A 70,571-nucleotide genomic window follows, 5' to 3' on the forward strand; every position below is an offset into this window, starting at 1 on the left:
GATTATGAATGCCATTAATGTTGTAATGCAGCACAGCGAAGCAGGTGGAGGCCATTGTGAGGGCTGAAGGAGCTACGCCAGCCACGGTCGGAGTGATCGAGGGTGAAGTCCATGTTGGTCTGTCGTCAGAGGAACTTGAACATCTCGCCCTCTGCAAGAGCTCCCTGAAAGTGTCCCACCGTGATCTGCCCTACGTCATGAGCAAAGTGAGACCACAACACGCTCCTCTGAAAATAATCTCAAAACTACCTGAGTCTGTCACTTTTTGTTTGCTGTCCTATTCACTCAGGGTCTCTCTGGGGGAACGACGGTGTCAGCCACGATGATAGCAGCACATCGAGCTGGCATCCCTGTGTTTGTCACAGGGGGCATCGGAGGAGTTCACAGAGATGGAGAGAACAGTAAGCAGACTTATAGATACTTTACACATACTGACACTAACTAATTACTCTTAACAAACCATGACAACATACTCCTTTCACATGTGTGTCAGCTGGATTTGATAACCAGGAAGACCATGAAATGAGATGAGGGTGCACTTATGATCCAGACATTATATAAAAGTAACGGGATATTTCACCCTGAGGAACTCCTCCATGTGTGACACCAATGGTGTCAGGACAGTAAGTTTGTCTTATTGGTATGTCAAGAGGAATCAGTTAGACTCATGTCAACCAGTTGTGTGAAGGCTTACCGTCAGTCACAACTGAGTAAATGTTTTTTCCTCCAGGTCTGGACATCAGTGCAGATTTGACAGAGCTCGGCAGGACTCCCATTGCAGTCATCTCCGCTGGTGTCAAGTCTATTCTGGACATCGGTCGCACCCTGGAGTTCCTTGTGAGAATATTGAGATAATGTTGTCACTGTACAATAATGCTGGTACTGTGTTTTCATGTTTGAGTTTGTACTGTAATCAACCAAATATGCTCTGCTTTATTTAACTTATTAGCTTGTAGTGACTTTAGTTGTAGAATTTCTAAACCATAGGTTATTTCCTGTTTTTGTTTTTATGGCATCAGTGCAAGTTGTGGTGGACATGGTGTGTTTGTGCGTGTGTGTATGAGACCAAGATATAGATCGCCTTCAACAGAAATGAAAAAATAATTAACAGTCAATATGATCAGAAGAAGGAAAGAGAGAAGAAAGTGGATCTGTTTCGTTGGTACAAACTTATTTAATTGCTAGAATAAAGCTGACCGTTATTGTATCCTTTATTAGGAGACGCAGGGTGTCTGTGTGGCCACTTATGGAGCGTCAAAGAATTTCCCAGCCTTCTTCTCTCCACAAAGCGGATTCACTTCTCCATGCCAAGTCGGCAACCCTGAGGAAGCTGCAGCGCTCATTGGTATATATCTACATTTTATATCCTGGACCCTGAACACACCAAGGTCAAGATTGAATATTTACCAACACTTATTTTTCCCTTATGAATGTGGATCTGTTTTTCTTTTTTGCGTCATTCAGCGAGCACTCTGTCTCTGGATCTCCAAAGTGGCATCCTGTTAGCGGTGCCCATCCCAGAGGAGCATGCAGCAGCCGGCCAGCTGATAGAGGAAGCCATACAGGCTGCAGTAGCAGAGGCGAGGTACAGAGGTTCTGCGTGGCTCGTAATCTGTTGTCTTTTTGTTTTCTCAACACCTGAGATACGAGCTCAATATCATCAGAGGAAAATTCCTGTCTGGATCTCTTCATGGTCATGACAAAATGAATCAAATCGACTGTTTATCTCAGCTGGATAGATTATAACTTTCTCTTCCCTTTTTTTTATTTACTCAGTGCTAAAGGTATAACAGGAAGAGATGTGACGCCATTCATTCTTCAAATGGTCAATGAGCTGACTGAGGGAAAGTCCCTTCAGGCCAGTATCCTTCTAAAAATCAGAATCACCATCAAGCAGAGAAGATGTCACATTCTTTGGAAAGGAAGAGGCGTAAAGAAGATCGAGAAAGTTGTTTTCTCATCGGCCAGACAATGTTAAAGTGCAGTATATCACAACTAAAATGCCCTTAACCTGTTATCTTCTTAGATATTGCTCTTATTTATAACAATGCTAAAGTTGGCAGTCAAATAGCCTGCGCACTGTCGAAACAAATGACTGAGAGAAAGTCCAGAGGCCAGACTCATCATCATGGAAAACACTCATCAGACTCAGATATTGTGAGTAAAAACGCATACAATGCACTTGTTTAGTCATTTATGATTTGCAAAATACAGTACCCACAATGCTGTTCTTTTACAGGTTGTCATAGGGGGAATTAACATTGATTTCATTGCAAAAGGAAAGACGAGAACACTTCATGTAAGTTTGCTTCATCAAAACTACTGCAGATCATGTAAGGGCAAATTATTGTTGGTTAATTCTGAGAAAACGTGTCTCTTTCAGTTTGGACGGACCAACTCAGGAAGTGTCTATCAGTCATTTGGTGGTGTAGGACGGAACATTGCTGGTGTGTTTTCATCTGATAATGTAGATGCGCATTGTGTTCAACAGTACTTCAAAGCTGATTATCTCACGCTCACATCTTTGGTGCTTTCCTTCCAGACTCTCTGAGTCGGTTAGGCCGTCGTCCCTTGTTCATCTCAGCTACTGGAGCTGATTCACACAGCGAAGCAGTGTTGAACTATTGCAAACATATGGTTTGTGAAAATGAACAGTTGTTTATTATTAAACATGATTACAATCCCTTTTAGAATTAAAAATGTAAATGTTAAGTTCTTGGCTTTTTTTCTTATTTCTCTCAGGACACAAGTGGTGTGCTCAGGCTAGAAGAGCAAAACACAGCAATTTACTGCGCTGTTATCACTGAGAGCGGAGAACTGAGTCTTGGATTGGGAGACATGGACATTCATCAGCAGATCACAGAGCAGTATGTAAGTGACAAAGTTACTTGTCCTTTAGCAAGGCTAGCCCAGGATTTCATACCACATTCAAACCTACATTTACATTTGGACTTTGGGAAAGCGAGATGGGCATTTTTGTTGTGTTTTCTGAGGATTTATAGGCTGCCAGATATGACAAATCAACAATTTAAGCTGCAGATTATTCGACAATGAGATTAATCATAGTTTTATTCCTTTTGTTTTATTTTTTAAATATATTTTACCATTCCCTAACATTCTTGCTGCACGTCTTTGTTAGAAATAAAGTTTACTTACTTGATTGATATTTCTTTATTATTATAAAATATATTTTTGTAGGTGTCACAGTTTGAGAAGCAGCTTTCATCAGCCACTCTTGTGTGTCTCGATGGAAACATTCCCGTTTCCACCATCGACTATGTTTGCTCCATTGCCAGAAAACACAACATCAATGGTAAGCATATGGAGATGGTCACTATGAATGTATGCGATCAGAAGCTTTCACTGATTTCAATACAACACAATCAATGTGTCACAGTTTGGTATGAGCCAACGGATTCAGAAAAGGCTTCCAAGCCTTTCCTGTCAGACGCCTGGAAGTCTCTGTCCTATTCATCTCCAAACCTGGCAGAGTTGTGCACCATGAACAAAACACTGGGTTTCCCAACTCCTGAAGGTAAACTTCATTCCTTAATGTGCATCTTAATCTTCTTTTTCTTTACTCCCTCATCTCAAACACATATTCACACATACAGTTGTTGGAGATAAAGTTCTTGTCAAAAACAATGCAAATGGTGTGTCAGTGATTGAGGATGTGGTTTTGTCTTGTTGGGTGGCAGTGCTTCCGAGGTCTCTCGAAGAGGTGCTGAGTGTTGCCGTGGCTCTCTCACGCCCCCTGCTGGAGCACGTCCACTGTCTGGTGGTGACTCTGGGGGCTGGTGGAGTGCTGGTGTGCGGAGAGCATGACGCAGGCTCTGTCAACCTGCAGCCAAGAAAACAGAAGAGGGTTAGGACAACTTGCATCTAAAACTGATAAAGATGATGATTACTATGACAGTGAAAGTGCAGATGTTTATTGCACATGTGATTGCAGAGGAGGCAGCTTTGTGCTGTCCACTACCCAGCACTGACCGTGACAGCAGAGGAGACAATGAATGTGTCTGGAGCAGGAGATAGGTGCTAAAAACTTACTTGACCTCCTTTCTCGTCCCTATTCTTATTTCTCTGCTTCAGTTTTACCCACTTTTCAATTCTCATGACCTCTTCCTGTTACTGTCACACTTTCTCTCACTTACAATACAATTTTGACTCAACAACATTCAAACATACCGGCACTCATCCCCGCTCTGTCTGCAGCCTCGCAGGTGCTTTAATGACTGGGATTCTCCAGCGGAGAGACACGGATAGCTGTGTTCGGATGGGCCTCCTGGCTGCACGGTTGTCCCTGGCATCATCGCACCCCATCGCCCCTACGCTCACCTCAGACTCTGTGGATCCCAACAAAGTCCGTCAGGATTGGCTCAAACCCAGCTTCATGTGGATAAATTAAAAATATTTTCAAATACGTTTGGAAGAAATGTGTGAAAATTTATTACGTATTGGTTTGTTAATTTTGGCCTTACAATTGAGAGAAACCATCATGTGAAATACTGACTGTGTCAATGAATGTTAGAAGATGACAGGGTTTCACTGAAACCATTATATTCAAATTTAAATCCTTTTTTGGTGTAAAATACTCAAACAAATTACAAAGGTTGCACATACAAGGAATTTGACATGGTGTTCAAGGGGTAGTTCATTTTAACTACTTATTGTACTGTTGGATTACTTATTTGATTTAACTACTGACAATCCGACATATTTTATAAACTGATCAATATTTCTCTCATAAATGCATTTTTGTGTGTGTAAATAATTGAAATAAGTACAAGTTTGTAGGAAATGTGTCCCTGGTCCCAGCTCAACGTCACCGAGAACTGTATTTCCCACAAAGCATCTGTTCATCTGCGCAGACTCAGTCGCTCTGAACACTTGCCCAGCTCCCTCCTCCCTACTTTAATGCTAGCTAAGATGGTGGTTTGAGCGTAAATTGTCTCCACAATACTAAGAAAAGAGAGGGGCAAAACATCTCTATAGCCTTTTAATCACAACAGAACAACAAAACGACGGTTATCTTAAGTGACCGGTTATAGAAATTTGGACATTTCAGACACATTGGCTCGCAGTCCCCGCCCAATTTGGTGTGACTCCCTTGGAGTGGAATCCTAAAGCTAAATACGGACAGGGTAAGTAACGTTAGCCAAGTTGCTAGTTGGGCTAGCCAGCTTCCGTTCTCTTAATAAATAAAAGACAGTTCTGTACGTTACGATTTTTCAGTCTTCCGCTGGAGTGTTCTCGGGCTTATTGGATCGCTGTCCAGGTAATCTAAATGTCGTGAGAGCAATGTCAGTTGTTTATAGTGCCAACAACTTGCTCCCAGTTCAGCGTTAGCTTGTGTAGGCCGCGACGTAAGCTTGTCATCAAAACCCCGTACATCTGATGAGAATGTAGCATGCTAGCTACGTTGATGCTAGCGGTTAGCATAAAAGCAAGCTGTCAGTTTATATGTAGGAGAAGGCGTACCGTTGTGGCATCCATATCTTTAATCGTTTAATGCTAATATCAAGTAAATAATTACCTCTGTATATTTCGATGTTGTGATGTTACCTACAAATACTCCTGAATACGTGTTATTAGGTAGACCGGCTTCTTTTACCAATTCGCGGCTAATGTTAGCTTAGCCTAACGTTAGTCAAATAACATCTGTCATAATGTAAAATCCAGTAGGCAGAGCAGCTAAAGTTACCAGCCCTGCTAACCTTAACCAACGTCAGGTATTTCATACACGACTTTATTAATCAGCTGATATCTGCGAGTGAAGCAGCAGAACCACTCCTGTACGTGTTAATCCGTCTGCAAAATGCTGCCAAGTATTTTAAATGTTGGGCATTTTTCTGGCAGCGTTAGATTAAACTTTACACTGTCAGGTTTGATACATCTGGGTTTGTCATGAGTTCACCTGCTGGTAGCAGTGTTGTCACGCGGAAACTAAGCTGACGTCTAACTACTACCAAGGAAAGGTTGTAAATAAACGCAGTTTGTTGCATTTCCCTTATGAGGAGGGGAATACTTTTGTCAACCCCCGAAAGATACCACAACATCCTAATTATCACTTCAACACGATGACAGCTGTGTTTTACTAGATTTCTGAGAAATGCCGTCAGTTGTCTCTTTATCAGACACATTGAGCTTTAACTAATGCAATCACAAACTTCTGCGATAACTCAATCTTCCATGGAGGTTATAACATTCAGTTCTTCTTGAAACTGTTTTAGAAAGGCCTTGATTCAACGTTATCATCATATTTATAGGCATTGTGCGTACAGAAAATGTGTTGCACCACATACACCCAGTATGTAATACTGTACGTATATGTCGTATATCACAGGCTTAATCACCATTGTGTTACCCACTTTGGCGATAGATATTTATTTAAATAAAAGTCTTTGGGATTGCTACTTAAAGAGATTAATTAATCAGCAATATTTTCCTTTCTGTCGAACGCTTAATTGTTTCAGCTCTGAAATGGACTGAAAGCAGTTACCGGTATGTAACTGCTACATACCAGTACATACCAGTTACCGGTATGTAATTAAATGCAGAAGCCCAAACATTAGAAACATCTCCGCCTAAAGCACAGTGCAGTTCACCAGCACCAACAACTTCCACAAGGACCATGCCGTTGAATCAACACCTCCCTAAAAAGTTTCATCATTAAAGTAAAATATTAGGTATTGCAGTAGTTTAGCTAGCTGGACCTAACAGAGTGAGTGTTTCCTTTGCTGCTGGAAATGTTTAATGTTGTGCTCAGTTTGATTTAGTCAGTTTTAGAGTCTACACAATCCTGCATCAAGTTCAGTTAGTAGAAATGAGTGGTTCAGTTGATGTCGTTTTAAATCATGTCATGATGGAGCTCTTAAACTCCACTTTTTTTATGTTTTCTCAGCCCTGTGCTCTGTGGCCAGCTTCAGCACTCCCCCCACCCCCCCCCCCCCCTTCTCCACACCATAGGATGTCCCACAGCCCTGAATTGAAGGACGACCCCATGGAGTGCCCTCTGTGCATGGAGCCGCTGGAGATTGATGACGTCAACTTCTTCCCCTGCACCTGCGGCTATCAGATCTGCCGCTTCTGTTGGCATCGCATCCGCACAGATGAGAACGGCCTCTGCCCCGCCTGCAGAAAGGTGAGGAGATGATGATGATGATGATGATGACGACATGGACACGATGGCAGAGAAACTCATCACAACTGAAGGGGGATTTTTCTGTCCTGACAGACAGAAGGGATGAGGATGTTGAGTGTCCCAAGGCTAATATAGGGGGGAGAAAATCTTTTGATTCACCATTATGAAGTACATCTCTTTGTTAAGACATCAGCTCATCATTTACAATTGACAGCCTCAGCAGTGTGGCTAGTGTTGCCTGTTGAACTACCATATTTACAACTGAAGTTCTCCATTACCCACTATCCTTTAGAAAAGCCACATCATTTATACAACAAGTGGTGGATATCACCATCATCGTCTTTGTGTTTTTGTGTAGCCGTACCCAGAGGACCCCGCGGTGTACAAGCCTCTCTCACAGGAGGAGATCCAAAGGATAAAGAACGAAAAGAAGCAGAAACAGAACGAGAAGAAGCAGAAGGTGACAGAAAACCGAAAGCACCTGGCCAGTGTCAGAGTAGTCCAGAGAAACCTGGTGTTCGTCGTGGGGCTCTCACAGCGACTCGCCGACCCGGAGGTGAGTACAGTGTCTCTACTGATACTGAATTATTTGAATGCACATTTTAAATGTCTTTCAGTAAAACCTCCCTCTGAAGCCTCAAGAGTAAAGCTTGTGTTGAATATTGTGTAGATGAGATCACAGTGCACCCAAAACTTTGTGATAAGTGATATTCAAATATATATATTTTTTGTATTTTGCCCACAGGTCCTAAAACGACCAGAGTATTTTGGGAGGTTTGGGAAAATACATAAAGTGGTCATCAACAACAGCACATCCTACGCAGGTTCACAGGTGAGAGGATGGATCAAAGATGACGGGATGTTCTCACAATTGATATGTTTTTAAACATTATTAGAACTTAAGCCTTGTCTACACATCACAGGTATTTTTGTAAACATAGCTTTTCTGTGTGTTTTGGGCTTCTTCTTTTTTGCATATACCAATATTTGTTTCTTTTTAGTTTCATATGATTTAGTTTTTCTCCTCACTGTAACAGAATTGCAGCTACAGTAGATGTGTTGACCTTATTGTCTGTTTTTTTCAGGGGCCCAGTGCCAGCGCTTATGTCACTTACATCCGCTCTGAAGATGCTTTAAGAGCAATACAGTGTGTGAACAATGTGGTTGTTGATGGCAGAACCCTCAAGGTGAGAAGTTAACAGCTGCGTGTCTATGTGACTATGATTAGTTTGATTTGCATAAAGAAGCCACGCCTTCCTCTCTGTAAGACATAAACATCCTTTTATTAAACAACCTGCAATGTAAAATAGTACCATTAAACTAAAAGTCCTTGAAAGAAAGCTCTAACCATCGCTTCTCTTTGCTCTCTCTGTCACAGGCTTCTTTAGGCACAACAAAGTACTGCAGTTACTTCCTTAAAAGTATGCAGTGTCCCAAACCTGATTGTATGTATCTACATGAGCTGGGGGATGAAGCAGCTAGCTTTACTAAAGAGGAAATGCAGGTAAAATATTGTTCTCTTTCTGAAATGTGAATTAAATAGTTCATTAACAAAATGATTAATGCTGACTCATGTTGTGCCATTCGTTTTCTAGGCAGGGAAACATCAAGAGTATGAGCAGAAACTCCTCCAAGACCTCTATAAAATTAACCCTAGCTTTCTACAACCTCCAGCATGTGGAACAGAGAAGTCAAAGAGTAAATCCAACTCCACACAGAGGTTGGTGTTTTTTGTTTTCGTCTATCTGTCTCTTATTACGTCCACTTGTGCTGAGCTCGATTGTTCTGCTGTTTTGTAACAGAGCCAACAGCACCAACGGTAAAGATGGGTGGCCGACGCTGTCAGGACACAGCAAACTGGCCAACGGGCTTTCAGAGGACCGCAAGTCTCCTCCGCTGCTAGACTATCTAGACCAAGAAGCTATGGCTTCAGATGGGCTAGAAACAGATCTGGGTCTTGGTCAGCATTCTGCATTGTCCCCCTTCTCCTCTAACTGTGACAGCAACAGGTAATGTAGACTCCTCCTGGACGATGGCACCAACGTATCCTGAACAAAATGCTTTTATTCATATATTTTTTTTAAAGCTTTCTTTTTGTTAAAGGAATAATATGTAGTCACATTGTTGGTCGCTGTTTGTAAACACAGCATTCAAACATTTTTGCGCATCATACCTTTGAACATGTATTTAAATGTGTCACTTGTTTACCTGCAGTCCCAGTGACAAACCTCCAGAGTCGATCGGTATGGTCAATGGAGAGACTTTACTACAGGTGAAAAGCCTCATCTCCCGTTTTTATTTCCATATAGATGAATGTGATCCAGGACAACTTCACAAATGCCTCCCCCCTCTCTCTCTTTTGTTCCAGATACCCACCAGTGACTCCCCTTCTCCTCCCCCTGGTTTAACCAAGCCCAGCCTCGTGGTGCCCATCAGCATGTCAGACCTCACAGCCCGTTCACCCTTCGAGGGAGCGGCAGCTGAGTCCCAGTCGCTCTTTTCAGACAACAGTAACTTCAGACATCCTAACCCTCTCCCCGCTGGCCTGCCCCCCTTCCCCAGTTCCCCCCGCAGCAATTCTGACTGGCCCATGACCCCCGAACCACAGAGCCTCTTCACATCAGGTACAATGGAGATCTGATTAATCCTTTTGCATGTCTTTAGTGCTTGATTGGTTGTGCTTTTTGTCTTAATATTCAAGCCGTGCGTTGACCTTCAACCCACACTGGTTCCTTTAGCGGTGCAATGATCCGAGGAAAGAGGCTGCCGTATACTGTACAGATTGTAAAGCCAATTTAATTAAAACTGCCAGGATCCTATTGACCGAGAGCAGAGTCCGCTCAGTGAACTTGAGTTCCCTCTTGTGAACAGTTAGTGTGTCTAGGGCTTTTATTGTGAAAGGTAAGAATGGAAGGAGTTGATCTGAGGCCTTTACTATGAAGCACGATCTGGGTTCAGCGAGGTAACTTCAGGGTTCACGCTGGGTTTTCAGTCCTAAGACGGAGGTTCACTTCTTACGCTGAACACCTAACCTGCTCTGGAGATAAAGATGAGGTTATGAGATCAGAGATCAACTCGTATGAAAGCAGCGCTTTCTGACCAATCGAAGCCCGGTTCATTGATCGGTCGATAATATTACACAAATACGAAGAAGTTAAAGTCAAACTACATGAAAAAAATAGACTGCTTGCAATGAATCTGTGTGAATGTGTTAATCAATAGATTTATAATATCACTGCCTATCTAGAGCAGGATAGATCTGACTATAATTATGTGTGTATTCTGTTAAATGAATGTGTTTTAGCCTTATTCTTTCAGCTGTAACTCCGGCAGTGTGAAACGGACGAGGGCAAATAAATACATCACTAAATATTCTCATCATGTATTCGCTGACGTGTGTCTGCTTGTTGAGCCGTGTGTCTTACAGTCACAGACTACCGTAGATGCAGCGTTACTTTGCTGCAGTTGCGAGTTTAAGAGACTACGCACATGTAATATAATGTGAACACACTCCTAGCCAGATTGAAAGAGTTGACTTGGAGGACAGCTCCAGTAACGTGTCTCTCTTCTGTCCTCGCAGACACAATACCAGTGTCTTCTTCCACAGACTGGCAGGCGGCCTTCGGCTTCGGCTCGTCCAGCAAACAGCAGGACGACGATCTGGGCTTCGATCCTTTCGACGTCACTCGCAAGGCCCTGGCCGACCTGATAGAGAAGGAGCTGTCGGTGCAGGATCAGAGCCCCTTTTCCCCGGGGCTCCTCTCCCACGGCGGGAGCAACCACGGCCTCGGCTTGCCTCCTCTCAACCCGAACCCCGGCGCCTCTCACCACTTCCCCAGCGGCCTGCCACGCCTCCCCCAGCTCCACCACAGAGCCATCTACAGCTCCTTCAGTTTCCCGGGCAGCCAGAACAGCCAGGCCAGTCAGCAGCTGCCAGCCGCCAGACACCCCTGGATGGGCGTACCGACGCGAAATAACCTCACACACTTGAACCACTCAGCCAGTGCTGCCTCACACAGTAATTTCCTGGACCTGAATCTGCCCCTTCAGCACAACACAGGGCTGGGAGGGATCCCCATCTCAGGTACCTGACATCTGGGCCGCCGCACCTTTCTCTGATCAGATGCCTGGTGTAATGGTGTTATTTAAAGTCACACTGTGTGATGTGTGATACTTGTTTTGTGTAGCGTTTGTTGACCTTACACAGGGAATGCTGGTCGGTGCAGTTCTGCAACTGACCACTAGTCGGTGATCAAAGCACCTGATGAACTGACGTACCTGTTTTCTTCTTCTTCTCCTCCTGCAGAAAATAGTGGCTCTATAGACGGATTAAATGTGAAAGAGTGGCAGGACGGCCTCAGAGCTCTCCTGCCCAACATAAATATCAATTTCGGGGGCCTCCCAAACTCCTCTTCCTCGTCATCCTCCTCATCCTCCAACAGTGTTAACCACATCGGTGGACCGATAGGGCCAGCAGGCATCTCACACAGCCTGAGCTGGGACGGCACAGCCAGTTGGATGGACCCTGCTATCATCACAGGTAGAAATTGTAAAGTGAAGCTTTTTTTATTTTAAAGTTCATTAATAGGTGAATCCTTTCAGCTCTATTTACAATGTTGTTGACTTGATCTTCTTTAACTGAGTTCTGAAAATCACAATTGTTTTGAATGAGTCAAAGTAACTTTCAGTACCAGAAGGCCACATTATGTCGTCAAAGCAAAATTATCTTCACATTATGTGTTTACGGTGCTGTTGTGTTAAAATGTCTCCCCCCCCCCCCCCCCCCCAGGCATCCCGGCCTCAGCAGGCAACAGTTTAGACTGTCTCCAGGACGACAACCCTCCACACTGGCTCAAGTCCCTGCAGGCGCTCACAGAGATGGACGGCCCGTCGAGCTCAGCGGCGTCCACTCCTCCCCAGCCCCTCCACAGCGGCCTCCTCGACGCCCACCTCCCCCTCCACCACAGAGCCGCCGGCGGCTGGGCTCCCTACATGCCCCCCCCCTCAGCCAACCCCGCCAGCCAGTTCCACTCCCCTCCCCCCGGTTTCCAGACCGCTTTCAGACCCCTGGGACAGCCCGCCACAGAGCTGCTACAGAGTGCTGCTGTGGACCGCCACTGAACACAGACTACAGCAGACACCCATCCATTCCCCCACTACCACTTTATACCCACTCATCCTGTACCCCCCCCCCCTCCCCCAATGCAATACACACCAATCTGCAGAGTATGAAAAATGATTAACAAAGTAACAAACATGCTTTCTTCTTTTTCTCTTCCTCCTTCCTTTTTGGCCTATTTGTTTTTTTGTTTGTGGCACACAAGTTATCGGTACCCTTTTACCCGCTACTACCATCACCACTCATTAGACCTAGTTCTGGGCGTAACATGGGATTCATTGTGTAGCTCACTGTTATCGGAGAGCACGAGAAACAGTACGGCATCCAGTGCCCAGCGGTGACGCGAGACGTAACTCCACAAACTGACGAAAGAAACAAAGTTAGCTGAAGGGGAGACCTTTTTTAAAAAGTAACTAAATGATTAAGCATGAACAACATTTGTGTTTTTGAGAGTTGAAGTCACGATTAAGTTTTCGAGGAATGAAGCAAGCTGTGAATCTGCTCTAGAAGCTTTGCCCCAAAGACCCTCATCCTCCCCACGTTAACAGGAGACTGAAGCGGTTCACCCTCACAGCCAAGTTGATAAGACGGCGAGGTGAGAGACGGAGAGAAAAAAGGGGGGGGGGGGGTTGGCACTTAGCTTTTCTTTTTTTTTTTGAGAGTGGTTTTAAAAAAGAAAATGTAAAAAAAAAAAAGAAGCTGAGATTTGGTTATTAGAGAGTGAATGCAGATGGCACAGGGGAGTTGAGGGCACAGGCTATGCACGGGCTCCCTGTTAGGTAGGGACACAGACAGCCTGCTCCAGAGGCCGCTTGGCCCACATTCCCGTTAGAGGAGGGCTCCCACTGGCCCCGTCCTGCTGGAGGGGGAAATTTTGCTGAACCTCTGTATCAGAGGATAGAGCACTGCCTAACCGCGGGGCGCCGGGGCTTTGGGAGATCGTGGCACACATCCTGAGCACTAGGGTTAGACTCTTACTCACAGTGCCACTGTGTGGTACCTACAGTAGCTAGCCCTAACATGGACAGCCACAACGTAGATGAGACCATGATGGACGAGGACATGTCAAAAACAAATACTAAGAGGGTAGCAACAGGGTGAACAAGTCCCTTTGTTCGACCCACGAGGGCTTAAACGAGGCCTTAACACGGACAGATGAGAGGAAGGAGTGATGGGAGGAGTCAACGATTGCTGAAAAGAATATGCAATATTGTATGTGACTTCAGCGACTGTATGCGAGTGTATGTCCCAAAGTAAGGTGCTGCAAGACCATACCACGTACTGTAGTAGTGATTTAAGGAGCTTTCAGCCTTTAGGATTCGAGATCGACCTCTCCGACCACCGCCTTTCTTCTTTTTTTGAAGTCTTAATTCTGATCCATATTCGCTCTCTCTCTTTCTCTCCCTCTTACCCAACCCCGCCCCTCCTGCTGTTCCCTATTTAACAGTATTTCACAAAAATGAACAAACTCATCCAGGAGAAGCCAACACAGAGTCCTACAGTGGGTTTTAACATGATGTTGCGCGGGGGGGGGGAAACTAAAACAAAATCGAGGCGCTTAAAAGGAAGTGAACTGTCCTCTGCAGGTCTGGAAAAATGAACCTTAAATAAAACTGAAAACTCAGAGCTGGTGTTTGTCTGCTGTTGTGTTCTCAGCACCCTGATTCAAATGTGCACGTATAAATATTAAAACTTTAAAGTACTTACCACCATACTTTGTAAAACCCCTCAGGAAGGTCACTATAAATCACTCCTGCTTCCGATGGCTTCCACTAGGGGGCAGAGGACTTTCTGTCAGTGATGAAGCGCTGCAGTCGAGCACACACACACAATGCTAGTTTCTCAAATCTACATGATTATTCACACAAAATAACAATACCTACATTTTTAAGGGTTTATTTAGCACATTAACTGATTAAATGCAACACTGATGCACGTAAGAACGAGGTGTTGTCCCATTGTTCAGCACCATATTATGTTTGTCTCTTCAGTGGGAGCCGAGCATGTGTGCGTTTTGCCGCTCTGCACTCTCTCAGGCCAATGCAGCAGTAGATACCTGCAGCACACACTTCTTTTTTTGTGCTCTAGGTCTTCTGGCAGACGCAGGGATGAGCACAGTTGATACTCGTACAGTGGCCTCACTATTTCTACTGTTGGATAGCTCAATCAGCTGACTCAATATGCACATGGTTTAAAATGTATTTATCTTCGTCTTTGCAGTTCCCAGGAAGCCAATCCAAACATACTCGTTTCGGGCTGCAATTTAAAATTATTTTCATTATTGAGTAATCTGCAGGTTATTTTTCAAAGTAATCATTTAGTCTTGTCTGACCAATATGCTATTTGTTAATGTTTTTCGACTCTGGCTTTGGTGTAGCTCGGCATGTGGGCAAAATAGACAACTCGGAACTGCCCCCTCTAGTTTGGCCCTTGTGTTCTGGTTTCAGCCCCCTCTAGTGTCAGCCCCCTCTAGTGTCAGCCCCCTCTAGTGTCAGGCCCTCTAGTGTCAGCCCCCTGTAGTGTCAGCCCCCTCTAGTGTCAGGCCCTCTAGTTTAATTCACCTCTAGTGTCAGCCCCTAGTGTCAGCCCCCTCTAGTTTCAGGCCCCTCTAGCATCAGGCCCTCTAGTTTCAGCCCCTCTGGTTTCAGTCCTTCTAGTTTCAGGCCCCTCTAGTTTAATTCCCCTCTAGTGTCAGGCCCTCTAGTTTCAGCCCCTCTGGTTTCAGGCTCTCTGGTTTCAGTCCTGCTAGTATCAGCTTTCCTCTGGTTTCAGCCCCCTCTGGTTTCAGGCTCTCTGGTTTCAGTCCTGCTCGTATCAGCTTTCCTCTGGTTTCAGCCCCCTCTGGTTTCAGGCTCTCTGGTTTCAGTCCTGTTAGTATCAGCTTTCCTCTTGTTTCAGCCCCCCCTGGTTTCAGGCTCTCTGGTTTCTGGCCCATAGTGTCAGCCCCACTCTGGTTTCAGACCCCTCTAGTTTTAGGCTCCAGGTGCAGAGGAAGCTCTAGCAGCGAAAGGTGAGTGTGTGTGAATAATGCAAGCAGGCAGCAGATTCAGGAGCTGTGACAATGAGTCAGCAGCAACACGGGGGGGGGGGCTCTGCTGAGAGTGTTCCCGGACCAACACACACTCATGCAGATGCTGCACTGAAACATAATGGAGGTGTCTTTGTGATGATGCATACCTGACAAGAATAGCATCTGTTAATTTTTCTACGGCTACAGAAAAATAACTCCTGTTTTGGCCAAACTCTGTTATTAAGTGCACTGTGACAGCCAGCGGTGCCTTGAGCGAATGATTAGTTTATTGATTTCCTTGCTTTGATGAAACTGCATATTCATGCTCATTATCATACGGGGAAGGAAAGGACCATGGAGTGAGGATGAATGATGAAGCAAAAGAGGTTAGATAGAATTCATTGAGACACACCACCTTTTATTTGCATATTGCAAAGACTAAAATTGACTAAACTTGACTAAATTATTAGTTAAATTTTAAAGCAGCAGAATTGGGATTGCCTTTAAATGTCTAACTAAATGATGCTGAGTATTTGGAAATAACTGTCTACAAGCAGCATTTAGCCATGGCCAGGTGTTTCATCAGAACAAGCAGAAAAACCCCTGATGTTTCACTGTGCTCTGCAGGGGTTCAGTCTGTTAAACTGCTGAAATCTTGCTTTCCTTGAGGACTGCGGCTATGAGGGCATGTGGAGAGGGCAGAGAGGCTGAAGTGGCTGCCTGTAAGAGTGAGCTGCCTGTGCTGAGAGGCATCGATGGACTGTGAGATAATACATAACAATGTATCGCGTGTAGGCGTTTAGCGTCTCGTTCAGTGACATTTTGGTGGAGAATCGGAACGCTCAGGTGCTGCTGTATTTTGTTCACACTGGAGATGAAGAAAGGCTGCCTTAAGCTTCTTGCCACAACAGATCCACACTACCACTCCTCTGCACATATATTATATAGTAAATACTGCAGCACACAAATATTGTGATAAACAGTCAAGGAAAGCTTGAGTTGCAGTTTATACTTTAAGGGGCTGCAAGGAAGTGGTTGGTTTGGGAAAGAAGATGCAAAAAGAAAGCCGTGTTAATATCGTCTTTCTTCTAACATGCTAATGGTATGCAGATATAATGCTTCCCAGGTAATTTAACATGTTAGCTTAACTTTAGCTAATTTTCAATGAACACAAAAGTATGGAAGGTCATCAAACATATCACAATGTATTTGAGGGGGACAGGAATGCCAACTCACAACTTAGTATTTTTAACTCAGCTTTGTGATTAAATAACAAGAAATGTTAAAAAAACTAAATATATGTATATATATGTACAGTATATATATATTTATATATATATATGTATAGATATATATATATGTATATATTTGTATATATGTATGTATATATATGTATGTATATGTATATGTATATATGTATATATGTATATATGAATGTATATATATGTATATATATATATATATATATATATATATATATATATATATATATATATATATATATATATATATATATATATATAAATCGCTGCCAGTAGGCAGAAGGGGCGACTCTCAGCAGAAAGCACTCTCTCCATTTATCAGCCTTTGACAGGCTCTCTCACCAGTGGAGCTGCCTGCACTGCAAAAACATATTAGCAAGAAATTACCATTTTGACAGGTTATGTCGTGTCATATTAAGCTATTACAACTAGAGCTGTAACAATTAGTCAATTCAGTGATTAGTTGGCAAACAAAAACTGAGATTGTTCGATGGTTTCAGTTTATTTGTTGAGAATTTGCCACCTTCCATTCTGTTGAGCGCTTTAAAAAAGTTTTCTTATGTTTCATGAATTTAACTATGAATTGATTAATCATGTCAATAATCAGTTGCTTAATGAATAATGAAAAACGACAGTTAAGTTAGTTGAAGCTCTAATTACAAGATGAAAAAACATAATTGAAAAAATGTTAGGACAAAAATAATTTCACCTCTTTGCAGCGCTTTACATCTACATTTTCCGAAACTAAAAAACAACATTCGATTATGTCTCTTTATTTAAAGACTGACTGACTCAATGAGGTGGATATTTTTTGCAGTGTGCACACAAGCCTTTAATGTAAACTCTACCATCAGCCCAGTTAATGTGTCCTGGCCACGAAAACTGACATGCTTCTCCATCATCACACAGTATGTAATGGTTCCGCTGTATGTAGTGCAACATGGACAGTGGGTTTTGTCCAACAATGTCTCTGTGTCCTCAGGAGAAAGACACATCACACGCATGTTTTATTTCCCTTGAAGAAATGTTTTATATATTTTCTTAAATCTGTACAAAAACTGAAAGTTATGACAAGTTGTGGTTTTATGGGTTATGTGCCACGATCGTTAAGTGTCAATTAGCTCTTGAGACAAAATCAAGCTAGCTGTTTCCCTCCTGTGTCCGGTCTTTGTGCTATGCTAAGCTAACCTGCTCATGGCTCTAGCTTCATATTTAATTTACAGACACGTGGGTGGCATCAATTTTCTCAAATAACTCTTGCCAAGAAAAACAACTTCCCAAATTGTTAAACTAATCCTCTAAAAGATCATCAGTAATTTTGACTTAGCATTCTACCAAACACTCTTTCTAGCATTACAGTGACCTTTGTTGTTGCTCCAGACTACAGTCAGCAAGTGTATCTCAGCACGGCCCTCGTGCCTCATGGTGATATCCTTTTGTTGTTTCGTATATGACAGTTTCCTTTGCGTGCTGTGCGGTGATGTAATTGAAGAGGAAAGGTCACTCTGCCGGTTTTTGTTGAAGTTTTGAATTTTCTCCCCCAGACAAGCGCTGACACTGCACACTGGGCAGGGGGAGCATGTAAACTGAGATCCACATCACCTGATACCACAAGGACACATCCAGACTGAGAGCATTGATAACAAATCCTACCACGGCCGGAGAGATGGTAGGAAAGAAAATGTCCATTAACAAGTAATTAAGTGTCCGTACTTAAAGCTGTATACAACATTTTCATTAATATCGCAGCAAACAACTGTTCGATATGGAGTAACATCTACCTGAGCAGAGAATGAAGTCACTCTCCTTCTGTGTGTGTTGCTGTCTGAGCTTCCCCCTCAGGTGAAACGTTAATTAGGAAACACCGGCCATGTTGAGAGCCGTCGCAAGGAAATAAAAATGCTCCCAATCTCCGATCTTGCATCTTCAAATCTTAAACCAACTGAACAAATCTTCTGATCTTCTTCTTTTTGGTGTCACGGTATGGCAAACAGACAACAAGGGATGGACCCAAATGCAGACAGACACCGGGAGCAGAAGGATGATAAACAGTGATTTTAATAAATACATGTCCAAAACAAAGTATATGCCAGGTGAGTCCAAAAGTTAGAAACTGAAATCCAAAAGACAGGAAATCAAACAAACACAGGACATAAGAGGCAGGGAACGTCAAAATAAAACAGGAATTTGGGCCCAGTGGCATCACGTGACGTTGTAACTCTTTGACCACTATGAAAATGTGCTCTTCCTGTGGGCTTGGTCCCCAGAGGATCCTACTGACCTTGTTGATCCTCTGACTTTTCCTCTTGTGCTAATATGTTGTTGACATTTGTGTTTTTGAGTCTCAACAAGTTGAAGTCGAAGTTGGCATTGCCATTATGAGCTAGTTAGCATACTGATGTTAGCATTTAGCAGTCCCAAAGTACAGCCTCACCGAGCTGCTAGCACGGCTGCAGGCTCTTGTTGCAGCACTGCTTCTTTTCATGGATGAGTGGATGAATAGATGGTCTCATCAGTTTAGAGATTGACTGTTTCATGGGCACACGGAGGGACGTTGGACAATCAGACTTATCGATGCTTGTTTACAGTTAATGTACTCTGTCATGCATTATTCCTAGAACACGGTGTGATGGCAGACGCTACACCACAGGATGTGTGAGTGTGTCTACGTCAATGGAAATTGGATAAACTGATAGAAAGATGAGTGGGTAATTCAGGATGAAGTCATTCTTTTTGATCCTTCCAACACCTTCGCTGGATTGTATCATCTACCCCGAACCGCTACAGTGATGAAGGGCTGAAGAGGTACATTTAACTGGCCTGAGTTTCACAGAGACCATTTGTGGACTTCCACAAGGATGAGGAAATTATGGACGTGCCCTTAATTATTAAACAAGTGTGTCAGCAGCCTGGCCTGATGGAGGTAATGCAAAGAGGAAGTGGGCCAGAAAGAGGGCCTCGGGGATCGGAGGGGGGGGGGATAAGAGAGGCGGGTGGGCTTGGACCTGGGGGTGGGGTAGTGTCAGGCCCAAGGGCTTTGGCTCAAGCATGGGAGATCCAATAGTGCTGTCAAAGCTATTCTGCACATTGTTAACATTCAGAACCCACTCTATATGAGGCGGTTAGAGGTGGACCACTGTGCATTTGGTTTTACACAACGGTAAAGCCAGCACCAGAGGACACTTGTGATATGATATAGAGTGATCAGGCCACAGTGAAAAGGCCCTTGAGAAACTTTTTGGATGATGTCAACAGGAATGGCATTTTGTACCGGGGATATAGGATGAGTGTCTATCTTCAAATAAATCGATCGGGGAATATCAAGTGAGCCTGAGGCCTGACGCAGGCAAATCTCCCACCATAAATGTGTGTGTGTGTGTGTGAGAGAAAAACGGATTGAAAGACAGAAGCAGTGAGGGAATGCACACATGCAGCCACTGTACATTAGCATGCCGGCACGGCTGTAAACATTCATTCCTTGATTACAACACACAGCTGACGGTCATTGTGTTCAGGCAGTTGTAAGAGAGCATGGAGGGCATTAAGCGACAGCCCCTTAATTAGTCCAACACGCTGATCAGGAGTTACCAAGACACAGTTTCAATTACATGTTTCTCATTTGCGTGTGGAGGCTGACACCTGGGTGCACAGGTTGTCCCGAAACGTCCAATGACAGTCCACCAGGAAGTGTGCGAAGTCAACTTTGTAGAGTATATGCGATATTCAATGTTTTTTCTTGTTGCAAACAAATCCATCAAAAGAGCCATGAATGATCCCATGTTTACTCATTGATGTGACATGCTTTATTACCACTTTATCACTGTTTCTTCTGTTTTGGTGCTTGGCAGGTGGATTGAAAACAGAAAGATAACATCACAGAGAGAGAAAACTAATAAAAGCAGGTGTGACATCCTCTCTATGACCGAGCTCCTCTTTTGTACGATGCTCTGTTATATTACGGTCCAGTGAAGCTTCACAGCACTCAGGAGAGGGAGAGAGACAAAGACAGACAGACTCAGAGAGACAGAGAGAGAGAGAGTGTGAGAGAGAATGTGTGTGTGCAAGAAGAGTGGGACCGGCGCCAGCTCACCCCACCCTTACCGCTGCTGCCTGCAGAGTGAGGAGTGCTGCATTTCCTGAGGGCAATGCAGAGGACAAGGAAGAAGAAGAGGCTCACTTCTGTTAAGGTCACCGTACAGCAAACATAGAGCCGGGCTGCAGAGAGCCTGCGGCGGACAGAGAAACTGAGAGGGACAGAGACAGATGGACAGATAGAGAGAGAGAGACACATGAGCTGCAGCATTCAGCGCGATGCCTCTGCTGTCCAATGTTCTCCATGTTATTCAGCTTCACGCCGTCACAGGACAGAAGTGGGAATGACTCATTTTCACAACTCAAAAATTGCACCCACTTCTTTCAGTTTCATCCCTCGACCGCTCTGTGATTGGATGAGCTTGTTTGTTCGCTGTCTCGCGGTTACTGCCCTCGACAGCTGCATGTATTTAATATAAAATAGAGATCTTCTCGTGTTGCGGCTTTATCTGACATGTCATCAAAATCACACTCTTCTTAGTGTACAAGATGTTTAAGAGTATGCTTGAAAAGGTTGTATTTTAAGTAAATGGATGGCAAAAAAAACTTAACTCAGTATCTCAAAAATACTCGGAAGCAACTATTTTGATTCTCAATTTCAATATTTTTTTTAAGCAAAAATCCAAAACGTTCCCTTACCAGCTTCTCAAATTTGAGGATTTGCAGCTTTTGTTTGTCTTATGTGATATATCTTTAGGTTTCAGAAAAGAAAAAGCAGTTTAAAGACATCACCTTGGGCATTGAGTTATTGTGATGGGAATATTTCACTATTTTTTATTGACCATTCATGAAGTCATTGTTAGCTGCAGCCCTAATAACTTCCTAATCCCACACTTAGCAGATGCACAGCGCCTCAGAGTCATGCTCTAATGTTTTTAAGCACGTGTCCGTGTGACTACAGGAGGAAGCAGGGGGTGGAGCGGAGCTCTTCGTGCCCCTGAGGTGAAACGACTCGAAGGGAATGACAGAGGTAGCGGGCCTCCCCTGGGACAGGAGGATTAGTGTGTAACCATTACCTTTGCCCAGTGAATCACCGCTAATGGCTTCAGTGAGAGGGTACTGTAGCACAGAGGTAGGACACATTTAGATTGAGACCTCAGGTTCTGCAAGAATACACACTGCAGCATATTTCTGCAGATGTTCTGATTTGTGTGGGATTTTTGTGCGGGTATACACCCCCAACCCGCCCCGAAATGAGCGTACACCAGGAAATGAGCATACACCAGCAGATCCTTAAAAATTTATTGAAGTTAATGTAAGATGAAATCATAAGTGATATAAGAAAAAATAAATAAATAACCCTTGCATAGATCACAGACCATGCCTTTGTCATCATGTGACAAACTGAACACATTGTAGCATAATCCTTGGTAAACACAACATGACAATGACGGCTGGATTAGATAACACAATCAGAGTTTGGTTTGCTTGAGGATGAAAACAAGAGCAGAAGAGTTCAACAGTCCTTTTTGCGCTTTGCTCCAAAACGTCCCCTACAAGCAATTAAATGTGCATTCTTGACAGGAAAGACGAACTCATAGCCTTCACACTTCTAACACAAACACAATCTTCTCATCGACAATCACCTTTGGCGAGTTAGGTATGCGACATCCCGACATTTGATCCTGTTCAGTGCCTCCTCAGCAGGCAGAAAGCAGTCCAACATCAACGCCTTTAGCACACAAGAATGCCTTGAAACCAATGTAGTACAGAGGAGGGTGTGTGGCACGGGCCCTGTTTAGACATGATGGGCATGTTTCCAACAACACAGTATCACTACAGTCTAGACTGAGATTAGAATGGGCAAAATGTCACTTGAAAGAGCATTTGAGTCCAAAAATAGAGATAGAGTTTGAGAAACTAGCCCTTAATGTCCTTGCTCACATTCAGAGCCGAGCGAGCCACAACCCGAAAATCACACACAGACGCTGAGCACGGCTCGGATACCCAACTTAGTGATGAGGTCAGCGCTAAGGTGCTTTTAAGAAATCCAGCAGAGGACACGTTTCTCGACAACTTTCGAACAGGGCCTTACAGGAAGCCTTGGTGCAGATGAAAGCAAGGGTTTCTTTTTTTAAATGAGGCAACTGTACTAAAGTTGATCCACAGTTTGAAAGGCAAAACTCATGCAGTCTTCTATCGACCATGCAGTTTTTTGCGATTAGTAGGTTTCTGTAGAGATACATTATGCAGCAGGTTCAGCAGTGGAGATTGGAAAAATGTGAACATGGTGTTTCAATGAATCCTTTTTTTTTATCTTAAAACCAAAAAGACAAACAATGAGTTTTTTTCTATAATACTACACTTCCTGTCTATACCTTTTAGTGTATAGCAATTGATCATAAACCAGTAGTTTCATTATCATGGCTTGCCAGTGGAACATATTGTCTTTGATATTCCAGTATATGGCATGTTCTTCCTAAATCATTCATGTTACAGTGCCGCCCAAAAAAATGGAGAAAATAAAAGCACATTAAAATAGTTTTTCATACGTAATTGCAGTATATGGTGGTTACTTTTTTCTATCTTATTGTAGCTAAATTGCATTTTGTAGTCATGACATTTCATGTTTTTTCTTACAGTTTAATTAGGTTGATGTCGTCATTTTTCTTCTCACTCGTGTTTGTTTGCAGAAGCATTAACATCTAACAGTAAGCTAAACAAATGAATATGTAAAACAGTTTAGGCACCTTCTCTGACTTTCTCTGACGATAGATCCTCTCTAAGTGCATTATGGGCTGTTCCTTTGGGACTGTGTTATACGTTCGACCGAACACTTCTGCAGCCTTTGTTCCCGACTGCAAAACTACTCCAGTCCGACCTGGGTGGTTAATGGGGACTGCCACTATTACAAAGACTATATTTGGACTTTTCACGGGTTTCTCTCGATAAAATGTCAGCCTGACCGTACAAAATCACAGAACAGAGGGTAATTGGTTGGTACATAAACAGCCTTGTTGTGAGTAATCTGTCAAGTGGTCGCAGTTTCTCCCACATTCAAAATAGATTTCTTTTCCTGTGTCGTTTTTTTTTTTTTTACAAAAAGCATCTAAGAAACAGTTCAGTTCAGTATTTGTTATTCTATTGCTGTTAAGAATGCATGTTTCCATTGGGTAATTGAATGCATAGCACCTTTCACACATGCCCTCACAGCGCTGCTCATGTGAGGGGCATCATTTGTATTTTCTTCACCTCACTTTCAGCTGTTCTCTGCAGGACATGTTGCACACATCACTACTTTCAAACATCAGCTGTACAAGAAACTTGTGAACAAAGCAAACAAGTTCCTGATAGCTGCATTAATAAGACGACTATAATTTCCTTGTATGGCAATATAACATGGTATTGGGTATTGTTGATATCCTTCTCTATGAGAAACCCTATACACATTGAAGATCCCTGACACAAATGTGTATCTTTTGCTCTTACGATAAGTGGCTGACATCTAACAAGGCTGTCGAATTTGCACCTCGCGTGAGGCAGACACTCTATAGCGGTACAGTACAAAGATCAACCAAATAAAATGACAGTGCCCTAAACGAACCAACCAGCCACCGATAACAAAACAGGAACAAGGATTAACGAATGGAAAAAGTCCAAGATAACGTGTGATGGTATCAAGACAATGGTAGTCCTGTACTAGCACCACAAAGGATAGCTATTGCACCAACAGAAACAACGATATGACATTCAAGTAGCACTGCAGTGGAGCTTCTTTTTGTTACAGGACCTTGTCGGTAGAGTGCCAAGCAAATCAATTAAAAAAATCATACAGTACAATATAAAAATCTTACTATCATTTGGGTGCATTCATCTCAATAGTGAGTGTAGATTGATGTACACTAGCTGGAGATTTTCAAGTAGTCATTCCAAGTTTTACAAATCGATCTGCAGTTAGTCTGTTTGGAACAATATGCTGAGAAACAATGCACTACCTATGAGTATAAGCACAGTGAAAAAGAAATATCTCACTGGCAGAAAAATAAATAGTTCAAGCATCAAAACAAAATGATTGTGCAAAAAAGACGGGCTGCACTTTGCCGTGCATCACAATGCCCAAGGATTGCAGGATGACAGATTTGAAAACAACAACAAACGTTCCCACTGCCTTATACACATATCTGTTGGAACACATTCAGGTGACACAACAGTAACTTTGGAGACCATCGTTTTCAAAGAAACCAACATATAAAACAGTCAATCTCATCTCGATAAGAGAGTCAAGCAATCTCTACCAACCCTCTGCATGTGAATGTTCTGATTGTGCGTAGCTTTAAGTGAACTGAAGGAGCGGGGTTGTGATACACTACTTGCCCTCAGTGCTTGTGTAAAGGCTATGCTTTGGGACTCTCACATTCAATGTTGCATGTCTGCAGTTTACACTTAAGGTTCCATTTTGCATTATGGTATAGTAAGCCCTGCATTAAAGCTTGCAGCTCTGCAGCAAGTTTGCAATGACCTCACTGAGGTAGAGACCCTGAAAGGATGCATGGTGCACGAACAAAAACTATAGACATGAATAAAACATGTTTAAAACATATGGATATTCCCTTTTGAATTGGATTGGTAAACATGCAGAGTACAATACATTGCTGCTTAAGGGCATAATTAAGTGTGTGACGGCATGAAAACTGGGTTGTGCATAACAGCCATGGATCATATTTTCTCTTTGTTTTTTACCACAATCGCCTGCTGTATCAACCTCGTTCATGTGGCATCATTAACATCATAACCAACAGTGTATCAACACTAGAATAGCAGGTAAACCAGCTCTGCTCAACCTCACAAATCCCATTGTACACAGAGGCACTTTCACTGGTCCTGTTGGTGAAAGGGATAAAGGCACTAGCAACTAATGTCAGAATAATTCTCTGTAATATGAAGTGAAACTTGGTATTGATCCATTTTTAGTGGATTCCAAACCAATATGTCCTCAAATTTGATGTGGAAATGGAAGCATGAGTCATGATATGTTAACTTTTCTTGTTCAAAGAAGGTCCATGCACTGCACTATTGACGTAATACTGTAATTGGTGCTTATTATAATTATATGCATTTTTGATAATATTTATTTCGTTTCTTTGACTACTTTTAAATTAGAAACTCTGCATCCTCAAGGTGTGTTTGGATATATTTGATCGCAATTTGGAAAACATCCAGAATTTGATTTCCTTAGCTTCCCTGACAATAGGGCACTGCGGAGTGCCTGAATTGCAACAAGCTGAATACTCATGTCATGCATTAAATATACCAGGATACAAACGTACCGTAGTCGACAGACCATAATGCAGGTTACTTTGTTCATGCTATGATCTCATTTATGTACTGTTCCCTTAAGATTTAACATTCAATTTCTATACTTCTAAATGATTCGCATTTCAAATTAAAAACTCATCCAGTGCACTTGTATGAAAACAGATGAGAAAGGGGGGGGGAGGAGGGATGGAGGCAGGTATCCAAAAGAACATCCTTTCCAATATGTGAGATATGTCTCGTGCATGCCGATATCAAAATGGAAAGTCTCTAATCATGCTCGTGTGAAGCTCACTTTAACGTTGTGCTGTGTTGCATCTAAAGGGCATGGCATTGAATCACTTGGTGATATCACAATTACAGCATCTGCTGGAAAACAGCAGCATTGCGGATGTCCGTGAAGCGAGTAGATCACCATCTGTTTACATCCAAACCAGAGAGATCAGTCTTCCTCCTATAAGGTGCTTTGCTGAATAGTAGATATCCTTAGTCGGGAGGGAGGAGGAGGGAGCGGGGCGGGGGGGTGGGTCACCTAACTTCTTGGCGCTTACCACTTGGCTGCAGGTGCTTGCATGTCTCTGCAGACTTTTCTGGTGCATTGTGCAACTTGCTGAAATGTTATCTGTACTCCATGCATAAGATTTGAATCATCACTCCGTCGTCTGATGAGACGGTGTGTGCTCTGCGTCCTCCAGGGAGCCGTGTATATGCGTAATAGTTGATGTTTTCTTTTTGATGTAACTATATATTTGTAGGATCAGAAGAATTAATTATTCTATCTACCTGTCATATACTCTAAGAGCTTTGATTTTTCTGTTTCCTTTCTACGTAGCTGAGCATAGTTGTCAGCCTAATGCCATAGGGCGCTTTGGGGAGGTAAATGAAGCATTCCTAACTGATGGTCTACTCCACATATGACAGTCCCATAGAGATCCCAAAGTTCCTAACTAGTGTCTAAACATCTGTAAGCAGCTTGCTTTTATTTACACAGTTTTGGTTGGCTATAGTGCAATTGCCAGTTCTGAGGTTTGCCTCCCTAAAGTTGTCGATGCTATTGTTTATGTCTCCATCGATCTCCATGTACTCTGACTTGCTGACGGTGGATGAACTACGGCGGCTGGAGTTGGTTTCAGAGGGGATGTTGGGATTGCTGACGTTGAGCAGCTGGGCCTGCTCCTCTCCCTCGGTCTCCCTGTGGTAGAAGTAGTTGAAGTTGGACACAATGACAGGCACTGGGAGCGCAATTGTCAACACTCCGGCGATGGCGCACAGAGATCCTACAATCTTGCCTCCTATAGTGACCGGCACCATGTCCCCATAGCCCACAGTTGTCATAGACACAACAGCCCACCAAAAGGCATCCGGGATGCTGCCAAAGTAGGATCCTTGCTCCTCTGCCTCAGCAAAGTAGACAGCGCTGGAGAACAAGATGACCCCAATGAACAGAAAGAAGATCAGCAATCCGAGCTCTCGCATGCTGGCCTTGAGGGTCTGCCCCAAAATCTGCAGTCCTTTGGAGTGTCGCGACAGCTTGAAGATCCTGAACACCCTGACCAGACGGATCACCCTGAGTATGGCCAGAGATGTTGCCTGCTCCCCCACTCCCTCTTTTTCTGGATCTTCGGCCAGCTCGGTGCCGAGCGTGATGAAGTATGGGATGATGGCCACGATGTCGATCATGTTCATCATGTTCTTGAAGAAGGCCGGTTTGCTCGGGCACGCCAGAAAGCGTACAATCAATTCAAAGGAGAACCAGATTATACAGAGTGTCTCAATGACGAAGAAGGGGTCAGTGAGGATATTTGGCTTGTAATAAACAGTGGTGTTCCCAACTGCCACCATTCGACCCCTCGGGTCCTCTTTCAGCTGTGGTAAAGTCTCTAAACAAAATATGACGATTGAAATCAGGATTACCATCACAGACACTATGGCAATCCCTCTCGCTGGTCCTGAGCTTTCCGGGTGCTCAAAGAGGAGCCAAACCTGACGCTGGAACTCCTTCTCAGGTAAAGGACGCTCTTCCTCCCTGATGAAACCCTCGTCCTCACGAAACTTCTCCATCGCATCCACACCCAGCTCGTAAAATTTGATTTCTTCTGAGAACATATCCAAAGGGACATTCACTGGTCTTCTCAGCCGCCCCCCAGACTGGTAGTAATAGAGGATGGCATCGAAGCTGGGGCGGTTTCTGTCAAAGAAGTACTCGTTTCTCAGAGGGTCAAAGTACCGCATCCGCTTTTTGGGGTTGCCCAGCAACGTCTCTGGAAACTGGGAGAGAGTTTTCAACTGTGTCTCAAACCGGAGGCCAGCTATGTTGATGACCACCCTCTCGCAGCATTCGTGGTCAGTGTGGTCTGGGTGGTAGGTGTCCTGAGGGTGTCCCGGGACAGCCGAGGTCTCGTCCATGTTATCTCCTGCTACCACGGTCATTTTGGGAGGAGGGACAGGCGGAGGGGAAAGAGGAAGAGGAGGAGGAGTTGTGGATCCCGGTTAATCTGACTGAGCAGGCATTCAGGTTCGGGACAAATTTTCCACTCCTCAGCTTCCCACACCCCTTAAATTGTCAGAGACGTCCCCAGATACGAGGGGGGCGGTTGGCTGCTTTGCCTCAGTGCGGCTCCACTGCGGTTCTCGCTGACTTGACCATTGCTGCTCTCCAGTGCATCTGCTGCTGTTGTTACTGCTGCCTCTGTCACCCAGAGAGAGAGAGGGAGGGAGAGAGAGAGAGGAAATAATGGAATCAAACAGCCAAGATATTTGCTGGCTCAGCATTTTTTGCAGTTCATTTATTTATTTACTTCTCTCAACCTGCCATTAGTGCAGTTAGCCAGTAGTAAAGGTAAAAACACTACCCCTAGGGAGGAATTTCTTTGACTTACACGTATATTATATTTCTGCACTTTAGTTTAAAATATAAATATTGTGTTAAAGGAGCATGACAATGGTTTATCCTACGCCCTCAAAGCAGCCTGAACTATGATGTGACGCATAACAGCTGTTACAACTAATGTTGCATGCATACAGCCTATGGGCCCACTACGGGGCAAAAATAAGTAAAATGCATCTACGAGATAGAAAAACATTGCAGTCGCTGTTTGTTATCTTCACGTCAGCAGCAGCTGTCGATTCGAAAATGTTTTCACCGATATCATTATTGTACAAGTCAGCACTTTCGAGGCTTACCGTGGGCTGATCTTGAAAGGTCTTGAATGCGTCCTTTCCTCGAGTAAAATCATCCAACAGCAGGGCAGCAGTGGGTGTCATGTGGCAACTTTACATTGCACCTATACTTAAAAAAAAGAAGGAAAAAGAAGCCTACAGCCTTACTTTGCTCATCGCCAACCTAACTGTGCCCTCCACAAAGTGCCCTTTAAATACAGACAGTGAAGCGAGATGAGATACAACAAGATACAAATCAAGTGAGTCTCGTGAGGAAAGCCTGAGATTAAAATGAGTAAAAAGAGAGAAAGGCAAAGCTGCAGCGTCGGTAGGTGCTTGCTGGCGGCACGGTGGTGTGAACAGCTTACAGTATACCGCAGGAGAAAGATCTTGCGCTGCAATTCAGGGGGGGAGATACATTAAGGGGCAATAAGCGAGCCCTTGACATTTCCAGACATCACTGCATCAGCAGAAATCTGCCGCTTTTTGCGAGGAGACAAGATGACAGGCGGGACGCGTTTCCGCGCGGCTCGGAGGGCAGAATAAAATACATCAAAAAATGAATAGTTGAGGGACAGTCAAGTGCAGCAGCGAGGTCCAAATGTTTTCTCCACAATGTCAAGCAAGTTTTGCTGTGCATTTTACATGCAAGTGCAGGGGAGGTGAGGGAAAAGAGAGGAGAGGGGAGGGAGGGCAGCAGGAGAAGGAGGGAGGAGGAGGAGTTGGAGGGTTTCGACGCAATGCAGACCGGCTCTACTAAAGCACGTCGCCAGAAGTTCTTCACACACCACAAAAACAAGAGCGCTTGTGTGCCAGCACTGGCGCAATAAGACTGCAAAGAAGGACAGTTGGTAACAAAACCTCTAAATCCACATTGGGTAACATTTGAGATGTTGAATAAAGCAGCCTCTCTTACATTGGTGAGAGATTAAAGCACCTTTTCATTCCATCACTCCAGTTCTTTTTTGTTCATGCGTCGATTTCTGAGTCTATGTGAGAGTTTTCATCGCTTTACTAGTCTGCAATGAGGAGATAATATCGTCCACAATGTGTCTGCAGCCCTCAAGATAACATCCGGGGAGGTTGCACACATCGTGTCTGATACTTTGTGATACTGACTAAGTTATTGTGTCTTCTCAGCCTCCACTCGTCGCTGCATGTGGCTCCAAAAGTCCAACACATCTGAGACAAATGCAGGAATTCTGGCATAAAGCTCTGCAGAGGACGGAAGGTCACTTTCAGCACCACGGACAGCGCAGAGATTCACCTCGTCAAGAACTATGCCAAAACAAACACCGGAATATACTCAAGTCATTACGGTACAGTACTTTAACAAACAAGCACATGTGTTTGTGCATATCAGACTTCGAGGGGCCTGTGTGAAGGGTTGATCGTATCCCGGGGCCTAAAGACGTCTGACTTTCTAAAAACACACATTTAAGACAAAATCAAGTCATCGGGCCTGTCAGACTGTCTGATTCGTTAAAATGTGTCTCCAGCCAAATAAATCCCCCTGCATCACGATGACAGTATATTAAGTTGATTGGTTTTGTGGCAAGACAACAGAACGTCTGATTCTGCGCCTTTTTCAATCATTCAGCATGCACCAAAAGTGATACAGTGTGGGCCTACACTAATTATTTGGGAATAGATTTGGATTTCTTTTCTCTTTTTTTAACTCAAATGACTTGCTGTTTGCCTTCTGAAAGTCTGATCTGCGGAGTGAAAAACAACGAGTGGTATATTCTCTGATTCATAATTTATTTATAAAATGATTAAGTTAAGTTCACATACATGTTTAAATTAGAAAAATAAATATTGTATTACATTTAAAATTCACAATGCATTCGTGTCATGCAGACGTTGCATTGCAATGTCTTGGGCTATGCTGTCGTTTACATCGAGCTGCAATGCAATCCGAATGACTGTGACAACACAACTTTGCACTAAAAGCTGCATTAGGAGAGGGGAAATTCAGAAATACAAAATCGCAGTATACACAGGGCTTTTAAAACAAAGAAAGCGTGGTCATTAATGAAGCCTACACAAAAAGAACGTCGTCTTTTTTACTAATAATAAACACATTGTCCATTAAGGCAGACTGAACCTTTTCAAAGCGTTTCCTCCACGAGGTCTCTGTAGGCTACAACACTGGCAATGCACAAATATCAGCGAGAAAATGAGCCAACAGAGAAGAAGAGAATCCCACGTTTCTATTTTGTTGCGACTCTGAGGGGAGAAACTTCAAACCATCCTCTGCCTCCTGCAAGTAAGCAGAAAACAAAACCCACTATATTAACAGTGAGAGAAAGCAGCCAGACGTCTGCTGAGCTGTGTTAACCATCACAAGCATCCGGATGCATACAGAGTGAAATAGCATGATCTCAGGGGCTTATGCCTAAATCAGTCAATGCCAGCAACAAAAACAAAGATACTCATGCTGAAGTATTCATTTTACATTCAGTAGAGCCTGAGCAGAAGTGTTGTCTGCAGGGATGTTCATCCTCCACAGAGTGGCGCTCGTAGCTCATTTGTTCTGGTCAGATTCATGTCGAAGCATTTTACAAGCTCCAACGAAAAGTTAAGTCGGAGATGTTTTCTATCGCTCATCGTGAGCTCTGTCTCATGATTATGAAATATTCGCCGCGCGCTCCTCTGCGCAGAACTGGTCGGCTGGTGCGTCACGTGCCCTTTGACGCACGGCTGATCTCTCTCTACTTCATTCAAAGCGTCGGTACTTTAAAAATAGGTTATGTGATCTTCTCAACTGTAGAAAGGCAAAGTTGGGTTCGTGTGTTAACGCCTGCTTTTAAAAAAAAAAAAAAATATATATATATATATATATATATATATATATATATATATATATATATATATATATATATATATATATATATATATATATTTGCCATAACTAAGAAATTAAAGATGAAAACTCCACATTTATTTTTCGTTGGATGTTTCAATTTCCCTTCAAAGTTTGAGAAGTTTGTTATCGTTTTGCTCAATTACTGCTGATGGTATTTCAGATATTCAAGGTGGGGGTTCTCACATGTTTTCATGTGAGGACTCACATATGACGCTTTGGTGCACAGAATTGTACCCAATTGATTTTCTCTTGCCAGCTAGTGAATTACATTTCAGGGAATTAAAGCCAATCCTCATCTTGTATGCATGACGATCTGGCGCTCCACTTTAAGAACCATTGTAGACAGCTTGCGTAAAAACCACAGCAGCATCCAACATGAAGGAGCCTAAATTGAAGGCTGTGTCCACCGGAAGACAACTCACCGGTAATAAGTATTCCACGGTTTTATACAACCGACAGTCTCCCGTATGTCTCCACTGGGGTTACGTTTGGATATGTCAAAGCCTCCAAGTCATCGCTTCCCTGAGAGGACTCCGTTTTGGACAGCGACTGGTTACTTTTGATTGAATGACATTCACTTAAGGAGGGCTGCTGCTGCTGCTGTTGCTGCTGCTGTCCGCATGTCACGTGCACGTAATTAACATTTTCCTCGTCCTCGTTCTCTCTGTGGTAGAAGTAATTGAAGTTTGACACTATGACGGGAACAGGTAAAGCTATGGTTAGCACTCCGGCGATGGCGCACAAAGATCCAACGAATTTCCCCCCGATGGTGGTGGGACACATGTCTCCATATCCAACTGTGGTCATTGTCACCACAGCCCACCAAAACGCATCAGGTATGCTTGTAAATACAGACTCGGGGTCTTCTGCTTCTGCAAAATAAACCGAACTGGAGAATAAAACAACTCCAATAATCAGGAAGAATATGAGCAGTCCCAGCTCCCTGAGGCTGGCTTGAAGCGTTTGGCCGAGAATCTGGAGACCCTTTGAATGTCTGGAAAGTTTAAAAATCCTGAAAACACGTACCAGACGGATGACCCTCAGGATAGCCAGAGACGCAGCCTGCTGACTTCCCTGATGATCTGCGAGATCGAGGCCCAGGGTGATGAAATAGGGAGCTATAGCCACAACATCGATCAGGTTCATGATGTTTTTAAAGAAAACTGCTTTGCTGGGACAGGAGAGAAACCTCATGGTGAATTCAAAAGAGAACCACACGATGCAAAGGGTCTCCACCATGAAAAACGGATCCGTATACGTACTCGGCTCTTGGCCGTGAGCGCTTCCATTGGCGGGAGTGTCCTGCACTGCGGGGACTTCTCTAAACTCGGGTAAAGTCTCCAAGCAGAATATAATTATAGAAATCAAAATAACCACAACTGACACAATGGCATTTATCCGCGCAGGTCCTGAACTCTCTGGATACTCGAACAGGAGCCATAGCTGGCGCTGATACACGTTGTTGGGCAGCGGGCGGTCATCTTCCCTCGCTAAACCCTCATCATCTCGGAGAAGTTCGATGACCTCTTCGTCGAATTCGTAAAACTTTAATTCTTCCAGGAAAATATCCACAGGCACACTCACGGGCCTCCGAAGCCGCCCTCCTGACTGGTAATAATAGAGGACGGAATCGAAGCTCGGCCTGTTCCTGTCGAAGAAGTATTCGTTTCTCAGTGGGTCAAAGAAACGCATCCGTTTACGCGGATCTCCCAAAAGCGTGGTGGGGAAGCGGGAGAGGGTCTTTAACTGCGTCTCGAAACGCAGACCTGAGATGTTGATGACCACCCTCTCGCTGCACTCTTGGTCCGCTGCTTCCAAGTCGACGGCATCTTGTAACAAAGGAGTTACGACCACAGTGTCGTCGTGGTTCTCCTGGGACACCACAGTCATCTTTTTACCCCTCCGAGGGCAAATCCGTCACTCACCTCCTCTGTGTCTCCCTCTTTCCCTTTCGCCCGTGCGTCCTCCCAACTCTCTGTCTCATGCAGCTGCCTGAGACTCAAAGACGCAAAACTCTCCTCTTTTTTTTAGCTCCCCAACCGTTTTGTTTGTTTTGTATCCAGAATCGTTGTGCTGTTGTTGATTTACACCGTCCTTTTGTCCGATTAGTGCCTCTGAGCTCTCAACTTTCAATGGTGCAGACAGATCTCCACTTGCTTAAGCTATTCCGATGGCTATGGCTATCATATTCACACCATTTTAAACTCCAAAGCCCTCCCCAAGTTGGAAGACCAGATGACATTTGCTGCTGCTGCTGTCCCTCTCACATTCGCTCGCTTCACTGTAGCAGCGCAGTGATTTACAAGGAAATGGATAGCCTTACAAATGTAATCTTTTTCATCTTGATTGCAAGCTAATATCCCATATGTCAGTCTTGTTTTGTTCAGCGCGAGGTCCAAATACGCGTTCCAGATCCAGAATGGAGTCAGTAATGAAGTCTCTCACCCTGCAGGTCCCTCATTCATGAAATCATGCGGCTATTCTTGTCACAAGGGGAACCTCCAGGACCTGGCCGCGTGGGTCACAGGTCACAGCCCACGGACAAAGGTAAAAAATATATCCAGCTTGTTAAGGTTAGCGGTTTGTTTTCTTCCACAGTTACATTAAATGTGTCTTGAAATAAATAAGATGAAATAAGCTGAATGAAGGAGCCCTCCTGGACCCAGCCAGTGGAAACTGCTGGCTTGACTGACACTTGAGTACCAGAGAGGATGGCATCTTCAGGACGCCGCAGCCAAAATAACTCTCACCGTTCATAGCACTTAAATGGCTCAATTGTACAACTTGGAAGATGGGGACCCCTGGAAGACAAGTGACCCGGCCCGGGGTCACTGAGATACTGAGGTGTAAAAAACAAACAGCTGCAAGTACTTCCAATCTTACTAGTTCCTTATCAGTCCCTGCAAATCCTCTGCAGTCCAGATGTCCAACACAAGTTATATTAGTCTTGAAGATTGAATGATAAAAAGCTTATAGAAGTGGCCCGTGTGTACAGAATGAAGTTACCACAGCATTGTGATCTATTTATAGTTTTGTTCCACTTTCATTGCCTTCATGAAGCTGCATCAGGTATGTCAGTCACTGCAGTTGTAGCATAACAATAATAGCCCAAGGGCGCTAATCAGTGTTGCTAAAAAACAACTTGGACCGTTTGCATTATTACGTTGCTGTGTGCATGTCACCACAAACTTTATGTCAGAGAGAGTTTTTGTTTGCGGTCAAGTTAACAAGCGCGTGTCCCCCAGAGGAGCACAGTGTTTTTGGCCTTTCCATTACTGAACAAAGGGTTGGATGTCAGAGTCAAGTGTCAGTGTCAGGACACAGTGCCGCCTGCTGCTAATGTGTTAGCATATAGCCGTCACCAAATGGCAGGCTGGGTCAAGCCAAGGTGTCAGGCCTTGGCTGTAACTGAGGAAACAAACAATAACAAACAAGCTGAGGAATGGACATGTGACTCTTATTTTCGATCTGACAAAAAAGTAAAATGCTCAAAGGATTCAAGCTTCATTGATCTGACAAACTCCAGTAACCTCCCTGTACCACTTTTATTGATCATTTTTCAAAAGGAATTCATACATCTCATCTTTGTGATCAAAATTCTTATTTGACTGCATTATTTATATAATCTCTTGATTATTTAACAACAACATATGCTGTATACGCCATGCGTGTTTGTGGTCGGTCTTTTTAGTTGTGCCTTCTATAAAAATCCATACCTTTACATATGCGGATAGATATGCATGTACGTGCATACTTTACTCTGACTGCATGTAATGAGACTTAGCCTGGCAGACACATGCCACGCCTGCAGGATGCACGAATGCTGACAGCGAGGAACCTCCCTTCGTTATTAATGGCACGGCCGATGAATGCAGGAGACCCCCATGGAAACAAGATACTCTGGCTTCACGCCCACCAAGGAAACATCTGCTTTCTCTGCGTTCTTCAGGGTGAATGAAAAGTTGAGAAAATAATCAGTGATTTAAACTGACTTTCATATCATCGTGACTTGATAATTGCGAGAGCATGATGATAAATACATGAAACAATCTCTACTTGTCACAATAGCATGATTAAAAAGATACATTTTGACAACAAAAGTCTTTGACTTCCCAATTATCAATTATGTCAACATCATAATTAATTATAATATGAACATTGTTCTAACAATGTATTGTTTCATCCTCAGACAGTAAACACAATCATTTTATTTCTATTAAAGCTGATGTTTATTAGCGTTTTGATGAATTGCACTTCTTCCTCTGCAGCTTGTGTTTGTCTAAAAATAGACAGAATGAGGTTCCTTCTTAACTCATTACAGACGTGAGGTAATCACAGCAGCAACTTGTGTCAGTGACTCCCACTTGGCTTTCCTCCGCCCGAACCCCAGGCCAAATATTTACAAAGTGTGTGTGTATTTCTGTAAGTGTGTATCCGGCTTAGCCAATAGTACGATTGGTGAATGAACGCATGAATGATGTGCGTATAATGCGTGTGTGTGTGTGTGAGAGAGAGAGTGTTATAAATTGAAAGAGGAGTTTTTAGAAGGTCAGCCGTGCTAGTCAACAGCTCCTTCGGATCACATCCTTCTAGTGCCAACTACTCTGCTCGGAATGAAACCGGGGGCATTTGACCATACGCTCTGTAGGGCTGGTGCTGACAGCGTCTCAGACACTGGAATGACTCTATAAAGGTGCAGCTATAGCTGGAGGCCTCTGATTCAAGAGGCTTTATATTACGTAACTCTACAGACTTACAATGATCCAAATAACATTTAAAATAAAGACAAATTAAAGTTTAAGATGGAAGATTTCTCAGTGAGCAGTGATTTAGTGATTGTCAGGTCAAATGACTTCTATACAGCGAGGTTTGCACAATATGACGTCATACGCCATGAGACGATATAAATCTGTCTATAACTGTCACTGTCTCTGGGTGTATTAGTACTGTGTGTGTGTGTGTGTGTGTGTGTGTGCGTGTGTTGCAAATCACTGAGTTTTATTACATTATTGAATTCTACATGATTTTTGCATCAACATGATGAAGTGCTTTAATTTGTCAAGAATTCAAATTGCTAGATGAGACAATTTCTTTTCTTTTATCCATTAATACATTTTTCCACAGATGTTTTGTAAAAATGTAATCTATCACGACATATATGAATATTGTGATATTACATATACTGTGATCGTTTTTTTTTTTTAAACATGCAGGTAAACCGTCTGTGTGGGGAGCAAAGAGGCGGAATGCATTGGCCGAATTATAATCTTGGAACCCACCGGCTGTTGTCTGATGATTGTATAGCTTTTTATTCGCTAAGAAATAAACTGTTAAATGAATGTAAACTGGCCCCCGGAGGCTAAATCGTCGTCACAACAATAGCCAATGGGTTCTTAGATTGATAATACAGTCAGAATTACATTTTATCAGAAAATGTAAAGTTACACTGTAAAGCGAGCTTTATGTGGATCACAGCATACATTTTAGTCTCCACTCATCAGTCAGTGCATATGGCTGAGACGTGAGGAGCGCGTGCAGCTGAATCTACTTAATAGCGTGAACGTTTTTTGCCTAATAGAGCGTATAAGCTGTGTTTATGCCGTCCTCATTACTCGCTCTGCGACTGAGAGCAACACTGACCCTGAGGTGTCTGAACCCATGCTTCCACTCTCGAAAGTGGATACCCCAGCCAAGCTCCTCGCCAGTTCCTGGGTTTTGATATCAACCAATTTTAGCCTGCCGCCATCTGAAGTTGATGTTCATGTTTTTGCTGATCGGTAATGGGACATGAGGTGAGAGATGACACCGGATCCGGAGGGCAGGGTTCCTTGGAATTACCTCTGCATGTCCAGTCACACGCCTACATCGGATTATCATTTCACTCCTTGATCGAGCCTTTTCCTTTTTTAGGAGACAGTGTCGGCCAAAATCCATGCTGGGAGCAACTGCAGGAGGGATCAGTTCACAGGAGAAGCACACATGGGCTATTAATCAAGGTTGACTGAAAGGCCTCAAAGTTGAATTTTTATTGGTAACTTTATGTTTACTGTCAGACTAACATAAAGTTAGCCCTTTGGTGCCGCCTGAGGTCCTGTTGACCTCTATCAGTGTCAATTTATGTGTGTAAACCCTCGTCATTCTCAATGTGCTGTGCAAGATTTAAGAATATACAAGGATAAATATATATATATTCTACCTACCTATTCATTGTTGAAGTCATTTATCAGGCATTTATCTGGTTCCACCTTCTCAAATTGGAGGACTTCCTGATTTTCTCTGTTTAAAATCATTGTAAATTGAATATCTTTGGGTTCTGGAGTGTAGATTGGACAGAAAGACATGTTGAGTTTCTGGGAAGTTATAGATAAATTAATCAATGGCACAGAATAATCACTAGTTTCTGCCCTGCTCCCTCATGCTGCTTTGAGTCAGCACTTAAATGACTGGGTCCACGACACCGATCAGAGCTTTAGTCAATAAACAGCTTTCCAATCTGCTAAAATTGTCATTTACACCACTTATTAATAACACTGTTAAACCTTACAATAAACTATTTACTGGGGTTTTACCTGCTTGATGAAAAGCTATGAATACCAAAGGAACCTGGTGATGTTGGTGACTTTTACAGGAGCTAAGAAGGGTTGACTTTTGCTGACATATCTACGGCATTACTGTCACACACAGTAACTCGTCTCCTACAGATAGATTTTCATGCTCTACTAAACTTCCTGACTGGTTTCTTTTCTTGGCAAGCTGCTGAAGACTTTACAGCCAAATCATCCCAAAACATTCTGCCTGTACAAATAATTTCATTCGAAGTAAGAGCAGGTTTTCCTTTTTTTTTTTTTACTTATTTTCTTTACAGGAAGAACCATATTTACACTGGCACTTACAAGGCCTCACTTGTTCAGAAGCTCAGAAGTTTACTCAGTGTTAACTCAAAAGAAAATTCTTTTTTTGTAGCTCACCTGCCATGTTCCCACATGTCACAGTGAGCTCTACTACGTAAACAGACTGCTGAACCGTGATATTAGGTCACGCTGAAGCCGGTGCTGACCATGGTGTCTGATAGCGTTTCTCAACTCATCGCTTCCTGGAAATACTTGTGCCTGCTCATTAATAAATCTTTTTTTTACCCTAGTGACCTCAGACAAGGTACAAAGCACATGGGTGGATTTGTAAAAGTGCTGAAGTTTAAAATTAATTTCTGATTGTTTATTCTCAATAGCTGCTGCTGCTGCTGGGGACTCATTCGTTCTTTTTTGTATTTTTCTGCATCCACAACAGTTATCTTCCACAGGTTCCCTACATTTCAGTCAGCATACAAAGAAAATACATGAATATTCAAAATATAGCCTTAATGTGTTTAATATAGAGACCGGTATTTACCTGGAGAAAACTTCACCATTGTGTGCTTCAACAACTGTAAATCCAGCACATTAATTAAAGATTCATATCAAGAAATTGTACTTGTGTTTGTATCTGTATAGATGCTGTATTTTCAGCTTTCACCAGAGCTGTAATTGAATCCCGCTCAAAGAGCAACCCTCTGCTGTGGAACCTTAGACTCCTATAAATAAACAGGCAACACTCCTTCAACACTTGCCTATATGGCACATGGAATGATTAGCTCATGGCAAGAGCGCTCTGATCTTACAGTATGTAGCCACAACTATGTTCTGTCAGCTATGTGCATTGCTTAACTCGAGTAGTGCGTCAAGAATCTGTTCTCTTGAGAATTCACAAAATTGAGTTAGCCTATACTGTACATTGGCCGTATATACATTTGTTATTGGCTGTTGCTGTATATAGTGTTGATGTAGCTAACAGGGTCATTTGTTAAGAAAAACACATGTATGTAAAGGTAATATGTAGGTAGGTCAATAAGGATGCAAAAGTAACCATAAAATGAGAATTTGGCTCAACCACTGGTTGTGGTGCACTTAAGGCCTTAAAGAAAAAGAGAAAAAACAATTATCTTACCAAACTAAATGAAATGTATTTACTCTTCATTACTAAACAGATAGTTGTATTGTCGTCTACCCTTGTTGTACTATTTGAAAGGATTGTCATGTCATGGAATAAAGTACCATTGGTTGCATTCATATTTCTGGCCACCTGATGAATTTTGTCCAATATTCACCCACTTGTCTCTTGGCATCGGAAATGTAGCTTCAACTTTAAATGGCTTGACTCGATTGGTAGATTGAGGAACGAAAAGAAGAAGCTCAAACATGCCAGAGACGTAGCTGGTTTCTTCTAATATTCTGGCACCGGTCATGGTGACCTTTGACATGTCGGCTAGTGCCGTTAAAAGCTGCGTAAAACAGCGCCCCTCTGGATCGCAATTGTGCTGCGATAGATAGCTCAGCTAGCTAGTGTTAATCATATTGGGGTGACAATCCCAATATCTGCTGCCTCTGTCGAGCGGACAATTTCAGTCCTCAAACGCATTAAAACATATTCAGGAAATACAACTGGGGAGGCTCGACTGTCTTCACGGGCGTCCATGAAGGACTTCTTACTGGAACTAAAACGCACGGATGTACTGAACAACCGTGGGATTAAACTCTTTATTAACAAAGAAAGGAGGATGCACTTTGTCTTTAAATAGTGAACAGCAGCTCTGGTAAGTTCACTGCTTTTGTTTTTACATCTGCAGTAGCTTTAATATGCTTGTTTGTACATTATGATTTGAATAACTTGTTTTTATGAAGATGGATTTTTGTTTGGTTTTATATGTGATCAGAACCATTGTTACGTCCAATGTTGCTCTGGGGACATATTTAGTCGGTGCCAGTGTTGCCAACTTGCCGACTTTCTCGCTGTATTTATAGGTGTTGAGCTTCATTTTTACACGAAACAAATAATAACCGTAGCTGTGGCGTCATAATGAGGTGTTTCAGCTGCAGGACAGCAGTAAAGGCCCAGGTATGAAATGCACGGCCCGCCACTGTGTTTTTGTAAGACTAAACGTTGGTAAATGTTAGCGATAAGCTCGCACCGAGATATGAAAGGAGGCCTATAGCTACTCCCGAAATGGACCTGTGTATTTGACATATCACATATCATGCATTTCATACAGAAGTTTCACTCGGCTTTCTTTTGAATGAACAAGTTTGTGATAACCAGTCTATAATGAAGTCACCTAAAAAAAACAAAAAGCTTTCTCTGTCATGATCAGAAGACTTCTGCAGTTTTAAACACAAGTCCACTAAATATTGAATATCTACTTCAAGAGGTATATAACCACATCCTAAAAGAAATGGTCTGGTTTGAGGTAAATTCATCAATATCCAAAGCATCTCAATAAATGGATTCCTGAGGTCGTCTCTCAATTTAACCAGTATGCTACATGATTTAGAATATATATTGCAATGCCACAGACATAGCTCATTATATCTTTTCCATGAACATTGCAATTTCATTACCATCTACCAATGTATCTCACTGTGTTTCTGAAATGGCAAGTATGTATAAATTCTCATGTATAAGCAAGCAACTTACCTCGTGAATTAAATTCCTGAGGCTATATATATTAGGATGTGACATGCGTTACCCTTTAGTCATGATGAGAGTGATAATAACTCATTCTTATCAGTGTCTATGAAAAGCGAACAATCACAAGTATTAAACAGATGATCATGCCTCGGGTCTCTCAACATCTGCCCTTGGTTTCACGATAAGACGATCATAACTAATAACTGCATTGTCCCTCTTGCTTTAGCTTGCTGTTAAAAGAGCAGCAGGTCTGTGGTTCTGAGACGTCTTGTCAAAGACGTGACTATTTCTGAGGTTTTCCTTTACCTTAAGATGCTTTCTTTAAGGCACAGAAACTTAACCGCAATTGGCCTTGGCATCAACCCTGAATCTCCCATTCCTGTGTGCACATTTGATTTCTATGCTGCTTGCATCCAGATTGAGTTTTGAGAAAAATAGCTCACGGACTCTTGTCTAGGTCTCATCTGCATTATCAGGTTTTAGGCCTTCAATGACCTGGTTGCTCCTCAGAGTTTATCTTTGAATTAGCCAGCAGCCCCAGCAGATAATCTTGAAATATAGGCTCGCCAACCATCATAGAAATTGGTTAACAGTTTTCTTTGCTGGGTTTTCCTGACTCTAAGCTATTGCTGGAATTGACGGAAGGGCACCACCAGGTTTGGAGCCTGCGGCTTAATTTGACTCAACACCGGAAACCTCACCCGGCCCGGACACGGAAAGGATTGACAGATTGATACTGTCGTAGCATCAACTTAATAAAACTCTCTCCAGGAACATGCTGACTCAAGATACTGACGATGTGCCCAAATAACTGAATATTTAGTATCTGATAGTTTGATTCATTAGGATGCTACGTACATCACCAGATTACATCAGCGATAATAGACAATTACTCTGCTGCCACCTTGAGATTCCCTCCACATGAATCGGTGTAATGCAAAATTGAAAGTCAGATGATGATGACCCACTTCTGCAAAGTGAATTGTTTTATTTTCATTGTTATAAAAGATGCTTTGAGACATAAATCACATATAAAATCATATTACCTCAGAGTATTCAGAGGTCATGGATAGATGCCGACATCACTCAAGAAACATCACATGATTATTGCTTTAATGTCACTTGATTATCAGTAGCTACACTCTGAAGTACGTCCAGAAGGTTTCCTTAAAGCGGCCTAGCTTCACCACATCCGACATGCTGATGGTCTACAGACGATGGTCTGTACGAGTCAACCCAGCTGCCCTTGCTGTACGCTAAAGAGAAGGCCAAAAGTCAGGGGGCAAACTGACAGGGGGGGGGGGGGGGGCAGGTTGTCTCCTATTACTGCAACGGCCACCTGAACTCAGCCAGACTTCTTATTCCCTTTCCCAATCTGTTTGCTTTCTGTGTAACAACAACACTTGCGCCAAGGCCCTCTCCTTACTCCTCTGCCACTCCGACCTTAGGCCTAGAGCTGCCTGAGAAAAAAAAGTGGGAAGTCAGGTGCTAGTGAGCAAAGAATGGCACACTGAAGCTAGTGGTGTTACTGTTGATCCACCCATGGGACAGCCACCAGGTCCTGGGGGATTAAGCTAACTAAAGAAGCAGTCATCCCTAAAACACTTTGTGTTGGTAACGGGACATTTGTGGGGTTTTTTCAATTGATTTATTAAATAAGCATGTTATGGACCCAGCATCAATATCTGACTGGGTGGGGTTATGTTGTGTCCCATTGAGTGCAGCCACAATATCATAACAGAAAAAATATTACATTCGGCTGTTAAGATTTGTAACTGTAAAAATATAACTAAAAGAAAGCGTCAATATTTACAAGAGCATCACCTAGAGACAGTACAACTGTATGGAGGGGAAATATCTGAACAAAATCACACTTGAATTATAGTTGACTCCAACAACACATTTACTGTTCCTGCATTACAATTGTTAAGTTTTCTGATGATCCTTCGCCATCCCTTTACTTTGCCTGTATGCTCTTGCGCTTTTATCTTGCTCTATAATTACAATATTACTGATCAATGTGAATAATATGTATAAGACATGCAAGAATACACTGAAACTAGCCCTGAAACAATTGTAATCACACTGTTGGCGATCAGAATCTTGGCATTCTGGCCAGTGTCGTTGAAACGTCACTTTTGATGGCTCAATAAAATGATATGAAGGCTGGGAGGCTGCAGCTTACCCCATAGTTTATCATTACTAGTCATGTAATGTAATACAAGTCGATCATATCGCTCATATTTAATGGCCGCCCTCTGCCAAGGTGGCTAAACCTACTGAATGATTTGTTGTTGCTTGAAAGAATAACTACCCGGTGAAAGTTCATTTGTCATATGAGCATTTGTGTGTGTTTTGTGGTTGTTGCGCTCAGATTTTCAAATATGATGGAACATTGCAACACAGCATAGTACAGTTATGTTTTTCAATGTACCGTTGGAATGAAATAGATTGTGAAAGAAATCTACTTAAAATTGACACGGGAGTAGGAATATGTCAGTAGACCCACGTCTTCATTACAGTAAATGAACACAACGTCAGATAGACCTGCTATCGTGTCACGTAGCGTAAATGTCAAGGATTTTTTCCTGGCGGCACCCGTGCAAACACAAACGTCCTCAAACATATGTGAAACAAAGACACCAGAACCTCACATATTTTGTCAATTTAAACACAGGGAAAAGACAAGGCAAAGCACTAAAACTACTCCAGCGTTGCTATCTTTCACAATGCAAACATTTGCAAAGTACAACCTTGCATTCCTGCAAAATAAAAAATAAAAAATAAAAATCCTAAACCATGCATTATTTTTTCCTGTCTTCTGATTTTGACATTTATTCCTCAAATATGTTGGTAAAATCTGAAAGTAATCACAAAAAAATCTGTATTATTGTAAAAAACAATAGATTTTTATGAACAATAAATATAAAAGAGTGTCCTTAAATGCCACCAACTCATTGCTGGGCTGTGTTTATAAGCTGTCTGTGGTGACGCTGATGACCTGTGGCTGCACTCTGTTCCTGTTACAGCTGAAGAGCCAGGCTGCCCTCCTGTGGCGGTAGCGCTTTGACAGCAGCACATAGAGCACAGGGTTGATACAGGGGTGCAGGTACTGCAGCACAGTACAGATGAAGTAAAACATCTCCCAAGCCTGTCCGTGGCGATACAGCCCCATGTACACGCACAGCTCCAGCACATAACCAGGCAGCCAGCACACTGAGAAGGTAGCAGCAGCCAAGAACACCATGACAGAGGCACGGCGGGTGTTCCTGGCACTGGACACCGTCATTACGGGGCTCTTGTGGAGAAAAAGAGCCAGCCGGACGTAGTTGAAGGCGATGACTAGCATTGGAACAAAGTAGTAAAGTACAAACTGGCTCAGCACCACTTGGTAGTGGTGCTCATGAATGGTTGGAAGGCAGAAGGTGAAGTTGGCCAGGCTCGGGCCCAGGCTTTCGTTTGTGGCAAACATACGCAGCGGCAGGCTAATGAAGAAGCTGAGGGCCCAGACCAAGACAAACATGAGGATGACCAGGTCCATGGTTGGCGGCTGGTACGGGTTGGTGATGATCATGGCGCGGGTCATGGACACGGCACACAGCGAGTAGGTGCTGGCCGCCAGGCTGAAGGCCAGCAGGAACTGGTAGACCTTGCAGGAGGTGTCGCCCAAAGGCCAGGAGTAACTGACGGCGGAGTGCAAGGTGAAGGGGATGAGCAGGAGGGTGAGGAAGTCGGCCAGAGTCATACTGAGCAGGAGGATGTCGAGGCGGTTCTTGCGCAACGTGTTGTACTTTGCAAACAAAGAGAAGACCAGCAGGTTGGCACAGAGCCCAATGGCCAGGATCACTCCACAGGTACAGGCAAAGATCAGCACGTAGGTATTGAGAACAGCCATATTATCACTGACTTGACATCACCTTTCAAATATAAGAACAAAAACAAACATTTATTCATTGATGTTTAAGATTAGTTGATTGTCAAAATACATTGGCAACTATTTTAAAATCAATTGTTTCAACAAAAACTCCAAACTTTTGCTGGTTCCAGCTTTTCCATCTTTTATTTTATTTGTGATATACGATATTGAACTTAATATTTTGGGTGTTTTGACTATTATTTAAAAAGCAAGACAAAATACATCATATTGGGCTCTGGAAAAAAAGGTTATTTTTGCTATATTTCTTTGTAGTCAAAACAATCGTTTCCTTGACAAAATATCACAAACATAATAATTAATTGTAGCTCTATTTGTATTATTTGTGTAACATGTCAGCTTTGTTTCTAGCTTGGCTAAAATGATAAAGAAATATTCTGTATGTATCATACCGTCACCAAAACACAAAATAAAAGGTACATGGTTTTTACATAGCAACAGCAATATGGTAGTCCGCTAAGATACAAATCTTTATTTAATCAACATTTTGACAGCTACTCTTGTGTAAATATCTAGAACATACGTGTGTCGTACTAAAACGGTGCCAGATGATACAGTTCTCCATCATTTGGGCGCACTCACCATCATCGTTCCAGTGGTATCTTCAGGTTCATGTTTGTGAGTGAGCTATCCTCAAAACGTAAACTTCTGTTTCACTGGTGTCCATCCTGTTAAACTGGACTGACAGAGGGAGCGGTGGCAGCCTCTCGGGACTCATTACAAAGTGTGATAGGTGGATGTGGAGGGTAGGAAGGCAAACATCACTCGGGTCAAATAGATTCTGGTTGACTTGGTTTAGAGAGAAACAACCTCAGACCAGCTGCTCAGGAAACAACGGTGATATACTATGCGTGGCAGTTTTGTTATTGTTATTAGAGTATGTGTCTCTGTTAAAGCCTCTTTTGTTTTTTGGGATTTCATTCACACTGTTTGAATTATATTTAAAAAAATGGTCACTCTCCAAAGAAAAAGGGAGAAATCCATTGATCACGATTACTGTTCCTCCCCTTCTCTGGGGATATTAATGTCTCTCTCCATTGTTTCATTGATTTCTTCGGCGTGAGCTTCAGGCTCCTGACAGCGGTTTTATCAGGCTTTCCACAGCGTTTATGACTCTGTGTCAGCTAATGGCCTTCGGTGTATACTGCTGCTCTTAGCACAGGATATAGTTCATGCTGCTGCATCTGCTCGCCCCTCCATTACCAGTGTCTGTGCCATTCAGTCAGCAGCTGTTACAAATGCCACATGTTCTCAAATGGGACATTAGCTTCATTGTGCTCTGTCCGCGACCCAAAAGTGAACAGAAATGTTGACGTTGATTTTTGCCTTTTCATAGTTAAGTTAAAAAATCCTGTTTTGACCCAAATATTGAACTTCCTCTTTATTTCTCTAAACCTCTTAGCAAGGCTAAATGTCATGATGAAATACACAAACCAGGACCTCAACATTTAAAGAGATTCAATGGTTTTCTCAAAGACATTTCAGCAGGACAGATATTTACTGATTGAACTCAGGACCATAGTCATTACATTCCCCTTTTCTAACCTTTTTTATTTTTAGCCACTTATTCTTCACGAAGAGGCATACAGGTCTCCTCAGAATCAACTTAGGATTTTAGGGATAAAATGGGTAACTGACCATACTGCAGAATAGTCTGCTTTGCAATCATACTTTTTCTATTACCTTGTAGTATCATTATCAATATCATTGTATGCACAATAAAGCTGAAATAATTAGCCCTCTAATCGATTCGTTGCTCCACACGAAATTAGCTGTCACCTATTTTGATAATCTATTTTCAATTCAGTTGTTTGAATCACTTTTTAAGCAAAAATACCAAACCGTTTCCTGGTTCCAGACTCTTAAATGTGAGGATTTGCTACATTGTCTGATATGATCGAATACTAAATATTCGGCTTTTGGACTGGACAATGCAAGCTATTTGAAGAGGTCACATAGGGTTCTGTAAAATGATGGACAGGCATTTTAATTATCATGTAGATAAAATGATGAATCAAAAATAATCGTCAGCCTTAGTCTCCTAAATATCATTGCCAGGTTTTTGAGGTAAAATAAGCAGTTGAATATGTTGCAGATTGATCTAATTTGCAATCAATCTATTGTTGTACTACAACATTTCATGCATATTGCTCGAAGTGACAACAAACCTTGCATTTATGTATTCATGCACGACATGTATTTTATATTCACAAACGACAATCTAAGTGATGTTTAGCATTTTAGCTTGACTTAAAAATCATTAAAAAGGATCAACCTATCATCGAAATATTTGCTTTTAATAATTTTAGCTCTACCTGTCATTGGTATTCAGTGTTACCAATACACTGATTACCAGTGGTGGGCCGTGCATTTTATACCTGGGCCTTCTGTGCTGTCCTACTGAGCTACGGTTATTTGTTTCTATTGGTGCGTTCGGTAGTAGCAGAGCAGCAGTAGTAAGAGCTGACAAATACATTTTCTTGAAAAGAAATCTGGTGTTATCGGTAACACTCGTGAAAATGTCCTCGCAGTGACTTCTCTACCTGTCATAAATCATAAGTGGCACATTTGAGCCACATATGGCTCGTGAACAAAGACGCCGTGAATAGAAAATATTCTAATGGCTACACTTTTAATGTTTGATTAACTGGAAACATGTACAGTATGCCCTCAGTGCATGGTGAAGAACATCAAATGAGTCTTGACAGCCCCTGACTTGGGCTTGTTCTATAAAAAATAAACTATAGTATGAAATGGTGAGAGTGGATTTGATGAAGCATCCAATAAGTTACAAGTCCGTGGGGGATTTAAGTTTGGAAAGGAAAGCAGGACCATCAAAAGGAAACATCAAAACAGAACTCAACCACAAAAGAACATGTACAGGATATAACTAAAGTGCATTATGGAATTTAGTCAGCAGCACCATGATACATTCACAAAATAAATACACACTTTCAAAGTGAAATAAATTATTGCAGAACAGTTCGAACAGATGTATGCAGTGAACAGTTTCTATGTACAATAACTAAGTTCACGATAGTCAACATAGAGCCAAACACAAGTAAACCATTTTGAAGTTACATAATATTCAGGCAATAAATATTTCCTCCTATGATCTACTCGTGCACACGGTTGGTTCGAGATGACGACACATGGCTTTGTTTTGAAGTCAATCAAAGTTACAGATGCCTACAGATGTTCCAAAATAAATATGGACCTAAGAAGATGTTATGAAGATAATTCACAAAAACTGTGTGATCAAAAATATAAACAGCAAAACATTATCATACAAGCACAATACCCAGGGCGTATAATGAAGTGACTGAGTCAGCCACGAGTAGAGTCTCTCAGATCCCAGTCTGGCTGAACCTATGTCCGTGTCTCAGTGCAGTACCATTCAAAGGCTATTAGAGTCTCTTAGCCAGGGCACTGCGTCCTTCATGGCTCCTTTGTTGTGGCAGACCGTGCCCGCCTCCGCTTCTTGTCGCTCTCTCTACGTCGGCCTAACCTCGCCTTTTTTTTCCTCTTGGTGGCCACTTTAAGTGGCTGGTCCTTATAGGCCAGAGCCTTGTTGGTCTCCTGGGGCAGGTTAGGGCCCTCTCTGTCCAGCCTGAACCTGTCTGGGAGGTCCTTTGTGGCCCCTGGGGGCTTCTCGTGCAGGGCATTCCCACTGAAGGTTTGGCTCTGGGTTCTGCTCTGCACAGGTGGAGCTCGCTCATCGGCGGTGTGCACCTCTTCCAGCAGCTCCTGCAGCCACATGCGGCGCTTGAACTCCTGCAAGGAGCGGCCCTTGTCATGCATGAGCTGGGCGTGGCTCACTGACCTCTTCCTTATTGCATGAAAATGAAGACACAGAGTGAGAGTCAGATTAACAAGGGAGGTTGCATTACAGCTAATAAATAAATCCTAAAGCTGCATCGTGCATGAGAGGAGAGCACCAAGTTCACTTTTCCCTAAATCTGTCAGAAATCTTTTTAATCAGATTTCTCTGAAACCATCTGTCAAACAAGTAAACCAGAAGTCCTCGTTTCAAAGTTAGCACCAATAAAATTTGACAATTTTCTTTTCTGTATAGATTCTTTTGTAATTTCATGATACACCACAGTGTTGAGCTTTTGTGTGGCGCAGTGATCGAAGACGTGGAAGCTGACATGTGGTCAGGCACCAGGAAACCTCAGTACAGTAGGTGGCAGCATAAACAAGTTTGTTAGAGCCACCACTAATCTGAGCTCCAGACCCCAAAAAGCCAGAGTCGAAAAAGAGAAAACCTCCTGTACCTTAATTAAATATGATTAATCAACTGGAGATGTACTTTCTAATCCAAACAGGAATCTTTCAAAAGTATTGCTTCAGTACTTTTGATTATTAACTAGTCTTCCATTTGAAACCTCCATGTTGCCAAACATTTCTATCACATTTCTATTGTCATCAAAATTGATATAAAGGACAACTCACGTTCTGCTACTAAGTGCAGCAACTGGTCTCCCATCAAGAGTCACTGGGGAGCACAGCAAGAACACAGCCAGACTCCACTGATGAAGCATGACTATAGAGCACATCCTGAAGCCCAGGATCTGAAGAACACAAGAAATAGTACATCAGTGACTTCAAGGAATGAAGTGAAACTTTGTTTTATGAACTGTCTACTATCCACAGATTGTCAGAAGCAGTGTAGGCAGCTGGAAAATGACACAGTTCCTGAGTACGGGAGATGTCCAAGGCAGCATTAGTTGTGCCGACAAATAGTTCATTAAAGTAAAAGAGAAACTTAGACTTACATATTCACAGTGAAATCCACAAAAAGGTCAGTCTGCAAGTTATTAAGAGATGAGCTTGTTGCAAAAATTGATTAACAAAGTAAGAAGAAAAATTATTCTTCCAAATACAATCTGGCCAGTTCAAAACGTGTGTCCAGATCGGTGTGCAGGCAGCCTGGGGAAATCCCCCTTCACTCAGCTCCATTCATTTGCCTCCCAACAGGGTGGCTCGAGCTATTTATTTCTCCCCGGCGTCCCAATTGAAAGAGAGATAAAGATGGAAAGAGCAGCAGCAGCAGCAGCCCATCAGCTGCGGAGCTGCCACTCCACCCAGTGTTGCAGTAATCTCATGAAGAGTAATGATGAAGCATCTTCTCTGGTGGCCCGGAGCTGGAGAGCAGAGCAGAGAGAGGGTTTTTTTTTTTTTACAGTCCAGCACTGTGTGAGTCTGTCTGAGAAAGGCACAGTGAGAAAGTCAAACTCCTCTTTGGGTGAAGAAGAAGGCACTACCTCAGCCCCTACCCATTAAGTCCAGTCCTAACACCCTCCCTCTCTCCCTCCCCCCAGACCTGCACACACACACCTGCTGTGACAAGAAGGTGGAACCCATGCAACATCCAAAACGCCCCACAACAAAGACTGTACTTTACACAAGTACATTTTTAATCAATTTCAAATCATTTCAACGAAATAAAGTCCGCTAATTATTTAATCAGAAAGAGGTCCGAAAATGACAGGTGTGCACCAATGGAGGTAATCATGGGTTACCAGGCAGAGTGTATAAGGGGAGGGGCAGAGTTACTCCAAAGTAAACAGCCAGGCCTGACCACATTCCCAGGGGAGAATGACCATAACCTCAGAGAAACCCAAGCCACAGATTCTCACTGCAGACCATTCAATTCACCTCCACTCTGCCTCAGCAAACCAGCTCACCACCGAATGGTTACAGTGGGCTCTGAGGCATCTCTCATATCCAGCTAATAAAAAGAGCGGAGGAGTTTGCATTGCCATATACAATCCCTGGTTCACTGTATGGTGTATGTTTAGGTGATGAAACCGATCTCGAGCATTCAGCAACATTTGTGAATTTACTAAATGTAATAAATACACACATCACAGGTCGGTGGTCTGATGTGAGAGGTAGCTCGTGTGCGGCTGACATCGTATGTATTTTTAGTAGCACATTGATTGACAGCACTACATGAGTATGTGCAGGAAGGGCAGGGCGAGTTTTTTAGTTTTTAGTTTTTTTGTAATATCTTGTAATGCTTTACAGTTGAACAGGGAATTCATTTCCTGTTCAACTGTTGGTGAAGTTTGAAGTTTTGACATGTTGGTGGCAACAGATGTAATGACTGAATTCATCACAATTCGTCCTGGGGGGGAACATAAATATATGTATAAAAATAGCATGGCAATCTGTCCAACAGTTGTTGAAATATTCAAGTATAAACTGAAGTACTTGGCCAACCGACAGACTGAGAGCCATACTACTATCATGGTTAAAAATGCATTGTCCCATGCAACATCAATTACAGCCTGCAGTGTTTGATCTTTAACATTTTTTCCTTGAACTGACGACCATATTTTGCTCCACTTGTGAAACTTTGTGATCTTGAATCTCACAATTGGCAAATCATTTCCACATCTTTCATGGTCGGTACAATACGAACACGTTGTTCTGGGGTGTGTTCAAAATGCGTAAAAATGCAATTGGACTCAAATGAGCGATAACAACAAGACCATGAACACGGGAGTCCCTCAGTTGTGGTTAAAGTTCATTTAGGTCTGGCAGCAGATTGTTCTCAAACCATGTTGCTGTGATTCATTTCTGGGTCATGACCCATCAGTTGAAGAAGGATAGCACAGCCTGTACTTTTGCAAGGAAATTCTGCCTCTGTATGAACTACCATTGTTCTCTTTATTTTACTCAACACCATTTCTTTAGCCATGTTTGTGGTGTGGCTCTAGGGTAAGCAGTGCTGGTCTGGTCCCCCTCTTTGGTCAAGACTGAAATATATCAAGAATCATTTGATGGATCGCCTTCACATTGTGTACAGACATTCATGATCCCCAGAGGATGAACCCAACTGACTTCGGTTTCTGTACTTCTGTTTTTTTAGTGCCACCAGCAGGTTGACTTTAACTTTTAGCGAAATTTGGGGTCCCCGGAGGTTGGATCCTGATGAATTTTATGATCTCTTGACTTTTCTTGTAGCGCCATCCGTAGGTCAACGATTTCACTTGTCCATGAAAATGGTACAATTGGTACAGATATCTCTGGTTCTGAGACGATGTGTCAGAATACTTTGGTGAACTTTGTAGGAGACTTTCACCCAGCGCCACTATGAGGTTGACATTTGTTGTTTGGAGTGATGTGTCTCAACAACTATTGCATAGATTACCACAACATTTGATATCCCTCTCTGGATGATTTATAATAACTTGTGGGATCCCTAAGCACCGCTGTCATCATCAGGTCAAAATGTCTAATACTTTGGTTTCTGATCAAATACAAAACTAAAAAAACGAATGGCATTTCCATCAGCCTCAACTGTACTTTGTGTTTAGTGCCAACAAATGTTTTTACCATTGATGTTTTGATGCATTTGATGGAATGTTTTTTTCATCTAATATCTTTAAGGTGTTTTAAACGTATGTATTTATGTATTGCTGAATATTTTCACTCTTTATTATTTTTGATTCTTGTCATGTAATACTTGTAATACTAGTACTGCAACATTTCCAGAGTACACTGTGTGTTAAAATTGTTTGTGAGCTGACTAAAATGAATACAGTCCATTCAAAAATCCGGAGTCATTTATGTGGTTACTGCACCTACTTACACTGTTTTACTGGATGGAATAACTTGCATTTCTCCTCATGAATAAAACCCATAAATTATTTCTGTGAGCAGTGATGATTAGTAGAATCACTTCAGGCTAGACTGTCGACCAGTTGGTGGTAAATGACTTAATAGAGGGCTCAGTATTTTACAAGCAGTCATGATTCAATTCAGCAAGAGGTCCAGAAGGGGTTTGGGGCAAATATATGGCAGACCCCCCCTGCTGTCTCCAAAACTCCGCTTTCTTCTGTTTCCAGCGAGTCTGCCTCAAACTTCGAACACTTTAACATTCGGTAGGGAAAGAAATACCTCATTTGATTCCATTCTGCAAAGTCTTTACCTGCAAAAAAATATATATAAAAAAAAAAAATCCCATTTCCTGGCAGACAGCAGTGAAGGGAACAGGAGCCAGGAAAGCTGCTTTTGATTCATGCTAAATTGCACTCTCAACACAGAACAGTATTCCTGTCCGTTTTTCATCCTTTTCACACTGCACCTACTTCACACATAGAACATATACACACCCACCCTCCCTCCTCTTCCAAGCATCCAGCTCACACACACACACACACACACACACTCTGCATCCAGAGAAACACCCTCATTTCATTTGTAATTTCAGAGTTTGGCATCTATTTTTGGATGTGTTGTACCCATTCCCTCTTATTGGCCCACCCAATTATGTCATAAATCTTTGGTTGCAGCAACAGTTCCTGCTTTTGTTGTGGGGTAAAAGTCAGAGTCACCATGTTCTGGGCATGCACGTTAGTCAGTGTTAATTTCCACACAAGTCACATTCTAGTGCTGTCAGCGTTCTCTATTATTTTATTCCTATTTCACAGCACCACTCCCCTTTTTAATTCTGAACACCATTCCAGCTTTAAATGAAATTTGAACATTACAGTGAAGTGAAAAGTGAAGACATGTACACTAAAAACATCCAAAGTCTGTTTGAAGAAATAATTATTCACAGGCGTACGTGTTAAACATCAACGTATATAACACCTTAAATATCATCTGTAACAATATATTTAGCTGCAAAGAACAGAATCCGAGGTTTTTACAGTGTATTTGATAATGGTCCCTTTATGATGCACTCAGGGCTTTGATGGCTTGGCCATTTGTTCGCACGAGAACTTCAGGTTTGTTATCCTGGAAAACCTCACTTGAAAAATGACTTCTGCAGAGTTACTTTCCCCTCATAATGGTTTTTCAACGATGAGTTACTGTACGGGCCGTTTCAGTCATTTCATTTGAGGCATGCTTGTGGGCAGTTGGAAGAGTTTTTTTTCTTCTAATCATTCACACCTTCCAATCATAACTGTCTTCCCAGAAAAGCTCTTTATTCATCTTTACCTTCTTCTGGTTCAGCTATTTTCAACAGCTCTGCAGATGTTTTTTTTCATGAAAGCTCAGGAGATGAAATGTAAAATTGATGCTCTCTGTTTTCTTTTTTCGGTTGCTGGTTTATTGGTGCTTAAAATGTGTCACATTAAATTTAGACGCTCCACAGTGATGTGAAATCAGCAGTGGAAGAAAAGAGCTCTTCATCAAACTAACTTCGAGACACAGAAAAGATCATGAGATGCGATCGAAAGCTTCAGAAAAAGCTAGTAAGAAGGTTTGCAGCTGAGATTTTTGGCTAAACAACATATTTTCCAACAAATATTTAAATAGTAAAAGAAAGTCATGATTACATATTTAACATGTATATTGTGACACTGATTACATGTTTTTAATACGTATATTCGAGCAGCTGGCAACAATGAACGTTTGGCATTTTTGCTAGAAAAAGTATTGAAATGATTCATTGAGTGTCAAAATAGTTGCCAATTCATTTTCTGTACTTCAAATAATCAATCAACCGTCTTAATTGTCTCAGCTTTATAATGTTTAAAGAATTCACAAAGAATCTGTAACCCACTGTAAAGCTCTAAGCTATAGAGAGAACGTATATCTCACAGTTAAAAACAATAAGGTGTTTAGTACAACATGTTCACATTCATTATATTGCACTCATTTAAATTTACAAGTTTTGAGTCAATGTTTCCAACTGCAAAAGCAGACTGCCACAATGCACAATGGATAGTTTAGTCAGGATGTCAGAGAAGGGTCACCGCGCCACACTTTAAGAGGCATACATCCTGAACATTACCTAATTCCTGCTCAGGGTTACCCAAACATGCCCTCCTCCGTCACGCATTTACTTGATCTGAAAGTAGCTGCAAGATTTGTCTGTTTCTGTTTCTGCTGCTTGATATGTGATAATCCTCCTCAGGTAGCGCTTTGGGGCTGATTTCTACTTTATAACTAGATTATTTTTAAACATTAACCATAAATGTCAAGCTCCTGGAGACAGTGAGTCGGGGAGGTCCTACTAGGACAAAAGCATGTTGTCCGGACTCAGTCTAGAGCACAGGTACATTAAATCATTATTTTTCAGACAGGAAATATCTGCCACTGGACATTTTGCCTGTAAAATGTATTTCTAAGATGAAATGATTCCTCCTGGCTCTACTCTCATCTGAACTGGAGTGTTTTTACACTCATCTATTCAATGTTGGAGCTTGTTTCTGGTGAAAACCATTGATGTTGTTCATCTTGTGATTAAACCGTGTTTGATCACGCCCAAGATGTGATTCCGAGTGATTCAAAAAGCAGAAAAACAAGTCTTTGACCTTTGACATCAGCATTTCTCTCTTGGCAGATGTTTATGGTTGGGTGTCTGACTGTGGCCGGCCTCTCTGCAGTGGCCCTGTCCTCCAGGCTCTGGGGAAGGGGAAGGGGGGTGAGGACTTATTTCTTACCCCACCCCCCACTCTCCTGACCTCAAACCAGCTGAACACAGCCTGCAACCCCACACAGTTACCACACAGCCACCACCAATGGCCGCCACCCGCCTGCCCCTGACCTATCACCCAAAACATTACCATAAACTTCTGCTCCGCTGCCAAGCAACACACACACACACACAGCAGAGCTCACAGTCAGACTCTGCACTGCTCGTCCATGTAAAGATAGCTCTGTGTGAGGGGAGAAAGTGGAGCTGATGGAGAAGGGTAAACGCTCTCGGTTATGATGGCGTTTTTACATGCAACATAAAACCTACTGTGGTGTTTTATGTTTTGTGGCTTGTGGTGATGCCGTGGCATTGCCTGTGGAACAGACTTCTGCCCTCTGCAACAACTACTGTGCAGTATTTGAGGCCGATGAAAAATGTGTCCGCTAGTGTGTCAACCGCTTTGAAACGCGCCACAAGTCTGCGTGCTCCATGTCTTCTACACGCTTGACAAACCGTGCCGTTTAGCGTTGCCTCGGCCTCGGCGAAAATTGGAGAATCAATAGAGGTCTGATTGAGAAGACCACACACACATGGTGTTACGGTAATGACGGGCCGAGCCTGTTTGTTTGCACAAGTGAAGAGCAGGCTCAAATCGTTAATGAGTGCTTTGCGTCCAGCGTGCAACCACAGCTAAGCCAGTGGGTCAACAAGGTTGGCCAAACTAACCACTGTGTGTGTGTGTGTGTGTGTGTGTGTGTGTGTGTGTGTGTGTGTGTGTGTGTGTGTGTGTGTGTGTGTGTGTGTGTGTGTGTGTGTGTGTGTGTGTGTGTGTGTGTGTGTGTGTGTGTGTGTGTGTGTGTGTGTGTGTGAGAGAGAGAGAGAGTACCGGTACATGTTTCTGCATGTCCTTGAAAAGTAAAACATGTTTACATACATGAAGTAATATTATCTGATTTCTTCAGACTCCTTGTTTTCTTTGCGTGTGTTAATTTGTTCTTACATCATCTATAAGCACTCGCTGTAATGTTTCTATATTTAACATCACTCGACATTTACTTGTGCTCTGACACACAGACACAGTTTTGTTTTCCCATTGAAAAAAAAAAATGCTTCACTTGAAATTTCCAAATCGTTATAATGTGCGGTGTGAGCCAAGTGCACTTCACCAGCTCAAAGCTGATCCATTTACTGTAAACGAGCTTGTCTCTGTTGGTTTCCTGGCCAATTACTGCACAGTGAACTTAGGTCCTGTATTTATTCATCCATAGGTTATTTTAAATGGACTGCACTCAATGCAGAGGCCTTGTTGAGCGGTCTTGTCCTCCCAGCCTACCGTGGGACATGCTAGCAGTGCTTGGCAGACGGACACGGATGCTGAAGACAGCCTCCGGACGGCCTGATCCTGCGTGGAGCGAGGCCACCCGCCTAGTGCTCACCAGGGCTCAGTGACTGGCACGGCGTTCTCCGGCCTCAGTTTTTACCTCTCGTTTTTCTGCTGCTCCGGGAGAACTGGAAAACACTGTGGACTTTTTTAAAGCTGTGTGAACATGAAAGGATATCAAGGTGTTTTAGTGCCACAAAAGTTGGATAAATCCTCTTACAGGTGAATCCTAAAAACAAGATGAGAAATAATGCAATGAAACTGCAACACTGCAGCAGTGGGATAGAGACGTACGGCACAATTTAAGTTGTGTGGCTGTAGCGAAGCAAAAAGCAGAATGAGCCAGACTCACTGGTGCTAAACAGAGGAGGGATATGTCATCTTTGATCATTTGTTATTAATTGGTATTTTTCACTGTGTGGTCTCGTTTAGCAGAGGTCTCTTTGTAAAAGGAGCTGTTACGTCTGCAATATTCAAAGATGGGATTTGTTATTTTATTGAAAATGCATTCCAGTCGGTTTATAAAGCTAAAGTAGTCAAATGTGGTGAACAGTCATGCTCTTTTACAGAGTGCCACATATTTGTTTTACTGAAGACTTCACCAAACACAGACAGACAGACCATTAAAATGACATGAGCTCCGTCATCGAAATAGTTTTTTTTTCCTGAGAGACACAATAAATTAGAGCAGCACTTAAAACTTGACCAAATATGAGAGGACACGGTTTAAGGAGTATCTATGGCTCCTCAGACTAGAAATAACATTCTGTAAACAGGCTTTTTTTTAATGGCTAAAATAGCTTCATATGAAAAGAAATGTAGTGAAAAAACTCTAAGAAACAGAAACAGTTAAAAATAAAAGATTCTTTAACTATATTGTAGTTTTTGTCTAGACTTTTATGTCTGACAGCAAAGTGAGACAAAGAGTCCATTTTTACTTGTATATCTTGTAGCTTTGTAGACGTTTATATAACTGTACCACTATAAACACTGAGGGGCAGGCTCAACATGTACAGTAAATGCACACAACCTACACACCATACACTGAGCTTGAGATTAGTTTGGGATGATAGTATTTCAACACAGGCCACAGCGTCACATTTATGGATTGGTCCTTCAATAATGTTCCCTTTAAACTTTAACAAGGCACAGTTTTAAGAGGTGTTGGGATGAAAGTGGTTCTGTAATTCTATATTTTTCAGAATGGGTTCCCACAAAAATATCCCCACCCTCTGAGCAAAAACTCTGAAATAACTTTTTCTTTCATTAATTGGAAACATGTGCGTGGCCTTGATGATGTAAATGTTCAAAAGTGTCAATTCACTAATGAACAGTGAGTCCATTAGACATTCGATTACATACTCTGGGCAGCAGATAAATCAACACGGAGTGTAATTCAAACACGGGTTCTGGCCAGGCGGCTTGTTTTCTGTCCGACTGTGGTTTTCCAACAGTCTAAATCCATGAAGTGGATTTGCTCACAACAGCCAACATATTTCACCAATCTGCATCCCCTTGTAACGCAAAGGAAGGAAGGAAGGCAGAGCTCACAACTGTTGGTTTTGTGCTGCCCACGGTCTCGCAACCCTGGAACATAAGGCCAGGCTTTCATTGCCTCTCCACTGCGTGAGCAAAAGGGAATTAGCTTTTAAAAGTTTGTTTTGTAAGAGTTGTAAATAAAGCGGCACTGATTCAGACCTAGATCTGATTTCTCTCAGATGGGGTATGGCTTATGTGGGTGGCTTTGGAAATACTGAGGCATGCTGAATATGTTTATATTACACTGTCCCCAAGGAGAGTTGAGCTTTGTGGTGCAGATGAATTACAGGGGGAAAAGAGCTGTTGTAGGCCTTTTAAAGTTCAGTGTTAATGGTGGGAGTGAAGTGGCTGTGTAGGTGTGATGTGTTCATTTCACAGGTCGCTGGTATTTCTGTCCGCAACGATGAAGGGTCAGGGGGATTCCCCCACCAGCTCACAAATGATCGTGTTTTTGCTGAAGATACAGAGTTTAAAGCTTTAAAGCTGGTATCTAAAAGAGGTCCTGATTCTGCAGTGTTGCAGCATCTTCCAGCTCATTGTTTTGGTTTTAGGGTCGATGACTGCTGAAAGTTAGATGAGAAGATTGATACCACTATGTATGTCTTTGAAGTAAAGATGAAGATACCGCCAGTCAGCTTAGCTTAGCTTAGCTCAACAGCTGGTCTTGCTCACACTGAAAGTAACTAAATCCGCCTGACAGCGCCTCTAAAGCTCACTAATTAAACCTTTATATCTTGTTTATTTGTCGCCTGGCACATAATTCCTGTATAGCCGCAACATGCTGTTTTTACACAAACAAACAAGATATAATGTGTTCATTATTGAGCTTTAGAGGTTATGACAGGAGGATTTTATTATCTTTGAGTCGGCTATAGCTCTTCCTTGTTTCTAATCTTTAAACTAAACTAACTGAAGAAAAATGTTGAACTATTTATTTAAGGAGTTGGTGGAGAACAAAACAGAGCTCAAAGAGAGTGAATAGTGGACTTAAAAGGAGCAAGATCCGAGGTTGGGAGCATTTCGATTGCCTCTCAACGGCTCTCAACATGTCAGCAGCGAGCCGGCGGCTCACAGCTAACGGTGCTAACTGTGCAAACTAGGGCGAACGTGCGGACAGAGCGAGCAGCTTTTTTAAAGGCGAGAAAAGAAAAAAGTACACGGAAGGTTAAAACAGTAAAAGATGTTGATGGATTTATTTTAACACCTCCGCAGCTGTAGATATCTGATCCCAATCAAGACTTTTCGTGTAAGAGCACACCAGCTCCTTTTCTACAGTAATGAACCACAGAGAGAGCAGTTCTGGGCTGTTTGAATGGGAGCGTGTGTGTTTTTGTGTGTGTGGGCGGGCATGCCTGAGGTTGCTGAGCCTCGACCTTCTCCTCAACATTAATAAGGACTTCCTTCCTACCAGACAGAGTCAAACACCTGATCACTTACCGAGGAGGACATGCCCACGCATCCCTCAGAGCTGGCATCCTTCAGCCACTAATGGACCTTTTTACAGCCAACGTCATCGAAAATATGCGTGCGCATGTTGGCAATGGAAGGTTTTGCCCCAGCCGTCCAGACGAGTTAGCAAGCTTTAAACATTGTATTAAAACTGTCACAAGCATCAAAATGCCTGGTTGTTGCATGTTCGGTTGTCAGAACCGATATTCCAACAGCGGACTCAAGTTCGACAGAATTACGACCGAGTCATGAGTTGACTGGTGACTTTCAGCTGGAAGTTGCTCGTAGTTGTCAACAGCTGCGGTCACTACGAGCAGCCGCATTTGGTTAAATCGCCAGTTAACACATTCACGGTGGCGTCAACTTGTTTCATTTGGATTAGCAACCTTTGGGGATTAATGCCCTTGATAAACTATTGCACTCCGCTGTGCTTCCTTTGCCAAACATCGTGCGCATGCTTGCATACACCATCATTGTTCATCAAACTGTAAAAGGATCTCGAAGGGTCGGCCTGTGTTCTATATCTACCCATCAATCAGAAGTTCACGTGCCGGACATCCACACACAAATCATGTTTTCTCTCCGTACTTGTGTGTTTATGTGTAAGATTAAGAGTTGGATATCATGGGTGGCAACTAAATCCAGAAATAATCCATCTCATGCACACACCACTTCAAAAATGACAACGTTGTCTCCAATGGCAATAAAGTTTGGCTTCTTTTAAAAAGTGTTGAGCCAAGGTACACCAGGGGAAATGTGCACAACTGACTCAAGAACAGATTTCAGCCCAGATGCTGTCAAAGAATCACGTTGCTGATACTCATGTCAGGCACGAAATTATTTGGCTTCCTAATGTTCCATTTTAGTGTTGACATAGCAGTTGTTAGCTCTTTATTTTAAGGTAGCACAGTACATTTACTGAAGAACATTTGAGTTTTTGGTGCAGCTCCTGCTTAATTTACATTTTCTTCTTGTATTTGTTAGAAATAATCCTCTGTTTCGTCCTCCAGTCGTACAAAAATCACTTCTCTGTTTTTCCTCATTAAAGACCATTGCCTTGAGTCAACAAGCAGCTATGTGGCGAAGTGGAAACGATCACATGAAAATGTCATGGAGTAGATCCCTCCCATTTTTCGTCATGGGGCGGGTGAAGCTACGTGTGGTATAGAGCGCCGTAATCCCAGGGTTGGTGTTTTGATCCCCGCTTCTACGTGTCAAAGTCAGTGAGCTAAGACACAAAAAAATAGAAAATGTAGGCAGCTTTTGACAAAGTCTTTGTCTGCCAAATGAATGTCATATAATGTAAGGTAGACATCGTAAATGTGACATTTGAACTGCATTTAGGGAAAGCATTCAATACCTTTAAAACGGACTGCTACCTCCTCTTCTCGACCTACAATGGAGACATATAGTATATCACAGCAAAATAGAAAGTTTATTTGCTTTCGCCAGTGAGTCTAGAGAAAGCACGTCGACACTTTGGAAAGCATTACAGACGACACATATTTTACGTAATTTGCAAGGACTGAATTTCAAGTGATTCCCTTTCGGGGGCCTTCACACTGCAGTTGGTTAATCCTGTTTGCCCCAGGCTTGGTACGTGCTCCTCTATGTTACAGCTAAAACCACAAAGCTCAGTGGCACCATCAAAGACAAACAACACTAATCTCTGTCGAGCTCCAATTTGATAATGCAGTTTCTTTTTGAATATCCCCCTGTGTGGGTTTTCCACGGTACAAGTCTGAACAAATTCAAGCCCGTCTATTCGACAGTGCTCAGGTCCTCAGCTCTGTTTGATTAGGGGCAACACACAGGAGGTCCACTGCCACGGTGTTTTCTTTACCTGGGCCCATAACTCTTAAAAACACACAAACACTTGGGTTGTAAATGACCTGTTCATCACACAGTGACAGGAGAGGTGATTCTGGACTCTTGGTGGGCCAGGTGTGCAGATCAGGACAGCTGTGCCGTGCCAAGACCTGTTGGCATGGCGACGCGGGACCATGGAAAGTTCTGGAATCTGTCGCTGCTGGCAGGACCGAGCTCCTGAACGGGACGGGTGTTGGCTTTGCCTCCAGCTGTTTCTTTACAGACATGCTGAACGCCAGCAACAGTCAGGGGCCAAGATCAGCCCAGCGAGTCTGGCCACACACAGGCCACTTACACACACACACACACACACAAACACGTATATATATATATATATATATATATATATATATATATATATATATATATATATATATATACACCCCACAGTTATACAAGCACACACAAACAAACAAACACATGCATTTTATTTTCTGCAATAAGGCTGTCTCTGCCAGAGCAACAAAATGCAACAGACATATTTTCACAAATTCTTGTTTTATTCATATTCCCACATTATAACTAATGTATCTTTGTATATTTTATTTGCAGTATGTTACTTTGTATCTTTATTTCTATGATCCTCATTTGTTTTATTGGTTTTGCTTTTTGCAGTGTTGGCTCCCAGGTTACATAATATTGTCCCCCTGAGGGAGTTTTTTAAGTCTCATCTCAATACCTGTTTATTCTCATATACATTTTATTGATGCTTTTTTCCCCTTTTTGTGTTCATATTTTTTAATATTTGCTTGTCCCTTTCTCGTAATTGCAAAGCACCTTGTAACCCGGGTTTAAAGTCCTATATAAATAAAATGTAACCTATTTTTCTCCTGTTAAGTTTATTTTGTCTTGCTGTGTGGCATATGTGTTTGGCCAGCAATTCAAAGGTGTGGAACCAGGTGCTGTGTTTGCTGCTGTAATAATCTAATCTTTTCTATGATCACATAATAAACAATATGCTTCTCTGTGTACAGCTGTCTAAAAAAACCGACGATAATAAACACATTACTAGTGTGCCACTCAGCTTTGCAGCACTAAAAACATTCTTGGACAAATGCTTTACAGATGTTATTTTCTTCCTTGAAAAAATATACAAAGCATACCCTTCCAGTTCTTAACTAATTATAATGTGACAATGTAATACACAGTACCGGTACTAGAATGTTCCCAGTGTAGCTCGGTACTATCAGTGGTGCTTGAAAGGTTTGCTTGAGGAACGTTTGAAGGTGGTGTCAGTGAATAATCGCTCTGTTGAAACAGCCCCACCACAGAAAAATAAACTTGCCATCTTTTGTTTTCCTTGTGTGGTCGCAGGTAATTCATTGAGTAAAGAGAAATGCGAAAGAATTCTTTCAAGGCTTTTGTTTGGTAATTCATTACGATCTTATGAGCGGGGAAAGTGGCTGCGGAAAATACAATTTATTGAAATCTATTTCAGTGGTAAAGTTGGCCGTGTTTCTTGGAGAGTCTGGCCCTTTTTAAAAACTCGCACAGTGAGTTTTGGTCAGTTGAGGAGGTGAACTGCTCTTGTGGCCGTGCTCAGAGGGAGGAATGTGTAGGCTTGCGGTTGGTAGAAACCTGCAGTTAGAGGAACTGGACCTAATGGGAAGGTATAGACTGATGAAGTGGCCAGCAGGGCATCAGATTGACAGTTTGACAGCACAAAACCATTAGTAGTACGTAGTGTTATGAAGCGCAACAGTTACAACAACGTTACGGGGAGAGATCCAGCGTAGAGGAAGAAGATACCATTTCTTCACTAACCGACATCTCGGTTGTCCAGCTGCAAGACTTGTTTTGACCCAACATGCTTCTTGTCTTGCTTTTGCTGTCCTATCAAAAAAGTAACAGCAGAATGCATGACAGTGTAAGATATTCTGGGAAATGTAGGGAATCATAAAGAAAGTATGTCTCAATCATTTTAAAGGTAGTTTAAAGTGAGCCGATGAAACCTTTTGCAGATGCTGCGTTCATGTCATATCCGAATTAACATAATTAAGTGAAGCGAGTCGGGAGAAGAGCAAAAAACCTTTTTGCCATCGAGAAAAGCCTTCAGTGTCGTTATTTGTTCTTCTTCCAATAAAGAAATGCACTCCAGTTCTGTTATAACTCATGCTATTGCAGCATCTACGGTCATCTCTTTGGATCACCATTGTCGCCTCTCCATGTCGTCACGCACACACCTACACCCGTCCACGCCCTTAGCTGCTCACAGGATGCTCACCGGTCCGTGCACTGGTTTGCCGGACACAAACACATTACTTGAAGCCCGACAAGATTGGATTTTTCCACCTCAACCTGGTCTCCTTACTGACAGCCAAGCTTTTCATTACATAAGTGAGTGAAAATTTCTATGAGAATGTGAAGAATTATTTGATCACTCGTCATTGTCGGTTGACACAAGTTTTGGCAAAATTCACCACCAATGCTGGTTTCAGTCAACGCTGAAGCTGAAGCTGCTACAAGCCATTCATCATTTTCCCTGCAAATAAATATGCAGATTTAAGAATTCGGCCATTTCTGTAAGTTGACTTACAACAACCTGTACAGCTGCGTCAATCTCATTCACGCTTGTTACCATTTTTGGAGAAGGTTTTCTGGCCCTTTTTTTTCCGACTCTGGCACATGAAGGTGACGACGCCATTCTCGATCCCGCCTGCAAAGCTTTTATTGGCTCAGAGCCATCGATGAACACAACACCAGGCCTTTTTGAATTTCTGAAAAAAATGTAGACAGCCATTCAGAGGGAGACTGTTTTGCTGCTTTTCTCTCATGCGTGGTATCGCCAGTAGGTTTCGGTTGTGCAACGTTTCACTTAAAGCTCTGTCCATCGTCCAGCAGCCTGCTGAGATGAAGTACGACCTGAGTGACTGAAAGACTTCCTCTCCGCTGTCCCTCTCACTGGGCACAGAGTGGCTGGATATGGTTAGCAGCAGTCATAACAAGCATTTTTCAAAATGAGCTTCATCTGATGACAACCTCGGACATATTGAATGCTCGACAGTGTTTTTCCAGTGGAAGTCTCTGATGATGCTGTCCAACAAAGACTTTTCTCTATAACCGTATAGAGAGAGGAAATAGAAAAAAAAACATGTTTTTGGAAATGGAGCAGACATCATGCGGGAGAGCAATGTTTTAATTACGCATCTCGCACACAGCTGGACAGGCACGGCTTCCTCAAGCTGCTGCAAAACTTTTCACAGAATCCACCCTAAATCATTATGTTGTCACTTCAATTTTAGTCTCGCATATGGCATTATGTGTCTTCATGCATGTGGTTACTACACTTATTACTTCACCAGAGTGTGTCCATCAACTCGCAAAGCTTCACCAATAAACTAATTGCCATTTGCTGTCTACTGCTGGTGTTGTAAGTAAATCTTTGCTTTCCATATCTGTGGTGACTGCCAGCGCTCACACAACCCACCCATCTGGTCTCATTTTGACACCCGAGGTTGCCATCGTGTAAGTCAGAAAGAGTAAGAGCTATAGAAAGGTGACAACAGTTTTCCCTCCTAGTTTACCTCCCTGCACCACACTGAGTCTGACAAGCTGCTGAAAAATAGGACCGGGTCACATTTCAGCCTCAAAAGAATGTGCATGGGCTGTGAGTAACCCTGTGGTCTGCCTTGGCATGTTTGGTCTGGCTCTTCATTTTATCATGTAGTGTGCCATTGAGGACCGAGGGCACGAACACCAAAGAGAAGTGCCGAGGGCGTTCCTACTTTGGACCAGAATTGACGCCACAACCTAATAGTAGCACTGTAATCAGTCTCCCCCTAATATTAGCACCATGACTTTTTTCTCCGGGGCGGCGGTCGGTGTGTTTGGCTCAGTGCATCCTCTTTGACCTTAAATTCAGTCCTGTCGCTTTGTAAAGCAACTCTTGGCATAATCAGCAGTCAGCACATTAATAAAAATTCAACATTAACCTCATTTAAGATGCTTTTACCTGCAGATAATTTACCAGTGATTTCAAAAACATACAATACACTTATCCTTCTTAAAAACAGAGCAGGTTACTGAATTGATCCGCTGTGGTCCTTCGGCATGTGCGATGTATTGACTTCTTGAGCTGTTTTTGCCACATGGTTTTATCATTGAACTCAGGTTGTCTCATGGAACTGGTATTTTATCAAAACCAGAAGTGTTGGCGATGGCGGGCTGAAGCAGGCACAGAGAAAGAGTCCAGTTACACAGAGGAATAAATTACATGTCCCAAAAGGACTGGACATGAACTTTAAGATAACTTGAACAATGCACTTGAAGTCATGGTTGATAATAAATATCACCCCCCACTGGCGATTGTTGCACCTCTCACACTGCAGCGTTGCCTTCCACTATCGCACCTGTGCTGAATCTGCAGGAAAACTCACCCGAAAGAGAAGAGCTTGTCAATTAAACTAGAAGCCGATCTGTGGTCAATCAAGCCACCCAGTATGCGCTCTCACTGTGAATTAAAATTTAAATTGATATCCCCAGCAAGGCCAATGTTTTTGTTCTGCCACTAAATGTCGGCGATTTATCATTCAAACATCCCAGGGTTTTGTGTAGGTCCTTTTGGACCTCAGGTTCAGTGGGTTTGATGCTCAGCCAGGGACAATATCCAATCCATGCCAAGAGTCCAAGCTGTGAACGCTTGTCTGAGAGTTACCGTAAATCCTTCTGCTCGCACCACTAAGAAGCTCAGAAAGCCACAGCCCTGCTATTTGCCACCCCTGTGGTCCTTACAGGTAGCCACTGAGACTCCCCAAATTATGATCTTTGTGTATAGGGGAGCAATGCAAGAACAGAGCTGAATGGATAAAGGCCTACCTGTTGCCCCTTATTTTCCTCCGTGGATAAGGACCGGGGCTGTCAGTTTTCCTCTGCGTTGATTAATCTGGCACTTTATTGGATATGATCCTGATGATTAATGGCATATTATCCTGGAAAGGTTGCCCTTCTGATAAAAACATTGAGATTTCAGATATTTCCTGATTGAACCTGATATTTGTGGCTGTTATTCCTCAACTATTGAATGGGATATATACATAATACCATCTGCTCAATTAACCATTTACACTCATCTCACTGTAATTACATTCATTTATGATTGTTCTAATGTCCCGGTTGCTTAATTTAATTTATATTAATTCCTTTTAAATGTATGAAATATAAATTTAAGGACGTTTTGCTGTGCAGAGAAATGCCTACAAACTTTTATTCCCACCTAAAAGAAACTCCAGAGAGCATTTCTTCTGATCTAATCATAGTAATTGAAATGTAATCATTGGGTTTTTTCTGTTTCCCCTTGATTTAAAGTTACACCTTTTCCATCTTTAAAAAAAATCACTGATGAAGGTCAAATCATATCCATCACAGCCTTAATTGGATAACGGGTCATTTATGTCCTGATAGATCTCACTTGCAAATCACCATGAATAAGCATAATGCCGGTAAACATAACAATGTTCTTAATTTAGACTTATTTTTTTCCAGATGGATCCGTCAGAGGGGTCCAGAAGGTGAAGTCCAACACTGCCCCCACCAGGAGTTCCCAGCAGGGTTCTGGGATCACACATCAAGGTCTGTCGCTGGCCCTCGACCCCTGCCGAGGCCTCTGTGATGGGGAGGAGCCAAGATTGAGTGGGCAGAAGGAGACAACACACTATAGCTGTGTGCAACTGCACAGTGAGTCCTTTCGCGCGTTGCCATGCTGTAGCTGACCGCAGGATTGCAGTGTTTACTTAAGAGCCGGTGCATAAGAGAAAGGCGGACCACCGGCAGTCACCACTCGCCGGGCCCTGGGCAGGACCTGGGGCTCATCTTTGTTGAAAATGGCTGTGGAACCTGCCACCTCCCACCGGGCTGGCCTATATTTAGCAACAAACTGAAAAACCTCTTCATTCTTAAAAAGCTGTTTAGGTTTCCATTGAGAAGGAGGTTCAGAGGAGGACGGGTGGTGATGCTGTACTTCTGTGGTCTGAGAGGTGCTTCTCTTTGCCCTGGACTCACCTGTACAAGATATTTATGTTCACTTACCGAGGTGGAAATGGACAGTAAAATGTGGTAAAATAAGAAGCCGGGTCCTGGGGTCCCCAATAAGAGACATCGTTAGGAAGAAGAAAGTGATAAAATCTGTATGTGAAAAATACAAACACATAAGCTCACTGATGCTCCTAATTTCTTAGCCGAGATATAAATCAACATTGACACTTTCTTCTGATCTGTTGATGCTAATTAACATGGCAAGGGACTACTAAGACGTTAAGCCCGTCAGGGTGCTTAAAGACAATCATAATTAAATGTGAAATAACTCACAATATTTGAAAAAAGTCAAATAAGATTGCGCTCATATTAGAATACACGGTACGTACTGTATGTATGCAGGTGTAGGCAAAACAATAGGAATTCACACTGAATTTACAAGCTCCCTTTAATAGTCAACACTAGCCAACTCGGAAATCAACAACTAAATAATGTGATTTTGTTAATGGTGCTACTTTTTTACCACAAAGGATATCTGTCCTTATTCCAGGTGTCCACTTTCTAGTTTCTCAAACTTTTCTTTGAAGCATTTCAATGTTGAATATTTAACTAAAAAACAATCAGGTTGCGTGTTGCTTTCCTCATGAGAGTGGAGATCTGCTGACTCTTTTCTGTTTGCGTGCTGTTCTACTTCTTCTCTTCCCACTTCTCAACTTCTCATTGAACTCTGGAGGAGGGCAAATCCAAGAAAGGACATGCGTAGTCCATGTTTTCATTTGCCCTCATATATTCCTGAAAAGTGAAACAATCCCTCTTTTCATGCCCATGGTTTCATTTCGTGGGTGGCGAGAGCACCACTATGATTGAGGATGAGGGAGCTGGGTGATTTTTTTTTTTTCCAAGGTGAGTACCTCATGGGAGATGACTGCTCGCTGCCATTAGTTTAAGTGCAGGAGTGTCAGTTAACCCGACACTGGCACCAGGAATACTTAATGCCAGATGGAGGGAGCTGTCCTTGAAGTCGTAACAAGCAGGCGCAGAGTAACAAGCGTTTATTCAGTGTGAGAGAACATAGAAAAAATTGATAACTTAGCAAGGTTACCACAAAGTGTACATTAAATCCCACACAGGAAAGGGAGGGATAAAGGAGATTGAAGGGGGTGGGGAGGGGCAAAAGTCCAAAGTGGATAAAAACACAGTTTAGATGTTGCTGACTGTAATTTTTGATTGCGTTCAAAATATGCAGGAATATAAAACAAAGCAGCGGTTGTCACGCTGAAGGGTCCAGCTGCTTAAAAGGTGTCAAATTATTGTACCTCAGCTGGATACATCGGTGTTGGAAGCCAGGGGGTGAGAAAAGAGCCAAACCCAGCAGACGTTTGGCACATTTGTCCTTCACAGCTGGCACGGATGAGCCACGCTGTGAGGCTTCAGAGCATCGATAGACCCCCACCGTTTTACTACCCAAAACTATGAGCTGCTGCAGGAGCCGGACCATGAAGACTATACCTCCTGGAAGGACAGTAAACATGACGACACACATGATGCACCTCCTAGTCCACTGACCAAATAGTTGTGATGTAGGTCCAGCTAAAGAGCAGTCTATTCAGGCAGCGAGGCACCATGAGGCCTAAAAGTTTCAGTTTTCAAGATTGAATAAATAAGATCATATCGGCTTGAAGTACCAGGTTTTTGGGAATGTGTCCTGGCTGCAGTAAAGACCGAGCTGAGAGCTATTACTTAAAATAACTCGACACCAGAAGGACCTCAAATCCACCAGTAAGGAAATTACAAACACAGTCATGTCAGTCTGTGGAAGCACCTCACACAAAGGTCCCCAAAGAGCTCTCTTGTTGTCAGCTTTTATAAAATCCATTCCCTTTTCTTTTTTGGTACTTAATTGAAAATTGAGCTTGAGTCCTGCCAACGATTGCAATAAAATGCTGAATACACTGAGCTGTTGGCATGTTCCTTGATCTGGCACTTGCACACAGGAGTGCTGCTGAGTCTCTGTTGATTGTCTACTTCTCATTCATTAGGTGCGGTTATTGCTGACGCTCCCGAACGGTGACTCCTCACTAGAGCGAGGGGCCCGTGAGCTCAGAGCCCAGGCATCCTGGAAAGAGAGGAAACTGTCGAGGGGCACGGCGGTGTCACAACCGACACATCACAGGAGGCTTTTGAGAAGCCTTTGGCTCTTCCCATACTGGTCCGGTACCCGTGTTCAGCCATGCGTACAGAAAAACGAAGCAGAGGCAGTTCTGTTGTGAGCGTCGGCCAAGTTAAGCACGGAAATATGTCTTTCCTGTTAACTCAAGAGTCTGGCAGTGACCTGAGTGAGGTTGCCCTCCTCTTTTAGTCGCCAGCCACCGGCCGTTCGGTTCAGCCGTGTCAGGCTCGTTAACAAAAGGTCGACCTAGTGATGAACCGCGAATGAAGTCAAATATGTGTTTTTTGAAATTTTACATTGTGTTTACAGAGTGTTATGACGCTGTATTGCACTGCGCGTCGGTGTCTCTTAACTAAGAAAATGTTCACTTTGCTGGTTGTGTTGGCTGAAACAAATTACCTTATTTTCTACCGAAGTGTAGAGTTCCTGAAGGCCCTGACATGGGGGAGCCAGGTCTGCCCTCATC

At 42.7% G+C, this 70,571-nt stretch overlaps 6 protein-coding genes across 8 annotated transcripts in view; 2 read left to right on the top strand and 4 right to left on the bottom strand.

Moving 5' to 3' along the window:
* Nucleotides 1-4,408, top strand: part of LOC306783540 (uncharacterized protein) — a gene marked incomplete at its 3' end in the record, with an annotated part of 4,809 nt that extends 401 nt beyond the window's left edge. Inside the window, exons 3-18 of the mRNA XM_079277248.1 lie at nucleotides 32-206; nucleotides 290-401; nucleotides 731-837; nucleotides 1,219-1,345; nucleotides 1,465-1,585; nucleotides 1,777-1,862; nucleotides 2,027-2,157; nucleotides 2,240-2,299; nucleotides 2,384-2,447; nucleotides 2,543-2,637; nucleotides 2,743-2,871; nucleotides 3,199-3,313; nucleotides 3,398-3,535; nucleotides 3,699-3,865; nucleotides 3,953-4,035; nucleotides 4,216-4,408. Of these exons, the coding sequence (XP_079133374.1) occupies nucleotides 32-206; nucleotides 290-401; nucleotides 731-837; nucleotides 1,219-1,345; nucleotides 1,465-1,585; nucleotides 1,777-1,862; nucleotides 2,027-2,157; nucleotides 2,240-2,299; nucleotides 2,384-2,447; nucleotides 2,543-2,637; nucleotides 2,743-2,871; nucleotides 3,199-3,313; nucleotides 3,398-3,535; nucleotides 3,699-3,865; nucleotides 3,953-4,035; nucleotides 4,216-4,408 (1,903 nt within the window). The remainder of the gene's footprint in view (nucleotides 1-31; nucleotides 207-289; nucleotides 402-730; nucleotides 838-1,218; nucleotides 1,346-1,464; nucleotides 1,586-1,776; nucleotides 1,863-2,026; nucleotides 2,158-2,239; nucleotides 2,300-2,383; nucleotides 2,448-2,542; nucleotides 2,638-2,742; nucleotides 2,872-3,198; nucleotides 3,314-3,397; nucleotides 3,536-3,698; nucleotides 3,866-3,952; nucleotides 4,036-4,215) is intronic.
* A 530-nt stretch (nucleotides 4,409-4,938) lies between these two features.
* Nucleotides 4,939-13,887, top strand: cnot4a (CCR4-NOT transcription complex, subunit 4a). 2 transcript variants are annotated; one of them, XM_079280500.1, is made up of 13 exons: nucleotides 4,939-5,144; nucleotides 6,905-7,144; nucleotides 7,503-7,700; nucleotides 7,890-7,976; nucleotides 8,230-8,331; nucleotides 8,523-8,648; nucleotides 8,740-8,864; nucleotides 8,947-9,153; nucleotides 9,359-9,416; nucleotides 9,513-9,768; nucleotides 10,725-11,228; nucleotides 11,451-11,693; nucleotides 11,934-13,887. In XM_079280500.1, the coding sequence occupies exons 2-13, from the start codon at nucleotides 6,971-6,973 to the stop codon at nucleotides 12,263-12,265; spliced, it is 2,412 nt and encodes an 803-aa protein (XP_079136626.1). In that variant the 5' UTR covers nucleotides 4,939-5,144; nucleotides 6,905-6,970; the 3' UTR covers nucleotides 12,266-13,887. The 2 variants fall into 2 exon arrangements, with proteins under 2 accessions (XP_079136626.1, XP_079136627.1); XM_079280501.1 differs by having other exon boundaries at nucleotides 11,451-11,684.
* Nucleotides 13,888-21,855: 7,968 nt separating this feature from the next.
* On the bottom strand, nucleotides 21,856-28,310 carry LOC306783448 (potassium voltage-gated channel subfamily A member 1-like; the record flags this gene model as incomplete). The annotated part of the gene is made up of 1 exon (XM_079277098.1): nucleotides 21,856-28,310. The coding sequence occupies one exon, from the start codon at nucleotides 28,308-28,310 to the stop codon at nucleotides 26,835-26,837; it is 1,476 nt and encodes a 491-aa protein (XP_079133224.1). The 3' UTR covers nucleotides 21,856-26,834.
* Nucleotides 28,311-30,819: 2,509 nt separating this feature from the next.
* Nucleotides 30,820-34,065, bottom strand: LOC306781254 (shaker-related potassium channel tsha2-like). Of its 2 annotated transcripts, none has more exons than XM_079274011.1 (2): nucleotides 32,331-34,065; nucleotides 30,820-31,302 (listed from the first exon to the last, which is right to left on the bottom strand). In XM_079274011.1, exon 1 carries the CDS (start codon nucleotides 33,796-33,798, stop codon nucleotides 32,353-32,355), a length of 1,446 nt encoding a protein of 481 aa, XP_079130137.1. In that variant the 5' UTR covers nucleotides 33,799-34,065; the 3' UTR covers nucleotides 30,820-31,302; nucleotides 32,331-32,352. The 2 variants fall into 2 exon arrangements, with proteins under 2 accessions (XP_079130137.1, XP_079130138.1); XM_079274012.1 differs by having other exon boundaries at nucleotides 30,820-31,329.
* A 10,315-nt stretch (nucleotides 34,066-44,380) lies between these two features.
* On the bottom strand, nucleotides 44,381-45,304 carry LOC306788755 (galanin receptor 2a; the record flags this gene model as incomplete). The annotated part of the gene is made up of 1 exon (XM_079284390.1): nucleotides 44,381-45,304. One exon carries the CDS (start codon nucleotides 45,302-45,304, stop codon nucleotides 44,381-44,383), a length of 924 nt encoding a protein of 307 aa, XP_079140516.1.
* A 2,652-nt stretch (nucleotides 45,305-47,956) lies between these two features.
* On the bottom strand, nucleotides 47,957-50,441 carry pthlhb (parathyroid hormone-like hormone b). The gene is made up of 3 exons (XM_079294320.1): nucleotides 50,122-50,441; nucleotides 49,799-49,917; nucleotides 47,957-49,172 (listed from the first exon to the last, which is right to left on the bottom strand). Exons 2-3 carry the CDS (start codon nucleotides 49,900-49,902, stop codon nucleotides 48,782-48,784), a joined length of 495 nt encoding a protein of 164 aa, XP_079150446.1. The 5' UTR covers nucleotides 49,903-49,917; nucleotides 50,122-50,441; the 3' UTR covers nucleotides 47,957-48,781.
* Between the last annotated feature and the right edge of the window lie 20,130 nt (nucleotides 50,442-70,571).

Source organism: Melanostigma gelatinosum (assembly GCF_949748355.1).
Source record: "Melanostigma gelatinosum genome assembly, chromosome: 1".
In the NCBI taxonomy this organism is placed as follows: Eukaryota; Metazoa; Chordata; class Actinopteri; order Perciformes; family Zoarcidae; genus Melanostigma; species Melanostigma gelatinosum.

What these genes read in the sequence shown, in the direction of transcription:
- cnot4a (XM_079280500.1), top strand. Translation starts at nt 6,971, where the DNA reads ATGTCCCACAGCCCTGAATTGAAGGACGACCCCATGGAGTGCCCTCTG. An exon ending in AGCGACTCGCCGACCCGGAG is followed by an intron (nt 7,701 to 7,889) that starts GTGAGTACAGTG and finishes TTTTGCCCACAG; the next exon opens with GTCCTAAAACGACCAGAGTA. An exon ending in GGGAGGGATCCCCATCTCAG is followed by an intron (nt 11,229 to 11,450) that starts GTACCTGACATC and finishes CTCCTCCTGCAG; the next exon opens with AAAATAGTGGCTCTATAGAC.
- LOC306781254 (XM_079274011.1), bottom strand. Translation starts at nt 33,798, where the DNA reads ATGACTGTGGTGTCCCAGGAGAACCACGACGACACTGTGGTCGTAACT.
- pthlhb (XM_079294320.1), bottom strand. Translation starts at nt 49,902, where the DNA reads ATGTGCTCTATAGTCATGCTTCATCAGTGGAGTCTGGCTGTGTTCTTG. An exon ending in GCTGCACTTAGTAGCAGAAC is followed by an intron (nt 49,173 to 49,798) that starts GTGAGTTGTCCT and finishes TCATGCAATAAG; the next exon opens with GAAGAGGTCAGTGAGCCACG.